The sequence below is a fragment of the Lepidochelys kempii genome, chromosome 10 (assembly GCF_965140285.1).
Source record: "Lepidochelys kempii isolate rLepKem1 chromosome 10, rLepKem1.hap1, whole genome shotgun sequence".
In the NCBI taxonomy this organism is placed as follows: Eukaryota; Metazoa; Chordata; order Testudines; family Cheloniidae; genus Lepidochelys; species Lepidochelys kempii.
Window position 1 is genome coordinate 6,053,493 of NC_136389.1, and position 72,089 is coordinate 6,125,581.

The window sequence follows — 72,089 nt, forward strand, 5'->3', positions numbered from 1 at the left end:
ACTGAGGCACAGAATGGGTTAAGTGACTTGGCCGAAGTCACACAGGACTTCTGCAACTGACCCAGGAACTGAAGCTATGGCTCCTTAAGTCTCAAGTCAGGGCCTTGTCCACCAGTTTATCCTTCCAGCTCTCCTTTCTGCCCAGTAAAGAAGGCTTGAGTGGGATTTATATGGCAGAAATATATGTGCCTAAGCAAGATGTAGTCGAAGCCAAAATATCCCACTACACGTGTGACTTAGAGGCCATAGGGAGTTGCTATAGAAACGGCTACATATATCACCCACAGAATGATAAAAACAGATTGTTTCTTCCCCTCTGAGAGAGGGAAATAGGCTGCTCTGCAGTCAGGGTGTGATCCTGTGAGGGGCTGACAGCTTCTTGCGAGTGACTAGACTGCAGTGGGGCCTGAAGGGCGCTCAGCAGCCAGTGGAAATGGGCTCCGTGCTCTGTAGCATCTGGAATGTTAAAATCTTATTTTCGGAAGACATGGCGTCCTATTATTCTGTCAAGGCCAAATCCAGAGAGCCTGCTGCAATCCTTCCTCAAACCAGCTTCCTCTGAAGTAAGGGGGTAGGGAACTATCTGGTGGATACGGTACTGAATTAGACGGACTATGGTTCTGATCCAGTGAGGCAATTCCGATAGTGCTATGGAAGGGAGAACACAATGAAATATGACATTTTAATAATAAAGAAAGTATATTATAATGAGCAGAGCAGGTCAAATAGTACTAAATGAACCAAAAATCAGGAGAATTAAGACAATTTTGGTTTGCTAATCCTTAGCGAACCCGTCCAGTTGACAGAGAACAAGCTCCTCATTCTTAAACCTTTGCTGATTAGCTTGGCTGAATACATTTCAAATGATAGCTTGGTCCCAAACTATTCGCTTTGACTGGTTGCCAGTGGAGGTGGACAATTGGTCACTAGAATTGGTCACTACTTGCTGATTGCATTAAGGCAACTTTTTGACAGGAGAATAGTGAATGAAAAAGAGCAAATAATGGATGACTTTTTTTGGTACAAATATTGTTATTTATTATTTACCTTATCATAGCACCTAGTATCCCTACTCATAGACCAGGACCTTATTATGCTAGGTGCTGTACAAATATTGAACAAAAAGACGGTCCCCGCCCCAAAATGCTTACAATCTAAGTATAGACAACAGATGGCTACAGACAGACTGATGGGGGGAGTTCAAGAAAACAATTTGATCATATTGGTCAGCATGATAGGCATTGATTTCAGCAGCTTAGACATTGTCAACTTTCAAGAATCAGTAAACTTTCAAGAAACTTTCATGGTTAATGAACTTTTCCATTGAATGCCAGCTGCTGTATGGATATTCCTGAAGGACAAACAGGATGACGTCCCAAAGAGCAGCAAGTCAAATTCAAGTCATTCACTGAGGCAGCTGCTCTAATTTACATTGGAGTATTGGGGAATAATTAAATACCTGAACCTTAAAATTGAATAAAATACATCAAAATTCAACAGGCAAAGTTACTGACAAGGCTTTTTAATGATTTACAAACAGGATGACAAGGTTTTGAGCAAAAAATCCCCTGAAAAAATGTTTGAAAAAGATGAAAACGTGGACGTTATGGACGTTAGAAGTTTTTAAGGCCTGGTTTGACAAAGGCCTGGCTGGGATGATTTAGTTGGTGTTGGTCCTGCCTTGAACAGGGGGTTGGACTAGATGACCTCCTGAGATCTCTTCCAACCCTAATCTTCTATGATTCTATGACTTGGTAACCCCCGGTAACTTTTCTACTCAAATAGAAAATAAGAGTTCCATTAATGAATGATGAGGAGTACTTGTGGCACCTTAGAGACTAACAAATTTATTTGGGCATAAGCTTTTGTGGGCTAAAACCCACTTCATCAGATTCATGGAGTGGAAAATAAAGTAGGCAGATATATATACACAGTACATGAAAAGATGCGATTTGCCTTACCAAGTGGAGGGTCAGTTCTAGTGAGACAATTCAATTAAAGTGGAAGAGGGCAATTATCAACAGGCTCCATGCATCTGATGAAGTGGGTTTTAGCCCGCAAAAGCTTATGCCCAAATAAATATGTTAGTCTCTAAGGTGCCACAAGTACTCCTCACTCTGAAACCTGTTAATGAATACGTTAGGATGATCCACGTGTACATGTCAAGAATATTGCTGAATGGTAGACAATAAAGGACTAGGTGGTGTTAATTCAATGAGGAATGTTAATGATTTATAATGACATAGAATGGTGAATGAAAAACAAATCATGAACATTTGGATACATGGATAACTGGGCACATGTAATGTTAAATGATGTTAATTGGGGGAAAGCTAATGAATATGTGATGTGGAAATGTATAAGAACCAAGTGAATGAGGGCCCAACTCAGAGAAATGCCAGACAGGAAACTGAAGGAATGAGACTGAAGGAGCAGAGCAAAGACTGTGATAATGATCATGAAGTGGAGAAGAGCTCCCCAGTACCCTGGAACATGGTAACTTGGGTCCCTAACTCTTCCATCTGATCTGTTTATTATCTGGCATAAATATATGATCAGAAATTACAAGTGACAATAATTCTGTCTGAAAATTTATAAAGGTGAAAATTGATTATGCCTAAATTGGGTGAACATGTGACTCATTTTCCCACCTTACAGGGGGCTGAGCAGGCCCTTGCATGGACCTAAAATACAGAGAGTACAAAGATGGCCCTAAGGATGGGTACAAAGTAACTGAGATTCATTCCCTTTGCATCGGCATGTGTTTCTGTCACTAACATCGAACATCAGACTCCAAGGTATGATCTGCCATGATCAACAACAGCAGAGCAATTGACAAGAGAACAATAATGATATTAGGAGGCCAAGCAACAAACACTCTGCAATTAGCCCAGTACATATTTTTGGTATCAGCTACATCTCATGGATGAGCCTCATCCTCCTTCTCAAGGAGAAATGTGCAATTAATAAGCATTTTATACAGTGATAAATATTCTTTTATTCCGTATTACTCTTGAGACAGACATTCAAGATGTAATTTTACTTAAAAGGACCAGCAGAACCAAGAAACGACCCTGCAATTATGTAGCAAAATATCACATAAATACTTTCCCTCTTTGTGGAGACTACTTGGTAATTACACTGCAAATCACCTGGAACGGAACCACAAAGATTAAGTGAAATATCTTCCAGCATTCAGATCTCATCTTTAATGCTCTAGTTTAAAACACAGTTGGAACCACATATTGTAATCTTGGATAATCATAGTGTAGGCAGGATCAGGGATTACTAATTACAATGGGCCCAATTTTAAAAGGTATTTAAGCACCTAAGGATGCAGATAGACACCTAGTTGTATTTTTTAAAAAACACTTAGAATGGATAGAAGACCATACCTTAGGAGACACATCCACATTTAAAAATCTGGCCCAGTGCTGTTATTACGGATTTATTTGTGACCTGTGAAAAGTTGCGAAGCTGAAATTTTTTATGTGGTGGTTCTAAGCTTTACCTATGAATAACAATAATTATTTGTGTTATAACTACTCTGGTAATATGTTCCCTGCCTTACTTCATTAATTTATGCAAACTTTTTTGTTTGTTTTTCGGACTGCATTTACACTTCTGGAACAATGGCTCCTATTAGTATGTAAAAAGAAAATAAGTAATTAGGGAAGCTGAAGCTATTGTATACATGGTTCATGCTCCTAGCACTTGCATGTATTCAACCATTAGCATGTGAATAAGACAGTGATAAGACTGTTGGCCATGCATTCCATTTACTGGAATAAGATTATCTTGCTGAGTTTGAAGTAGAAGTTGAATAATTGGGTCACAAAGGTAAATTAAACTATTAGGCTTTAGCAAGTGAAACCTCCATCTACATCTACCATGGGGCATAAAGATACTTATATTCCACATTCTGTTTCAGAAAAGAAAACTACATATTTCATTTGTACTGCCATTTAATGAAAAAACAATAGCAGTGAAATGTTAAGTCTGTGCTTTCAGACCCAAATAGGACAATTTAAAACTCTTGCATTGTATATTATTTTAAAAATCCTTATGCTGTTATGACCCTGCTGCAACCTCCACATACACGCTGGCCCAGTCTGCATTAATTTAGTGTCCTACTGCATCATTAACTCCAGCTTTAAACCTGCCTACACTTAGGCTTGATAGTAATAGGGCCTAGTAAAATTTGAGTGAAGGGAAGCAATTCAGAGGCAAGTTAGAGATGACCTGAGATTATGTTCTAACTCATGTTGTAAACACGTTTTTGGTTTTAACACTGTTTTTAGACAAAATGTGACTATTTTGACAGAATGCTATCTGTATGGATAGTTATTAGAATGATATTCACACAGCTTTATTTTAGATTATGTTTATTATTAAACAGCCAATGAGATAGTAAAAAATATTTAAGTATGGTAGCGTAAATATAGATATGGTAAAAGGTAGGCTTAATGCTAATTAATTAAGGGGTGTTATTACAACTGATTATGGTAGCAGGCTAATTTTAGATTAGCACTGCTCATCTACCATCAAGGTACCATTAGAGAAAGGATTATATATCCATTCTTCTCATCTAGCGACTGATCACTCTGGGATGCACCATTTCTGGGATGCATCTTGGAATGTGAATATAAATGGAGCCCATGGTTATATTGTAATGCCTGCTGGCTTTAACTAATTATTTGATTTTAAATAGAATAGTTAATTCTATCACTCGTGTCATTCACAGTTCTCCATTAAATTAAATGATCTATAACTGTCCCCGAGACTCAGACCTTCTAGAGATTCTATTCCTTATCTTTACAGTATTAATTGGGAACACACAAATCTAGATCACACAGAGGTTGTGTGGCTCCTTTGGGATGAAAGGTGATATAAAGTCCTATTCTGGAATTTTAATTTTGAATCAGCCTTTATCCGGCTTCAAAACCTCTCTTTGGTCTCCAAGCAGAGGAAAGGACTCAGAACCTGACGAATGAGAAGGGGACAACACATGAGCTTACCATCAAAGTGCTTCTTTTTTTAGTATATTGCTTTAGCTGCCTGTGTTTAGAGACATGAGATAGACAAACTTTCCTTATTTTGCTCTATACCATCTACTTCTAATGATTGTGATTCAGGCTATAAAAATATCACTGCAAGGACAATGTTTTATTTAAAAAAAATCGTGAATACAAAACAACTCGAGAAATCGAAGCCGTGGGCAGAATATGCTTTACTGATGTTGTTCTTTTCAGAGAAACAGTGGTAGACTTTTATTTCAGGATGGTAACAGACCAAAGCTGATATGCACCTCCTGGGTCAACGTAAGAGATGGATGAACGAATAACTGCCTGAGAGCAAAACAGTTACATGAATGTACTCTCATACTTAGGAAAATAAGGCAGTGACCATGCAGAGTTAAGGAGTTTCTAAACTACCTTTTAAAAATAAAAAATATGTAATGTAGGAGACAATGAATTTGTCTTAATGGACATCTATTTCATTTAACCCCTTTTCTCCTGTATATCACAAATCCAGCAAACTGGCACCTGTGACCTGAGATAAATGATGATATATGTTACAGGGTTCCATTGATGCAGATGGAATTGATGTGTCTTTTGACTGCCCAACATGGGTTACATTTCACTATCTATCCATATACACTACTTCCATTGATGCCAGTGAAAATAGCATGAAAAGATCAAAGGTAGACTCTGATAGTGGTACAGGCAGTGAGAAAAAAGAGCATTCCCTGTTCACTAGCTGTTTAGCTTCTCTTTAAAAGTAAACTGAATTGGTTTTGATTGGTTAAAATCATTTCATTCAATGCCAGATTATACATCCAGGTATCATGGGTTTGCTATGTGTAGTTAGTATTCAGACGGTCACATGACTGTGAAAACTACAATTTTACTTTCATAACCCTTGGGCAGCTTGAAACTAAAATCTATTTAATCTGTTTCCTTACTGAAGTGTGCATTCTTCTATTTCCCAAGCACACTTATTTGTTCACTGTAAAGTTGCTTGAAAACAATGGAGCTAGAAAAGCCTTTCTTTGTTCCAAAACCCGCACGTTCATTTATTTGATCTGAGGAAAAAAGCCCTGAAACATCACATACTGTATGAACTACACACGCAAAAAGAAAACAGAGATCAAATTTTAGGTGGAATGCAACTGCAAGAACCACAGCCAACCGTGATGTTATGCTTATGCATTTTTATTTAAATAAAGGAAATTAACAGCCAATTATGTTTCTTATTGACTATAATATTACACACTTATTATAAAATTAAATATCTTTGGTTAAGATTTTCTACCAATCTTCACATCATTAATACAGAGAGTATTGCTACTGGTAACCTGCTAGTTTAAGGACAACAGGGTATCGCGTGCGATGGGCCATGCACTTCTGCCTATCAATAAAAATGCTGTTCGATTTCACAGCTATCTCCTTCTCCAGACTCATCCGCGTGTCTTCCAGGTTCCTCAGAGACTGTTCAGCCTCCAGTAGTTTCTGCTTCAGAGACTCAATGGACTCTGTCAGTTCTTCAACTTCACTGATCAACCTGAATAGAATTAAATAAGTAATCAAAATTAGAGGAAGGCTCCAAAGGCATGTGAGCTGTTATAGTTCTCTGGTTAGCTGTCTTTGTTCTTCTGAAACTCAACAGCCCAGTAATTGGGTGTTAGTCTGTACAACGGCTAGCAGGGCCTGGTGGGTGCTATGGACTTTGGGCTAAAGAATTATGAAATGAAGCTGCTCTCCGAGCTGTGAATGAAGTCTCTTCCAATAAACATAAAGCTAGGACTAATTTCAAAACGACTGTAATTATAAAGGTCTCCTAAAATTTACATTGTAAAAAATATGCTCAACAAACTCCAAGATAACCTTTCCCCATTTGGAATAGTCATGAAAGAATGATATGTTGTCCTAGATACTATTCCATTCTGCAAGCATCCTATGTTAACAACTGAAGGGCTAAAGATGGTTTAGATGACTGTCTGATTTTTGACTGTCTGAACGTTCATGTAAGCCCAAATTTTTACCTCTGCTCGCTGGTGTACAACTGGAGGAACTACTGAAGCCCCTAGTGTTACTCCAGATGTACATTGATGTAAGTGAGATCACCACACGTTCCTTAGGTTCTTTTTAGAATGAATTGTAGAGAAGAGTTTCAAAGCCATAAAAGGCAGTTAGGTGCACGACTCTCATTGAAAGTTCCCCCCAAATGTTTATTTCTTGGGAAAAGGGGATGCTATATATAAGGGGTATGTATTGGGGGGAGAGGAGTAAAGTGAAACAATATAAGGCCCCATTTCAGAAAAACAAACACATCGCTATTCAGCAAAGCACTTAAGCATGTCCTTATATCCTATTAGAAGCAATGCACATGTTTAAGAGCTTTGAGTAGGGATGGTTTGCTGAATCAGGGCCTAAATGAATGTGTCTGAGATAGCATAAAGCATTTGAATTAAGTAAAATGATCGAATCACTATACAGAGGAGAGAAGCAGCATATTGGCTTTGAATGGTGTATATTTTTGCTATAACCACCTGGGAAAGCTGATCACAAATTTTCCTAAGGGCAGGGGAAAAAAAACACACGTGGGAGAATCAATGACAAGCACAATAATGAGATCAAGAGTAACAAATTACATTCCGACCTTTAATTTGAAAGGATTTATTGCCCTCCAGTTTTTAAATGGATTATTACTGAAAATCGAATGCCATCAGCTAGTTCTTTGGAGGAGCTGATGAGTTTTCTCAGCTTCTAGAAATGCACAGCCCATTTACATTCGCAGTGCTTGAAGCGTAATTGATTCACCACATAATCCACCTCCCAGTGAACCTCTGCCAAGAGCATACCGTCTGCAAATTATCTACAACCTGTCAGGTTATTTTGGATCAGTTGGATAAGGTAAAGACCCCCACTGTTCAAAGAAGAAAGCGGACAGATATGTTTATGGATTGTCTATTTATAAACATTTTGGACCTGATTCAGATCTTCTTTACGCTGATTTCAATGGCATAACTCCCAGTTCACATCAGTGAAAGGTATTGGAATCAAGCCCAGTAATTAAGTGCTGAAGGCCACATGCTACAAAACTAAATGTCAACATATTTCATACAACAGTGGCAGTGACATTGTTAAACTTGGGGATTAGATAATTGACATTTCAGAACTGGCATCAATGGGTAAAACTCCATTGAATCTATGTCAACCCATTGAAGTCAATGATACACACATTCACAATAACACCTTATTGTGAATGGGTAAACCATTTATTTCTTTGCCACTGTATGTCTCTGCCAGGCAGAAGTTCTCTAAAAATGTCTTTGATATAATTGGGGTCTTTAATGACTCTCTCTTTAATGTGTTTACCTGAATTGTGCTGGATCTCTGCAGAGCTCAACGTTGGGCCTAAAAGATCTGTCGTACAGCCTTGTCTGAGCCACTTTCAGCGGAGCTTCTTTGTCCTTAATAGCTTGTTTGAGAGCAGCAATGTTGTTTTCTTGATCTCCAATCTCTTTAAGAGTCTGTTTGAAGAGAATATCCATGAAAAAAGACAAGTTTAAGACAATAAATTTAACTTATATGGTACTATTAGTGTGTATAGCACTTTACAGACATTAAATGATGGGGCCTCTTCATGCTCCCAAGGAATCAACAGTAGTTTTGCTCCTGCTAGGTAGCCCGTTGCTGCCAGAATTTGGGAGGTGCAAAGGCCCTATAAAGCTCTTTTGTCTCCTTATCTCTGTTCCTACACTGAGCAGAGTGAAAAGTATGATGTCCATTTTAAAGAGAAGCTGAAGAATTTTTGCAGCTGATTAAATACTACCGTCTATTTGTACTCTCATCGGAACCTGTTCATGGCACAATCCGTCTCGGTGAATTATTTCTGGCACTGCAATTAATGTAAATTACTCAAAAAGTGACAGGCTATTTTAAATTAGATCAGAAAGATTACCTATGCTTATGTTCACAGATTTCTGGCATTAGTGAAGCTGAAATCACTATGAAAAGAATCAGGATTTCTCACTTTATCTACTTTAAAACCAGTGAACTCCACTGACTTTGATGGAGTTACTCCAGAATTAAATCAGTGAAAATGAGTAGAATCAAGGCCCATGAATCTGTATTTCTGATTTTTTTTTTTTACAAGGTATTACGCATTTTCACAGAATCATTCAGTCATGAGTTGCTGAATGTCAGTTTGTTGCACCTTTGGACTTTAAGGAGAAAAAACAAAATGGAAATTAACATTAATGCCCATAGAACTTCAGTAGTATTACAGTGGATGCCGTTAAAAAACAAGTATCATACCAATGGTATTGTCCTTACACACAGTAGGTAATACATTTAGAATGCACAGTGTACCATGCTAAATGCTCGCTTTTTAAGAGTATAATAATAAAAATAATCTTGGGAAGCAACTAGTGCAGTGGTTCCCAAACTTGTTCCGCCATTTTGTGCAGGGAAAGCCCCTGGCACGCCAGGCTGGTTTGTTTACCTGTCGCATCCGCAGGTTCGGCCAATCGTGGCTCCCACTGGCCACGTTTCACTGCTCCAGGCCAATGGGAGCTGCTGGAAGCGGTGTGGGCTGAGGGACGTACTGGCCGCTGCTTCCAGCAACTCCCATTGGCCTGGAGCAGCGAACCACAGCCACTGGGAGCCGCGATTGGCTGAATCTGTGGACGCGGCAGGTAAACAGACCGGCCTGGCCCACCAGGAGCTTTCCCTGAACAAGCGGCAGAACAAGTTTGGGAACCACTGAACTAGTGGTTACTGGCAGTGATGTATATGATACTGACTACTGTAATCTTCCCTTGAAGAGGTACAGTCACAGTAAAAATGCTCTCACTAGTTTATTAGATATGTTATGGAAAAGGCACCATAATGCACACTACTGTGGATGCTTCTATTTAGGAGTGACATGTTCATAAAAATGTTACCATTTCTCTATCCCCGCCCCCACCTGTCCTCTGCTAGCTCAGAGCTGCCCTTCAATGGGATCCAAAGCATTTTTACTTTGCCTCCAACAACATCTTGAAACATCTCACCCTATTAATAGCTTTTAAATAGGAGTCTATGTTGTATGTGTACGTGTCTTGCATGTACAGCAAGATACACACTGTGTACTCTTCACACATGGATACAGTGGGAAAAATCCACCCTGGGTTAATTCCACTGACTTCAGTGGGGCTACACCTGAGATGAACATTGACCTAGTACTTTACAGATAGACAGGTGGGAAACACCTATTAGATCATAAAGTTCATCTCCTTGCCAGGGCAGGAGTTAGGCCCTGATTCAGCAAAGCACTTAAGCATGTGCTTAACTTTGAGCATGCATTTTAAGTCCACCGTGATTTAGTGATGCAGTGACAATAAGGGAACTTAAGCACACTTAAATATAATCATGTGCTTAGATGTTCTGCTGAATCAGGGTCACAACTGGAAACCCTATCAGATACTAAACTGACACAAAATACTATTCTATACTCTAAATGGACTAAGCAATTCTTCTTTCTTGATCATTCTGCGGTGATGATCTCAATATGTGTGAAAACTAGTGGAAGCAGCTTAGCCAATAAACTCAGGGGCACCCTTACTTTTTTCAAATGATGTTCCAGTTTGTGTTTTGCATCTTCCATCTCTTCACAGCGTTTAGCAAAAGCCTCATTGACAGCAGCGCACTGCAAGTGGAGATCCTCAGCTGTGTCATGAAGGATATTGTCAATCAATAAACGGAGGTTGATGGAAGCCAGTCGCTCTCGCTCTGCCCTATAGATGTTGTCATGGCTGAATTTTGCCCAGGTTTCAGGCGTTGAGGCACTGTAAGGGATAGGGCAGGAATCACTCTCATGAACAACTTTGTTCAAGTTGCAATGGAAAAGAAAAGCCAAAGCAGAACTGTTCCATTTCCTTGGGTTTTATCATCCCATAAACTTTCCTGCTATGGCATGCACCCTTTAATATTACTATAAATAAAACATGGGGGAACAGCAGGTGGGAGTACTCTCACCTGTCCTCTCACTTCTGAAGCAGAGAGAGATACGCTAAATAGAATCATCAGAAGTTCTATCACCTTTAACAAATAGAATAAAGGCAAAACAAAAAATAAGAATCACTCATACATCTTAACTATACTGAGAGTGGCAAACATTGTTAAGACAGCGGTACATAAGCACTAGGATTTCTAGCCAATTAAGCTTTAAACCCATGTCTACTTTATCTACAAAGCAGATTGAAATATGATTCTGTGGTAATACTTTGCCATCTGTTGAGCATCAGAAGGAACTATATAACATTTTGTAAACTACGTTGCAGGAATAGTGATTGGAGGGAAAAAAGTGACATTTATAATAGTTAAGCAATAAAATTCTGTTCTATATAACTTTTCTTTCAACAACTAACCCAGGGCCTTCTGTAATTCAATCTAATCAAGCCTTTGCATTGACTTCAATGGGTTTTGAATAACACCCCACCCAAATGTTTATAACAAATTATTGCTAAGAACTGATATTTTTGCAAATATAATATGTATTTGTTTGGTACAAAATAAACTTATATACAAAAATGGTGTGGTTTTAGCTGATACAGAGGATCCTTTACATCTCAATGGCTTTCCTTGTATAGGTTAATAACAAGTAGTCCTCACCTTTCCTCAAACTTTGATGAGCTGGGATGGAACTGGATGTTGGTGCTCTGATTATTGTATCTTCCACATTTGTCATCAATGTTGTATGTTTCCACCTTATCAGACCAATCCATTTCACAAATCTGCTTGTGATCTCGATTTAATCTAAAAAGGTGAAGATTACCACAAATCAGTGCTGGAAAAATAATACGACCTTGCAAAAACATCATGAAAATGTATGAGTCCAGAGGACAGAGCCTAGGACTTTCAAAGAAAGCTGGGTAGCTAACCCTCCTCCGATCCTTTGAAAATTCCAGCCCAAAATCTATTTCCCCAACCTTGCACAGCAGCACCCTACTACCCACTTCCATCCCTCCGCCCCAACTCTCCTCTGCACTAACTACAATAGCTGGAGGTCTGATGGTGAGGTGCAGAGCTGGACCTGGGGTTTCACAGAGTAATCCTGGTGGACAGGGAGCCCATATGGGAACTCCATAATGTGACCCACATGGTTTTCTTAGTCCTCTTTCCCACTCACCCAAAGTTTTTATCAAGGAGACAGCATGATTTGATCCTCAGAAAACACAGTATAATGACATTAAAAATTAAACCTGTTGCTTTATTCTAAATTAAATCTCTCCTGCCTACCACAATTAATTTAAAGATCTTTAGCAACAGTTAATTATAAAATGTACCATTTTTCTCTCGCCTGTTACCACCAGATGTCAGTATGAACTAAGGAATCAAAAAGTCTACAAATGTTAACCTATGTAATACTACACCAAGACGATCATAAAACAATTATTAATACAAAGTAAAGTCTGAACTCAATAGATCCTGTATTGTGCTTTGATGGAGGTTGCGACACAACAGCCCGTATTCTTCATAGAAATATTGTTATAATATGATTATAGCATAACTATGATATGTTTTGTGCAAGATAAGGCATGTGAGATATCATTGGAAAGGTTATGATTTACTGAATATGATTATCCTATTTGTATGCATGTATCATTTTTGTATCTAAACTTTGGAATATTGACTATACATCTTAACTACAAAAGTGTTTGCCCCTGGGGAACGCCCACCAGACAAAATGCAATCAGCCTGGCTGGCTAGCTGGGGACAAGTCAATGAACCATTAAGGAGAACAATAGGTCTTTGAAGATGCTAATCTCCCACCTTCTGGAGAAGCTTCCTGGGATGCTACAAATGACCTTTGCCTCATGGCTGCTTTGACACTACAGGGTCATGTGGTCATGTCACCTGGTACTGGACTCCAACATAGAATACCAATATTTTTCCACTGTGGGGGGTGGGAATCACACTGAAAGACAAAGGATTCCTGCCATATGTGAATCCTATTTAAGGGAGGGAAGGGAGTTAATCAGGGTTCTTTCTTCACTGAACCCCCGCCCAGGATGACTGCTGGAAACATCTAAAGCTGCAGCAGCGCTGTAATGTGGCTGTGTAGTCGTGGCACCAGCACTGGGAGAGAGCTCTTTACAGCGCTGAAACTTGCAGCGCTCGGGGTGGGGGAGGCGTGTTTTTTCACACCCCTGATCGAGAAAGTTGCAGCACTGTAAAGTGGCAGTGTAGACAAGGCCTAAGAAACAAAGACAAAGGGGGGGGGCGGGGAGAGCTGAGCCCAGGCTGGAAAAGGTGTCTGGCTTGTGAAAGAAATGCCTAAAACAACATTTAGGGTGAGAAATTACTACTTGTAACCAGTTTCTTTAGTGTATTAAGCTTAGTTTGCGTGTTTGTTTTATTTGCTCAGTAATCTGCTTTGATCTGTTTGCTATCCCTTATAAAAACTTAAAATCTATCTTGTGTAGTTAATAAGCTTGCTTTTGTTTTCTCTAAACCCAGTTTGTGGAATTCATAACAGGGCGGGGGGGGGGAGGAAACTGTGCATATCTTCCTCCACATTGAGGGAGGAGGCGAATTTCAATAAGCTTACGCTGTATAGTTCTCTGTGCATCACAGACAAAACAATTTTGGGTTTGCACCCCAGCGGGGGTGTGCACTTGAGTGCTGGGCAATTCCCTAGCTGAGTCTTCCCATGCAGAGCTGATTTCAGTATCCATGTCATTCCACAGCTGGTGTGTCCCTACCTATGTGTTTGCTGGAGGAGGCTTGAGGGCTTGGCTCAGCAGGCCAGAGTAAGGGAGCCCAGGCTGATGGAATAGGAGGGGTCAGTGGTACCCCAGTACATCAGGTGGCACCCCGGAGTGGGGGGTAACCCATCACAGAGGTAATTAAACCATTTGAAATTGTTGTGTGATTCCACTTTTTATAAGCATTCTTTATTAAAATAATATTCTGCTTTATATCTAAGAAAATAAGACAAATGCTGGCTGATAAGAATAAAAGATTTTGAAATGTAATGCGTACTATTAATTGCCTCACCTTGAAATACCTTAGAATTTAGTAAACATCTTATCTTCAGACAGGTATATTGTAGCATAAATGTAAACACTACTTTTCAAGAGCAAACAGACTTCCATACTAGCAAAGATACTGTCAGGTTTTTTCACTTCCTTAATTCATACTCACATCTGACGGCAACAGCTCAGGGGGCACAAGGGTACTTTTTTCTAACAAACTGTTTAAAAAGAGATTTTAAAATAGCTGTACTATCCCAATGCAATAGAGCAGTGACTTCAACAGAATAAAATGTTTTTACTGTACTTCTACTTAAATGCAATTTTGAGCCATCACAGAACTAGACAGATCTATTTGAAAGCAAGATGAAAAATCTGACCTAATGTTATAGAATAATGGTAACTATTGCTACAAAAAGACATGGCACTTCTCTTACACCACCTGGCTTCCTTACAATGCTGCCTTTCCATATACATAATTGTATCTATTTTGAGGGCTTAAATAGAATGGTAGGTAGTGCATAGGCCTTGTGAATTTCACCTACTGACAGTTGTGTCCATAGAGGTCAGGAATGAATTTGGTCCTATAAATCATTAAGTACTTAGGAACAGTGAAAAGCATCTTACTGCATCTGGTTAACAGCTTGCATCAAAGTTCTCTTCAGAAGTTCTTGTACATTTCTGATAAGTTCAACTTCCTAGATAAAAATATAAAAATTATGATATTCAGTACATCCCATTTTCAGAGACCTTTGCTTTCAACCACTACTGGTGCGTTGCTAAATTGTCCACTAATTATCCATTCTCTTTGTGACACTATTTTTCATTATTGTAAAGACTTTGTCAAGATCTTCCAAGGAGTTAGATATGATTCAAATATAAGGTAGATCAATCAACATTGAATTCACTCAATAAATTACAGGTTTGTGACTAATGCTTAAAGTATTTCCATTCTTTAGAATTTGTTGTTTTAATACTGCATGTATATTAAGAGGAAGGAATATGTTTTATCATATTTAAGACAAGATTTGCAACAGTATAGGCTGATATATAGATGTTGGTGCTAGACCTTTTACAAAATTATTGTATGTTTAAATGGCTTTAAGGCACCCACTGAAAAATAATCTATTGAATTTCAAAGCTTTGTCATATAGGATCAGACCAACTTAGTCCAGAATCCTGCATCTGGTAATGGACAACACCAAGGAATATGGAAAAATCTCATAATGCATCTAGTCAGTTCAACAATGTTGTAGATGGAGGACCAATTGTCTCCTAAAGCCAGCAGGTGATTAGTTTATGCCCTGAAGAGTTGACCCACCTCCTTGATAATGGGACAGATGTCTAAAGCCCCAGGTTGAACTGATGTATCATGCTAATTTCATAATTAAATTTATTTGGATAGGAAACTAAAAGTCTGTATTTTAAAATATCCTTTACTGAACAAGGAAGCATCTTAGGTTGTAAGAAGTTTGCTTTGTTCCTGAAGTGCCATCATACAAGAGTGATGTAGTGGTGGGAGTCTGCTATAGACCACCAGACCAGGGGGATGAGGTGGATGAGGCTTTCTTCCAGCAAGTCGCAGAAGCTACTAGATCGCACGCCCTGGTTCTCATGGGTGACTTTAATTTTCCTAATATCTGCTGGGAGAGCAATACAGCGGTGCATAGACAATCCAGGAAGTTTTTGGAAAACGTAGGGGACAATTTCCTGGTGCAAGTGCTAGAGGAGCCAACTAGGGGGGGAGCTTTTCTTAACCTGCTGCTCACAAACCGGGAAGAATTAGTGGGGGAAGCAAAAGTGGATGGGAATTTGGGAGGCAGTGACCATGAGTTGGTTGAGTTCAGGATCCTGACACAGGGAAGAAAGGTAAGCAGCAGGATACGGACCCTGGACTTCAGGAAAGCAGACTTCGACTCCCTTAGGGAATGGATGGGTAGGATCTCCTAGGGGATTAACATGAAGGGGAAAGGAGTCCAGGAGAGCTGGCTGTATTTCAAGGAATCCCTGTTGAGGTTACAGGGACAAACCATCCCGATGTGTCGAAAGAATAGTAAATATGGCAGGTGACCAGCTTGGCTTAACGGTGAAATCCTAGCGGATCTTAAACATAAAAAAGAAGCTTACAAGAAGTGGAAGGTTGGACATATGACCAGGGAAGAGTATAAAAATATTGCTCGGGCATGTAGGAATGAAATCAGGAGGGCCAAATCGCACCTGGAGCTGCAGCTAGCAAGAGATGTCAAGAGTAACAAGAAGGGTTTCTTCAGGTATGTTGGCAACAAGAAGAAAGTCAAGGAAAGTGTAGGCCCCTTACTGAATGAGGGAGGCAACCTAGTGACAGAGGATGTGGAAAAAGCTAATGTACTCAATGCTTTTTTTGCCTCTGTCTTCACTAACAAGGTCAGCTCCCAGACTGCTGCGCTGGGCATCACAGCATGGGGAGTAGATGGCCAGCCCTCTGTGGAAAAAGAGGTGGTTAGGGACTATTTAGAAAAGCTGGATGTGCACAAGTCCATGGGGCCGGACGAGTTGCATCCAAGAGTGCTAAAGGAATTGGCGGCTGTGATTGCAGAGCCATTGGCCATTATCTTTGAAAACTCGTGGTGAACGGGGGAAGTCCCAGATGACTGGAAAAAGGCTAATGTAGTGCCAATCTTTAAAAAAGGGAAGAAGGAGGATCCTGGGAACTACAGGCCAGTCAGCCTCACCTCAGGCCCCGGAAAAATCATGGAGCAGGTCCTCAAAGAATCAATCCTGAAGCACTTACATGAGAGGAAAGTGATCAGGAACAGTCAGCATGGATTCACCAAGGGAAGGTCATGCCTGACGAATCTAATCGCCTTCTATGATGAGATTACTGGTTCTGTGGATGAAGGGAAAGCAGTGGATGTTTTGTTTCTTGACTTTAGCAAAGCTTTTGACACGGTCTCCCACAGTATTCTTGTCAGCAAGTTAAAGTAGTATGGGCTGGATGAATGCACTATAAGGTGGGTAGAAAGTTGGCTAGATTGTCGGGCTCAACTGGTAGTGATCAATGGCTCCATGTCTAGTTGGCAGCCGGTGTCAAGCGGAGTGCCCCAGGGGTCGGTCCTGGGGCCGGTTTTGTTCAATATCTTCATAAATGATCTGGAGGATGGTGTGGATTGCACTCTCAGCAAATTTGCGGATGATACTAAACTAGGAGGAGTGGTAGATACGCTGGGGGGCAGGGATAGGATACAGAGGGACCTAGACAAATTGGAGGATTGGGCCAAAAGAAATCTGATGAGGTTCAATAAGGATAAGTGCAGAGTCCTGCACTTAGGACGGAAGAACCCAATGCACCGCTATAGACTAGGGACCGAATGGCTAGGCAGCAGTTCTGCGGAAAAGGACCTAGGGGTGACAGTGGACGAGAAGCTGGATATGAGTCAGCAGTGTGCCCTTGTTGCCAAGAAGGCCAATGGTATTTCGGGATGTATAAGTAGGGGCATAGCAAGCAGATGGAGGGAGTGATCGTCCCCCTCTATTCGACATTGGTGAGGCCTCATCTGGAGTACTGTGTCCAGTTTTGGGCCCCACACTTCAAGAAGGATGTGGATAAATTGGAGAGAGTCCAGCGAAGGGCAACAAAAATGATTAGGGGTCTGGAACACATGATTTATGAGGAGAGGCTGAGGGAACTTGGATTGTTTAGTCTGCAGAAGAGAAGAATGAGGGGGGATTTGATAGCTGCTTTCAACTACCTGAGAGGTAGTTCCAGAGAGGATGGTTCTAGACTATTCTCAGTGGTAGAAGAGGACAGGACAAGGAGTAATGGTCTCAAGTTGCAGTGGGGGAGGTTTAGGTTGGATATTAGGAAAAACTTTTTCACTAGGAGGGTGGTGAAACACTGGAATGCGTTACCTAGGGAGGTGGTAGAATCTCCTTCCTTAGAAGTTTTTAAGGTCAGGCTTGACAAAGCCCTGGCTGGGATGATTTAATTGGGGATTGGTCCTGCTTTGAGCAGGGGGTTGGACTAGATGACCTCCTGAGGTCCCTTCCAACCCTGATATTCTATGATTCTATGATTCTACCAATACTTAATGAAATGACCTTTCTGCCCTGGAAGCTTGTGCACTGTTATTTATTAGCTGGTCCAATAAAAGATACCACATTTCCTACCTTATTTCCTCCGCTTATTATTTATGGCCTAGACATTAAAAAGAGCTACAGGGCATTAAAAAACTCCTCATTAATGTTGCTATTTTACTCCAATGACAGTCATCTGGCCAGCAGAGAGAGAACATATTTACTATCAAACACTATTCTTAGAACTGTGCTTGCACCAGTTGATTATATTACAATGTTTTAGACAAATAAGGATGTATACAAGCCACTGACACATCAGCTTATTCTCCATAAGAAACAAAGGAGGAAAATAATAAAGAACAATTTATTTTAAACAGAAAAAGGACAAGTCTGATCAGGGTGAAAATGGCATTTTTAAGATTCTGAGATGCACTGTTAAAATGAAACCTATTAAAAAAAGTTGACAGTGTCTCTTTAATAAACTGCCCTTGCAATGAGGAATACCAAGGAAGGAAATGTTACGAGGGTTGAATTGTTAGACAGCACCATTTTGTTACAAATATTTTAAAAGATTTAGCAAGACCCGAGATTTGAAATGCCATTAAAGATAATTGATTTCATGTTGTGTGGTGTATCCTCAGTTTAAATAAAGAGGCAATAGCATTACCTATGATCAATGTGCAATTTAATTGCACAGCTTTGAATATGAAAAGCCTTCCATTACCAATTAATAGGTCTCTTACATGGCAAAAGAGATGCAGTACTAAAATAAAGGAGACTCTTGTTGAATGACCTACAATAAAAGTAACTGCATTTCTGCTGGGGGAGATGTGCACTTAAATAGAATACTTAAGAAATGCAGAAGCAATAGCCATAATCCACGGCAGCCATAATGCTAGTGGGAAGTAGATAAACCTAATGTGCTCCAGACACACAGGTTTAAATAACAACCACTTCTGCATGCTGATCTGCCATATGATTTTTCATGACATTTAAAATAAACTCCATGCTAATTCTTAAGCTGCATAAACTGGCAGAGCAACCTCATGAAACATACAGCCAGAAACCATGTCAGTAACCATGCCTTTTAGCTCTTTGGGAAGGTTTAGGATTCCTGATTTAACTCCAAACCTTAAAGTAGATGAGCTTCCCTCTTACCCTGAAACAGTGTGTGCAAATAAATGTAGAGTATGTTCAAACTAGCAAAAGACACCTACAGGCCCCAAATTTCTGCATTATTACTCAGGCAAAGTTCAGTGGGAGTTTTGCCTGAATAAAAGCCGTGGGATTGGACACTAAATATTCCCGATTAAGGCCCCAATCCTCCAAAATGTATGCATGTGCTTATCTTTAACCCACTAAGTTCAGTGGGCCTGCTCAGTGCCTAAAGTTGTGCACTTGTGTAAATCTTCACAGACTCAGAACTGAAGACATCTTACCACATAAGAGACAGAGGGATGAGTATGATTGAGCTATGTATGATTCATGCTCACCAATGCAAAATGCTCCCCTTCATATCTGTATAGGAAATGGAGCTGGTGTGGTGCTTAGGGTGACCAGGTGTCTGGTTAGGATTAGGGATAGGGTTAGGGAGCCCGCACCCCTGGAGCCCGCACCCCCAGTTATAGCCCTCACCCCTTCCCACACCCCAACCTCCTGCCCCAGCCCAGTGAAAATGAGTGAGGGTGGGGGAGAGCGAGCCACCAAGAGAGGGGAATATAGTGAGAAGGGGGGGGGGGTCTCAGGGAAGGGGTGGGGCTAGCGGTGTTCGATTTTGTGTGATTCGAAAGTTGGCAACCCTAGTTGTGCTTTAAAAAAGGGGAAGTTTTGCCTCTGCAGCATGGCCCTCTTTCCCCAACCCCAAACCTGCAGAAGTGCCTCCATGTGGCTCCACAGAGTTCAAGGCTGCAGATTTGGAGCAGGCCAGCTGGGATGGGGCAGAGGAGTTGGCTCCCCAGGCCTGCAGGGGAACACAGCCTGGTGCTGTTTGAAATTTCACTGCTTCCGTGAGCATCCATGATAAAGGGAGTCAGAGTCTGGAAGCACAGCTAATTAGGACCAAATCCTGCCATCACTGTGTGATTCCCCATGGGGAGAGGTTTGTGGTTTAACAAGTGGTAGAATATATTTATAGAATGTATATGAGGAAGGAAAAATCAAATCCACAGCTACAAAACTGGTGGTCGTACTGCTGGAAAGGATCCAGGGGTTACAGAGGATTACAAATTGAATATGAGTCAACAATGTGATGCAGTTATGAAACAGGCTAATATCTTTTGGGGATGTATTAACAGGAGTGTCATACGTAAGACCCAGGAGGTAATTGTCCCACTCTACTTGACACTGGTGAGGCCTCACCTAGAGTACTGTGTCCAACTATAGGCACCATAATTTAGGAAAGACGTGGACAAATTGGAGACAGTCCAGAGGAGAGCAACAAAAATGAAACATGGTTTAGCAAACCTGATCTATGAGCACAGATTTAAAAAATCTGGACATGCTTAATCTGGCGAAAAGTAGATTGAGGGACGACTTGATAAGAGTTGTCAAATATGTTAAGGGTTGTTATAACTCTAAGGGTAGTTAAGCTGTGGAATAGGTTTTCAAGGTTGTGGAATTCCATCATTGTCCAACCGGTTCTTAAAAATCTCCAAACGCATGTCAGGGATGTTCTAGGTTTACTTGGTCCAGCCTGAGCAGAGGGGGCTGGACTTGATGACCTCTCAAGATCCCTTCCAGCCCGACATCCCTGTGATTCTATATTACCTTTATTTAGAGTGTGCATGGAACTGTAGTATTAATTAGCTTGAAGACCCTTCATATATTATGAGAGGAAGGGACTATTAAAGGATTTTAGTCACTAGCAGCACTTTTGTAGTTCAGAGGATGACAATAATGTGGATTTGTATTTCTCAGAGTTGTAAGTATCGGACTTGATGGACGATATGTTCTCATTCCAGTCTTTTATGTTCTCATGTATATCTGGTCATCTCAGCTATTAAAATGAAATGTCATGGAATCTAAAAGGATCTCATTTAATTTTCAGTTTTCTTTTCCATAGTTACGAATAATAATCTTCATGACCATCATAAAATGATTGTCAATTTAAAACAAAATGAACATTTTACAGTTTAAAATTTAGTAGGTAATTTATTTTATTACAGGTTTTAGTTTTATGGTGCTATAGATGGTGCTTTCCTAGGTAGAATGAATCTAGTGATCAATCCATCACAATGCATAATTTTGTGCATCTCATTAATATCACTTGGAGAAAATAATGGGAATTTTTAAAAGCAAATGTTTGTGAGTTTCTTAAGCCAGGGTGGTATAAGCAGAGTTTTCTGTTTAAACCAGGGTGGTATTTGGCCCTAAATTAATCAATCTGGAGACTGCATGTGTAGAAATACCATTTGACATGCAAAATATACATACCTGACACATGATTTATACCACCACGTGACAAGCCCATGCTAGTGCTTATAATATAATATTAGATGCAGGCACAAAAAGTTATTAATCTGGCATTACAATGACGCAGAGGAGATTTAGAGTATATGATGAGATGTGCTATGATAGTCAAATACATCATTCAGAGTTAGATGCATGTTTATATTTTCCTGAGATCAGATATTTCACGTGCAGTAGTCTGATGTTGGAAGAAAGAAAAGTGATGTAACTTACATGGATACATCTTTATTCATCATGAAAGACCATTCTGCTCCTTCCTCCAACCTTCCTTTCCTAACTGGAACTGCCCTTAAAATACCTCACTTCAATACGTCATCTAAGCTGATTCACTCCTTTCTAAGTAAAAGTCACTTAAGTACTACACATCTGATTTATATTACTCACCTGAAGATCTTTCACTGAAACATATTCATCCCTCATTATGGTAGTAGTGAAACAGGCAGTATTACATATCACCCTATGTGTTCTCAATATGACTCCTCCCTCTAGGAGAGAGAGGCTGAAACCCTCTATATGACAAAAAGTAGCAGGAAATCTTCCCTCTAGCTACCCCTGGTTTCTTACTGTGGTCACCTGCTAAAGTGACTTCTGCTGGAAGGAAAAGGAAATTACCCTTCCATGCAAAGGGTTTCCTCAGCTTGCGTGTCTGTTGGTGCTGTCTCTATAAACACCATTGCCCAGATCATCAAAGGTATTTACGCTCCTAACTTCCATGTGTCCAAGCGCTGCTGAGAAGGTGCCTATCTTTCAGGGACTCTCATAATACAGGATCTGAACACTGCAGAGTAGAGGAGAGCAAAGGATCCCACATATCAGTGAAAAGGCCCCAAAATGACAGGAAATGGGAGCAGTAACCTGCTCTGCCTGTTTCCACCTCCCCCACATAGCTACAGCTGTGTGGATTTGGGGGGCCAGGGAGTAACCACTCTACTTGATACATCCATCCCCACAAATAACAGATTTTCCAGCGGGAATGAACGGGGCTCCTTGCCAAGCACACCTGGTAGGAGAAAACGTAATCAGCTCAGTTTGCAGCAAGGGAGATTTAGGTTAGATATTAGGAAAACCATTTTAACTCTAAGGATTTAAGCACTGGAACAGGTTAGACAAACACCTGTCAGGGCAGGCTCAATAGACCTTTCTGCCTCAGCATGGCCTCCTGTGGTCCCTTCCAACTGAACAGTTCTATGGATATTAGTGCACTGCCACATCGGGGGTATTGTACCAATGGAAATAAGGTTGGAATGTGCCAAGCCTAGTAGGGTAGGGGGGCATGAAATCAGTGAAAAGGGACTGAATTGATTGCACAGACACCCTGGAATTCAATTTCCCCATGCGATCAAAAAACCTCTGCCCAAGGGAAGGTATGTCAGACTCTCCACACAGCTGACCAGGTAGTGTCTTTAGAATGCTGTTTCCCTACCTTTGAGTTTTCACTGGGAGAGGAACATATGGCCCATCGTCCCTTCCCAGTTCCAAAGGAGGAAAAGACAAACCTAGAATGAGCAGCTCTGATCCTCCATTGTTTGAGGGAGGGGTTAGCATGGAAGGTGGTTGGACAGGTGAACAGGATTTGGAACAAATTTTTAATAAAACTGCGTATCTCCTCCAAATCAATATGCAAATGGAAATAAACCCACCAGCAAATCAAACCATTATAAACATGCATTAGCTTTGAAATCTGAGCCATGAGCAGTCAGAACTCATGGCTGAGTGACAAGTATTACTATTCTACGATTGGAAAGAGCAAGACATACAAGATAGAGATTGATTTTCTGGAATGAGAGTGGGGCATTTAGCATAACCAGGTCTTAAAGAGCTGGCAAAGTCACAAAGAATTCACTTCAAATCATTCTATTTGCAAACATCTCTGCTGCAAAATTCATGTATTTCAGTTAACTCTTGCACTGTTGTTGTTGTTCTCATATTATTCATTCGTTTCCCTCATTCCTCTTTGCAAAGGTCATTGGCATGGTAACAGAATCTTAGCTTCTCAAGAGTTCATCTGCTTCTGGTGCTTATGCCTCTTCTGAAATCACATCATTCTTTCTTTATGACAGGTCCAGTTGGCTGTTGATGCTTTGTCATCAGAAACAGAATTACGATTTAAAAAGTGAAGAACTAGCAGCAGCAGCAGATGGGCTCCTTAGAAATGAACTAAGTATCCTTCATAACAGTGAGTAACAGGTGAGTAATACAGGAAATAAGCTATGCCAGATGAATATTTTTGTAAATGTACGTTTGACAAAGTTCTCCATAAAGCGTCAAGAGCCTGTTAAGAGAATTTCTGCTTGATAATCTGGGTATAATCATGTTAATGTTTATGCAACAGAAGGACAGGCCACTATGTTATCCTTTATGCTATTTAATAGTAATTTCATATTTTTACTATCAACTAGAATATTCCCATGAACACTGGTTACAACATCTGCATGATCCCAATTAAAGAACTCCTATAATATCCTAATTGCTTCCCATCCACTATGAAGTCCGGCTCTGTTTTTTGTTAAGTACTAATATTGCCGTTTAATCTGGTCAATAACTCGTCCTGAATCAATTTTGGAACCTTCAAAATATATTGGAGATTGCAAAAAACTAGATATTAACTGATTCCTTAGATGCAAGAATAAGGAGCATTCCAGAATGCAAAATGGGTCCAGAATCTGTCCTCAGTTACACCCGTTCAACCATAATTACATTCATGGAATTGTACAGCTATGAGAGTAGAATTTGACCCAACGCATTCTGCACACAACATCGCATTGAAAATCCCAGCATCTCCAAAGCAGATGTTAAAGTTTCTGCTGGAGGCTTTCTTTGGGGAACATGTTCCAAAACAGTTTATTTCATGTTTCAGAGTAGCTGCCGTATTCGTCTGTATCCGCAAAAAAAAAAAAAAAAGGAGGACTTGTGGCACCTTAGAGACTAACAAATTTATTTGAGCATAAACTTTTGTGAGCTACAGCTCACTTCATCAGATGAAAGCTTATGCTCAAATAAATGTTAGTTTATTTCATGTTTGCTAAACTAAGTTTGCCAGAAAAGTATCACCTGTATATACCCTCTGCCTGCCTACGCTGTCACCCCACACAGTTGTCACCCATCTACCTTGTAATCTCAATACTGTATCAATCTTGCAGCATGATAAAGATCCTGCTTTGTGTTGAAACACCACCTCTCTCTTTCTTTCCCTCAGCAGGACAAAAACAATACCATGTACAGGAAGACAGTTATGAGAAGGGTGGCTGGACATTGCCCACCCAAGGGCTACAACTGGCAACTAGCCAAGAACCTAGGGTGGCACTTAACTGGCACCTTATATTTTATATGGAGGTGCAGCCCATGGATGTCTCATGCCAGTATGTGATGCTCCATGTCGATCTCAGAGGCCTCCATTCTGATCTTGCTTGTGTAACCCTCCTGCCAGGTGGAGCTGGCAGCAACAGGGGCCGGATTCAATATCAAGACCAGGACCAAGGGGGAGAGGTAGCAGGCAAGGACCTTTAGTCTCCCCTGGTCCTGCCCAAGCAGTGAGAACCAAACGGTTGGGAACACAACAGGCCACAAGGCCAGGAAGCAGAGCCAGGTCTGTGCTCTGCTGGGACAGGTCTCCATGGGGGGTGATCTCCACAGTCTGTCTACCTTAGGGTACTGCGGCGCTGCCCATCATCGCAGCCCCTGGGCATTTTAGAGATGAAGGCGGCTGCGGAAGGGCCTCAGGGCAGGCCCCCGCCCCACTCACCTTCAGCAGCTCCGTCTCCACCTGGTCCCGAACCAGGTCCCCCGGCTGCCTCCTCTCGCGGCACTGCAGGTTGTCGGTGGCGATGGTGCAGGGCACCTCGGTGGCGTCCAGCGCCCGCTCCAGCCGCACTTTCTGGGCCGCCAGCAGGTCGGTCTCGGCGCTCAGGTCCTCGGTCTCCCTCTGGAGCTCGGCCTTCCAGAAGTGCGTGTCCTGGAGGCGCTGGCCCAGCTTGGCGGTGGAGTCCTCCTGGCTGCGCTGGGCCAGGGCGGCGGCGTAGGCGGCCAGGCTCTGGGACTCGTGGCGGCAGCGCTCGGAGCCGTCGCGGTCGGCGAAGGCCTGGTGGTACTGGGCGTAGTTGTGCTGGTGCCACTCCTCGGTCAGGTACTTGGCGGCGCGGAAGCCGGCCGTGGCCAGGCCGCACGAGGAGTCCGGCCCCGTGTTCAGCGCCGCCTCGTACGCCTTCACGGGCAGCTCGGACACCGGCACCGCCTGCGGCGCCGGCTCCCTGGTCAGCAGCACCCCGCTCTGAGCCATGCTCGCTTCCCGCCGCACAGCGGCCCGGCCCCGGGCACCGCGACCAGGAAAGGCCGCGGCTCGCTGCGGGGCCTTCGAGCGGCGCCGCGCTCAGCGTCCTCCCGTTGCCCCGGCGACGGCGGCCAGCCAATCAGGGAGCGGGTGAACCTTCGGCCGGGAAACCCGAGACCGTGACGGGTTAGCGTCCCGGCCGCGCCCGTCGTTGCCCGGGCGACGGTAGCAGCCAATGGGAGAGCTATGGGCAACGTTCTACGCTGTAGGGAAACTCGAGCCGGGCGGCGGTGAGCGTCCCCGACCCCCCGTTGCCTGGAGTGACGGTGCCAACCAATGGCGTTGCCGCGCCTGAGGAGACGTTCCATGAGAGTGGGAGGGGGACTGTACTCCTGCTCTTAAAGGGCCAGAGGACCTGGTGCAGGGGGAGCAGAGTGTGCCCTTGCTTTGTGTGGAAGGGCTGACCCTCGTGGGTAGAGCTGGCTGGCAAGGGGGTGCAGGAGCCTTGGCTCTCTCCCCCTCCTCAGGGTCACATAGGGCCTGGGCCCTGTAGCGTTTACTCTGTGACCTCACCTGAGGTCATCCATGCCCTGACCCTGGGCGACAAGACGTTGTCCAGCTGCAGCAATACCTGCCCCCTGGTTACTGGACCTACTGCCCGTCAGCCGTGGCCATCTCTTTGTTTGTTTCCTGGAAGCAGATGCATCCCGCAGAGCTTTCGGAGACCCGCTGCAACGCTGCGTTTCACGGTTGACCCTGTACTGAATGCTTGGAACTTCTTGGTGAAAGAACAGCCCACTGCCGTGAGCTGCTGGCAGTGCAGAGCCCAGGAGACCTAGGCCGTGTCCACGCTAGAAACACTACTGCTGTGCCACTCTAGTGTAGACACCTACTACAGCGACAAAAGTAAATCACTGTAGTAAATCCACCTCTGCAAGAAGCAGTAGCTAGGTCAACAGGACAAGGAGTAATGGTCTCAAGTTGCAGTGGGGGAGGTTTAGGTTGGATATTAGGAAAAACTTTTTCACTAGGAGGGTGGTGAAACACTGGAATGGGTTACCTAGGGAGGTGGTGGAATCTCCTTCCTTAGAAGTTTTTAAGGTCAGGCTTGACAAAGCCCTGGCTGGGATGATTTAATTGTGGATTGGTCCTGCTTTGAGCAGGGGGTTGGACTAGATGCCTCCTGAGGTCCCTTCCAACCCTGATATTCTATGATTCTAACAGAATAATTCTTCCGTCAGCCTGTGTCTCTCAGAGGTGTGAATTTAGGTCGACGTAACTTTCTAGTGTAGACCAGCCCAGGGTGGAGCAGTTTTGATTCCATGCGGTAGAATGCAGCAGTGTAGAAACACACTATCCAGCTCGTTACACGCTTATGCTTACATGAACATAGCTATGGTATAATGTTGGATAACCTACAACAAAACCCAAGGTTCGATTTCTCACTGATCTGCTTTAAAGAAAATAAAAAGACCATCCCCAGAACCCAACCAACACCCTTTACCAATCAAGCGCTTGTGAATTATGTCTACTGCTGTAGCACCTGTTTAATTTTCATTTTGAGAATTACAACAGCATAAAACTTAAATTTTAATATCTGGGTTATTACCAGGCACATAAATGAAATACAAATCTTCACAGAGTTAAAAGAAATCACCAGAAGGTGATGAATACTTCATATTCTGTTTGTCATTTTGGGAGGAAATTCAATGAAATCAGCCTAAAACAGAAGGGGATAATTCATCTGGCAATAGAGGGTGCTGTTGCCCATGCATTGCAACTAAACAAGACTCCCCTGATCTTCAGTATCATTGTGATGTTTAAAAACCATATGCTCCTCATTCCTCCTGGTGTTATTCAATGTAATCAGCATTTTGAATGACATGTGGAGAGAAGCTCAAAATATCCAGAAAAGTTATCCACTCTCAAATACATGCAAATAGATGGATGGATGTTCACTGTAAATGAATTTGTGGCTGGTGAAAGGTGTCTGACAGCCCGAACAGCCAATTCGCAGAGCGGGCAGAGTAACAGCCACGGCAATGCAAGGCTCCCCCATATTCCTGCTGTTGTGCCTCGGCCCTGCAATTGAAGGAACCTATAGAGCTGAGAAAGTGGCATGGTCCCAATCAACTATCCAGCCTTTGCTAATACAGGTGTCCATCAGTGCCCAATGTGGGTGGTGGTTTCTTGTGATGCCTGATAGTCACTCTACTTGGAGCTGGACTGAGATCCACAAAACCCATATTTCCCATAGGCCCCTGAATCATAGAAATGTAGGGTTGGAAGGGTCCTTGAGAGGTCATCTAGTCCAAGCCCCCATGCAGATGTAGGATTAAGTATACCTAGACTATCCCTGACAGGCGTTTGTCTAACCTGTTCTTAAAAACCTCAAGTGGTAAGGATTCCACAACTTTGCTAGGTAACCTGTTCTAGAGCTTAACCACCCTTTGAGTTAGAACATTTTTTCTAATATCTCACCTAAATCTCCCTAGCTGCATGCTAAGATGATTGCTTCTTGTCCTACCCTCAGTGTACATGGAGAACAATTGACCACCATTCTCTCTAACAGCCTTTTACATATTTGAAGATTGTTATGTCCTCCCCCCCCCCCCCCCCATGGCCTTCAGAAAGTGACTTCTGGTCACTCCCATGTATCTCTGGCACATAACCCTTTTCTGCTTGCCCACATGCAGTATTTTAGAAAAGCATGTTCTGGTTGGAATAGGTTCGGTATATGTCTGCACTGGTGGAGACAATTACACTTGATGCTTTGTTCACTGCTGGATTGCTACATGAGCTACAGTGTATACTCATCATAGAAAGTTTCCTGTTGGCTCTGATTCTGTCCAGAAAGGTACATGTGGCTTGGGTGTGGGCTTCTGATTTCAGTGGAAGTCTGCAGCCTAAATATCTTTGTGGATCTGGGCCCAAATAGCTAATTCAGTATTTCCAGAGCTGATCTGGCAGGAGCTATAGTGTTTCCTGAGCACCTTGTAATTTATTGCGTAATTTGCAGGGTGATGGTTTCTGAGGAGTGGGAGAGGGAATAAAGCCTTTGTAGGTGAGCCTGAGTTATCTTCCCCCATGATTTTATTTCCCCCCAAATTCTGGCCATTTGGTACAAGCTGGTACAAAAATTCTTGCTTTTTATGGGAGCTGATACAACTTTCATTAAAGTCAATCAATTGTATAAGTAGGGGCATAGCGAGCAGATCGAGGGACGTGATCGTTCCCCTCTATTCAACATTGGTGAGGCCTCATCTGGAGTACTGTGTCCAGTTTTGGGCCCCACACTTCAAGAAGGATGTGGATAAATTGGAGAGAGTCCAGCGAAGGGCAACAAAAATGATTAGGGGACTGGAACACATGAGTTATGAGGAGAGGCTGAGGGAGCTGGGATTGTTTAGCCTGCAGAAGAGAAGAATGAGGGGGGATTTGATAGCTGCTTTCAACTACCTGAAAGGGGGTTCCAAAGAGGATGGCTCTAGACTGTTCTCAATGGTAGCAGATGACAGAACGAGGAGTAATGGTCTCAAGTTGCAGTGGGGGAGGTTTAGATTGGATATTAGGAAAAACTTTTTCACTAAGAGGGTGGTGAAACACTGGAATGCGTTACCTAGGGAGGTGGTAGAATCTCCTTCCTTAGAGGTTTTTAAGGTCAGGCTTGACAAAGCCCTGGCTGGGATGATTTAACTGGGAATTGGTCCTGCTTTGAGCAGGGGGTTGGACTAGATGACCTTCTGGGGTCCCTTCCAACCCTGATATTCTATGATTCTATGATTCTATGATTCTAATCGGAGTTTTTCCAATGGGAGTTGGACCCTATGATTCAGGGCTAAAAGTCATCCTTGGAAAGGATAGTTCAGCAGCAAGAAAGAATGATACATGCCACTGGAAGTAAGGAATCTCCCCTCTTTTGCACATATTTAACTGTAACATTGTCTTTTGAATTTCCATTAAACAACATCAATTCCTAGAGACTGGCTCCAACGCCCTTTGAAGTCAATGGGAAGACTCCCTTCTCTTCTCTTTCCTTCATGCCACTTTTTCTTTGTCTGCTGCAGGCAACATTTTGACGTATGCATGTCTCTGTCTGTTCCATCTTTCCCTTTTTCCTGCATTGTATCCTCTCTTCTGGCCCCTCTCTCCGCCCCTCCATTTCTTTCTCTTTCATCTTCTCATTGCCCTCTGTGTTGTGCAATATGCAGGTCTCACATTTTAAACGTACAGTGGGTAGACAGATCATCAAACAGAATGAGCACACACTGAGCTATTTTGTGTCAAATTCTTTTACACACTGGCATGTTGCATTTCAGAGTAGGGCCTTTAGAATATTTTGCTCTCTCACTTAATAAAATAATAATAATAATGGTTTGCTGTTAAATAGCAGCTTAAAAAATAGAGGAACATAAATACAGCCATACTGGGTCAGACCAATGGCCTATCAAGTCCAATATCCTGTCTTCCAGCAGTGGCCAGCGCCACATGCTTCAGAGGGAATGAACAGAACCAGGCAATTTTGAGTGATCCATCTTGTGTCATCCAGTCCCAGGTTCTGGCAGTCAGAGGTTTACCCAGAGCATGGGGTTGCACCCTGACCAGCTTGGCTAGTAGTCATTGATGGCCCTATCCTCTGTGAACTTATCTAATTCTTTTTTGAACCCACTTATACTATTGGCCTTCACAACATCCCCTGGCAATGAGTTCCACAGACTGACTGTACACTGTGTGAAGAAGTGCTTCTATATGTTTGTTTTAAATCTGCTGCCTATTAATTTCATTGCGTGATCCCTGATTATTGTGTTATGTGAAGGGGTAAATAAACTTCCCTAGTCACTTTATATTACGGAATCCTCATGACAACCTAGTCTAGGAAACATGCTGTCACTGCTATTTTATAGGAGGGTAAATTGAGGCACGAGGCAGTGATGTGACTTGCCCACAGCTACACAGCGAGCCTGTACCAGAACTGGAATGAGAATCCTGGGAGTCCTTAGTCAGTCTCTTCCCTATCAGGGAAAAAATTCCACCGAGAACTATGCAAATCCTTACTGCCCCAGTGTAAACATTCCTTCAAACGGGATTTTTATGGCTATTATCCCGACTAGATGCTATTTCCCAGGATCAGCCAGTCAGACAGAGTTTGGAAAGTCTATTGATCGGACCACTATTGCCAATCAAGGTCTCATTTCAAATGTTTACAGCCGCAGCATGTCCTGATGGCCTGCACTTGTGTGTGCAGTTTCCAGAGTTGCCGGCATTTTTCAACACAGGCACTGGGACTGTTTTAATGCCATTCCAACAGCTGAATTGCTGCCATTTCATATGCCACTGTGATGTGTAAATTATTAACAGCTATTTGAGACTTTCCCTGAGCACAACAAGACAGAATAGACTGGAAGAAAAGACCAAAAAGGGTTTCCAGGTCAAATCTTTTGACATGCAATAGATGTAGGTCTCCTCTGGATGGAATCCTTTGCTACCGGAAACTTGTTTCCTCTTCATACAGCAAAATGCTACACTTTTTGGATGTCTTGTGTTGTTCTTTACGTTTAGTTTGAAGGACACTGTGCAACAATTAGAGTTTACTATCAATGGTATTTGCAATAGTCTAAGGGCCATCCATGGGTGCTCAGTTCTGTCCGCGTATGTGCCCCCTAAGGATGGATTCAGAACTGCTCAATGTAGGCCCTATGGTGCTGAAAACTAAAGGGTTCTCCATTAGTTCAAGAAGTAGAGGTCTGTTGTTCTGTAGCAGTGAGGTGCAGGTTCTAGTCCCATGACCGTGCTAGATTGGAATTTAAACTCCTGTCATTCTTGAAGAAGGGTTTGTCTAATTAAGTGAGTTTGCAATGAACTGGCTAGCGTGTGTGTGAACCAGTGCACTGTACTGGATGGAATTTGAACTGCTCAACTCCGTGTCCAATTTCCTGTGCTTCTAAGAGCTAGGAGAGTTTTTTCTTTAGCCCAAGTGGTAGGGGCCTGGGCTTTGGGAGGATCTGAGTTCCCGCCGCAAATTTCGGAGTGGCTCTCTTGCAATGTCAGCTCTCACAATTTTATCCCAATTTGCACAATAATTGGTGTTCTTCTGAAGCCCCAGTTCCTGTAGCCATGTGAACGTGAGAAGCTCAGCTTTAATTTAAAGTAGGTTTCTTGCTCTCGGGGCTGCAGAGAAAATTTTAAAAACATGCCCCAAGTGAACTCTAAGGGCCTAAAAAGGTAAAGAAAAAATTCCAAATGTACATTAAAAACTCCCTATCTTTAACCCCATCTCATGATTTTGGGGGCATCTGCCTGACTATTTTGGGGGGGTCTGTGGTTGGCAAATCTGATCTTGTGCAACCCTGTGACTGCCATCCAGGCGAATGTATCGATAGGAATGTATCGATTTGGAATTTTAGCAGAGGGGTAGAATATGACTGTAACCAGGAGATGGGTTGAGCAAGTGGTCAGCGGTTTGCCAGAGCAGGACTTTCCTCACAGCCCAGTCTGTTTCTGAGTGTCTGTTTTGTTTGTTAAAAAATTAAGTGTCGAGCCCTTGGAAGAATACCTATCCTTCTCATGAAATCCAGCATGTGCCTGGGAAAGGATTCCAGTGAGATTGGAGACGCTCAGACATAAAATTTAGAGAGAGCACAAGAATTGCCTAGGGGAGGTACCAGTTTCTTAATCCCCTCTCTCCACCAGGGGACACCACTCTCTTCCCCCTTCGCATCATTCTCCCACCACTCTCATGCCATTCATATTCATCCTGTTTATAAAAGAAAAACCAGCTTTATTACAGCGGCTCTCTGCTTCAGCCACTTGGGGCATGGCGGGGTCCGCAGGCAGCCCTGTTATTTGCACATCCGTAGGGCCAGCTCTGATGTGGATAAATAGAAATGAAATGTAAAGGATAATACAGCGAAAGAGGAGAATAAATCAGTGTCCAGCTAAACCATCTCAGAAAGAACACAGCCGAGATTCTAAATGGCTGTATACACTGTGGTTTTGTCCTCAGATCTGCTCTTGTTTCACAGACAGGCAAACTGCTCCATGGTTTTAAATGTTAATCATTTTCAGAGGGTAAGGTGGGGGTTGAAAATATAGGAAATACTTTAAACTGGGGGTGCAAATCCCTTGACTCACCAAATATTTTCAGGAGGAAACCACAGTGAGAGATGCTGGGGCTTTGCAGAGATTTTATTCTGATTAAAAACATGTTGTGGCTTTGAACGTTTCTCTTTGCACGGGTTTTTTTTAGGGAGGGGAAGTGGGGAGGGGCTGCTCCATAAGTTTCACAGAGGCTCTATAACCAAGGTGTCTAAGTGATGCCTTCGGTTGGGGCATGACTTGTCCAGCTGAGAGTCTTTGATGGTTGGCTGACCCATCTCTCTGGTTCAGGATAGTAGTAGCTCAGTCGCTGCCCTTCTAGGGTTTTAAAGTCCAAGAAAACAAGGGCAAACTATAAACTCAAGATCATGGCCAGGGGTTTGTGTGGCCAGTCTTCTTTGACTGTCTCCTGGATTCAGTTGTCTTCTCTACCAGGAGGCTCTTCTAGGTAGCAGGTTGTCCCAAGCTTCAGGCTCAAACCAGGCTTCCCTCCCTGAGAGCGAGGTGGAAATCTGAACTTGGCCCTGATCTGCCCTGAACTGGGCTAGACTTTCTCCTTTTACCTCCACTCTCCACACCTGACACTGGCTGCGGTTGTAGCATGGCAGGGTCAACTGTGTCCACAGGCTTTTTCCTTCTCCCTCTTGTCCACAGTGTGGCACTCACCTGCCTCATTAACCCTATCGCTGCCAGCGTGGGGTCTGTCAGCCCCATCATAGGCTCTCTTATTCCTTTACCTTAATAACACTCTTCTCCTTCAGTTCTGGTGCATTTATGTAAATGTTCTCAGCTAAATGGAATCTCAGTGCAGAGACACATTCACAGCTTCACATTAACAAGCACAAATACAAATTAAACACAGTCACATGAAGGGACAGATGGATCAGAAGCAACAGAGAGAGAGAGAGAGAAAAAAAGAAAGAGAACATAACTTCCTGCCATCTATTTTCTTGGAAAGCTGCACTAGATTCTCACATTTAATGTAGGGAAACCTAACTAGGAATGGATTGTATGTCAGAAACCTTCTTTGGCTGGGCCGGTGAGAAAAGATCTACTGCAGACAATGCCCCAGATTGATTATTCTACATAAACAGAATTCACTGGATGATGTCAAGCCCAAACTGGGCAAGCAGGCAGCAAAATTGTGTGTGTCCTGCCTGTACACATAAAATAACTCCAGGGGGATATAGCATCCTGTACCTGAGCTGCTGGATGGAAAACAAATCAACCAACAATTCTGCTCTTGGGCCCCAATTCAGGAAAACATCCCTGTTCAGGGAGGGATGCATGCATTTAATTTTAAGCATATGTTCAATTCCTAGTAAAGTCAATGGGACTTAAGCATATGCTGATATACTTTCCAGAATCGGGACCTTACAGAACTTCTGCCAAAGACCAAAAGAATCTGTTGACCAGTGAGGCCCATATTTCCATTAGGTCTCTAAAAATATATTCCCAAGAAGAAGGGGCACATCTGTCATGTGTACAAACCGAGAAGCAAGGCATGAAGGGTCCGGATTTGGGCCCACAGGATTGTAACTGTGCAAAGAGATGGGCCTATAATTTTTGAGGATATATTAAAGGAGTCTGTTTGAAACTGTATCCCTGAATAGATAGAATGGGCCACTCTATATTCAACTGATGATTTCTGTTTTTCTGCGGTTGAATTTTTGTTCGAACAGCTAGTTTGTAAACTAGCATATTCTGAGTCCTCTACAAAAAAGGCAGCCCCAGGTACTTCTGTGCTTCTCGTATGAAGCTCCAAAAAGATTCCTGCCTCTCAGCTAATCAAATGGGTTCGCAAAGAGTGTAGCTTCTTTGTTGAGCTGCAAAAGGGGCCATTAAGCTTTGAAGCACTCTCCCCCAACAAATAGCCAGTCATGCACAAAACCAAGCAATTGGTCACACAATCAGAAAATATCATCTGCCATTTAACTGTAACTCAGCACTTTCTGATGGAAAAAATCTTAGGTGAAATTGCGTGAGAGTACGTTCAAAGCTTAAAATATGCGATATAGGCACAACTAACTTGAACTGGCCTACCTGTTTCATTTCAGGTTTGCTTAAAACTTTGATCTCCCTCTTTTATTGACAATAAGCATTTTTATTTTATTATGTATAGTTTGTGAGGACCAGCTGCATGCTCAGAGCACATGGGAGATCTGAGCCCAGCTCTCACTGAATTGTCAACATAAGGCCCTGATCCTGCAGTCAAATGCACACTTCCATAGCATAGCAATACGCACAAATGGACAGATTCTCAGCGGGTAACATCGGCTTAGCTCCTCTGAAGCTTCTTGAACTATGCAAATTTATACCAGCTGAGGATCTGGACCAGCGAGCCGGAGTCTCCTTTTTCACCAATCGAAATAGGCTTCGAAGGATTTGATTTTTTATTGGTGAATGTTGATTTCAACGTACACACACAAACTGACAAAAATATTTCTGTCTACAATAATTGAAATGTACAGCTACACAAAATAAGAAAAACGCTGCAGGAGAACTATTATGAGCCATGCAATATCTGCTGCCTTTCTTAATGTCCAGCTCCTGGAGTCATGTTATTACAGGAGAACCTTCGCTTTTCATGTTATAACAAAGCAAAATTCGAACCCATGTCATGGCTGAGGAGAAAAAACTCAAAAAACAGAAGACAAAAAGAAGATCCTCACATTTAATTATTTTAAGTCAATCTCATGATATTCTGGGAGCCTGACTCATAATTTTGAATGTCTTGGGTTAGCAATACTGGTATTTGACAGATGTAGAAGCCCTGAGGACAATGTGATGTCTCTGCTGCTAGTAAAGATACTTATGAAAGGTCCTGTGCTTAAACATGGAGGGAGAAATTCTTGTCTTGCCAACCCTCTCAATGCAATTTGTCGCAGTTTTACTGTGAGTTGAGCATTGATTTTCTTTATTTAATTTAACTTCATTATATTTTTATGTACTACCTGCATACTATGATGACAAGCACCTTAGAAATGTGATAGATTGACAACATAGTGCATTCATTTAGATGATAGATAGGGAGAAAATGCAGTGTGTTTGTTTAGAAGAAAGAAAATAGAGTCGCTTATTTTACATAAGGCAGCATAGGACAAACACGGTCCCTGCCTGAAAACAACAAAACACATGAATAAAAAGATTAAAGAGTTTAAAAGAGAAATTTTACTTCCCATAACAGCGTATTGGCAAAATGTTACATTTCCCTTTAAATTAAAACCATGTGCTAGCCCCAAAAGCACTGGTTGTAAGAAATATACTGAGCCCAAAGGTTATACAAGAATATAGACTTCATTTTTATATTGGCTCAACTCAACAGAAATTTGAAAAGACTGTACTGTTTTGGGGCATGTAGTCCCCTAGCTGGTTTAGATTTCACTTAAATAATCATTATTATGATGATTAGCATAGTTTTTTTTAAAAGCAGTTGCGCCACAAACAAATGAAAGCACAAATCGTGCCATTCCAGCATGGATGAAAACACCGGTTAAAGTTTCGTTCCACCAGCCTCCCGTCTCTGAGGCCAAATGCGTTTGATTAGATAGTTCCGGGAGGTGATATCAGCCTGAGTGACAGCCATCTATTCCGGATTCTCACTATGTTGACTTTGAACTTCCATCAGCACTAGGAATTCTCACTCTCTCTTTTAAGAGATTCAATTTAATGGGGGCGCATTAGACAAATCATTTGAATTACAGTGTTTGGGCCGGTGGCTTGTAAGGAGTTCAGGGACTTTATCTCCACATATTTTATCAAAACCAGATGTGGCGACAGGCAAAAGTTAAACCGAACAAGCACAAGGATGGGCTGATGAGGAAAAGAAGAGGACCAGAAAATACAGCTTGCCTTACCTGTGTGACTCATTTGACTCTGGTATGATCGTGTAAGTAGTGAGCCAAGATTTCAGACCACGTGACAATGGTAAGCAAATACATCGTTGCTCACATAACATTGGGAACATCAAACTGACAATTCATTGTGGGGGGAAGCTTAGAGGTTGATGATAATTAGCAAAAATCACTGCATTCTCCTCTCCAGTCAGAGTCAAAGCTGTCACTTCCTCTGCAGCATTAGACAGATGATGTGCAATAACTGAGGGGCCCAAGATTCACTTTACACTAGCCCGTTCCAGGAGAAAATTGAACTGCAACTTCAGTCCAAAGCCTCTGATTTGGTATTTCCTGTGTTGGCAAAGAAGTTCTCTCAGTTTTATGCCATGCAGAAGAACTTAAAAGTGATAGCTGGCAAGTTCTTCTTCCAGAATCTGGCCTGGTAGACATGGCAGAGGGTTGCTAATATGTAACTGATACACTCTTTCAAGGGAAGAATATATTATTCTGCCATTTCCTTGCTATTTGGCTTCAAATCTTGAATCAGAGAAAGGGATTGGGGTAGCTATTATTTTACTTAAAATGGGAAGATAGGCAGGCTAGTGATTATGAGCCAGCTCCTCAGCCACTGAAAATCAGCCCCATTAAAGATTTACACCAGCTGAAGACAAAGCCCTGGCTGGGATGATTTAGTTGGGGATTGGTCCTGCTTTGAGCAGGGGGTTGGACTAGATGACCTCCTGAGGTCCCTTCCAACCCTGATATTCTATGATTTTATGATTCTATGACCCTATATTTATAGCAAGAATCTACATGAAAAGATACTGTCTCTTTAAAGCTTTCTCAGCTTTTGACTTTCAAATTCCATTTGGCTATTTTCTTTTGATATCATTTTATTTTTTTAGATTCCCCTGTGATCTTCCAGGCATCATCCTGATGTCTATTTTTAACACATGCCTTCCTTCTAAGAAATCAAACGCCCCACACCTGGGAGTAGATCCCATTGGTAAGTGCGTGGGTAGGGGAGGGGAGTAGTGAATCTTTATGAAGTCTTTGAGTTTATGCTGAGTCTCCTTGCATGACTTGTCTTCCAGCATTAAAAAGATGGTGATATGTCACCTAGACCTAAAGGAATAATGAGTCAGACAGAATTATTTTTGCTTTCCAACAATTGCTATCAATCAGGGAAGAGGTGGGAGTGTGTCCTGTGCTTTTGCAGATCCTGGCATTGGGTTTATACTTGAAATGCTTACACTATTCTATTGAGCTCTTCTATAGAAAGCAAGCCCCATGCCATTTCTTTTATTCTACTTAAAGATGCCGCTTGTAGATAATCAGACAATTTATGGCCAGCCTTACAGAGCTTAGCAGCTGGCTGCTTAAAATGGAGGGGCTCTAAGAATCTTCCAACTAGCTTTTTATTGTTCTCCAGCTTCAGTCTGTGGACAAGGCGCCCTGGGCAAGGGCAGCCGTTTACAGTGCTGGCAAATTCCAAAGCTAACAGGAAAACAATCAATTTATCACCCAGGGCAGTTGGTTTCTTCACATGGAACTGAGAGTTTACTATGGTCTGGAACCACAGAAATCAATTTTAGTCAGTTTTACGTTACTAGCTTTTTCCAACTTTGTAGCTGAAAATAAAGTCTGCTCAGTAGAGTTTAGGCCTGTTTCTGCAGCAGAAATTAGACTTCTGTAACTGAAGGGAAAGGCCAGGATGTTGTCGAGACAAATGGAAACCTATTTAGGATTTTGTGAGAAACAAAATAGGGCCTTGATCCCGCATTGTGAACCACACGGACAGACCCCCTCAAATGGCATAGAGCCCCACTGAAACCAGCATGAGCACAAGGGATGCAGGATTGGGATGTAGATTTGGAAACTTGAAAACGATCAATACCTGCCCAGATAGCTTCTGTGCCTTGTTACTGACCATTTCAAAATCTGCACATATTTTTGTAAATCATTCATGATCTTAAGCACTTCTTAATTCTCCTTTAAGTCCTTTTTATGTTTTTGTTTTTTTCAGAACATTCTTGGAGATGAGCATGGCTAGTTAGAAATATGCAGTCTGAGTGATCCCCAGTCAGCTGTATGGCACCACAATGGCTGCTCTCTTCGTTGATCTACCAGGGATTGAACCGGGGAACCTCCAGAGCTGAAAGCAGGAAATGCTGCAGCCTGATCTAAATAGCCAACCTTCTGTAATAATTATATCTTCTAAAGACTGGCATAGAGGGGGAACTATAAAGCACATTGATTGGAGAAAGAAAAGGAGGACTTGTGGCACCTTAGAGACTAACAAATTTATTTGAGCATAAGCTTTCGTGAGCTACAGCTCACTTCATCGGATGCATTCAATGTATGCATTCAATAACAAAATAAATTGGTTAGTCTCTAAGGTGCCACAAGTCCTCCTGTTCCTTTTGCGAATACAGACTAACATGGCTGCTACTCTGAAATCTGTCATTGATTGGAGAGTTACAGCAGCAAGCTCATTAACAGTAAAACAAGAGCAGGTAAAATGTGTGATGACTTGAGATAAAAGTTCTGTGCTTGGTTTTTTTTAACCCATTTATAGTTTGTAAATAGTTAAGAAATGTCCAGGCTTAATACTTCCGCGCCATTCCTTCACTGAATCACAAGCAGAGGTGCTAGGCCTTGCCAACTACTGAATGCATATTTCAGAAGGCAAAGTGCTTTATTTTTGCATGATGTAAAATATGACCAAGTCCAGACGTGGCGATCTTTGCAAATGCAAGAGACAAATGATGATTAAAAAAAACCACCCCCACACTGCAGAGGTGAGCTTGAACTCTGAGCAGCTAAATCCCATGGGAGGCCACGACAGAGCTTCCAAACGCGCAGACATCATGGACTCCAAAAGCAATGGAGATCCTCCAAAGCCGACTATGGGTGTGATTTCTTTTCAAAAGCCCTCAGCATTGACCTAACTCAGCTCCCACTGAAGTCAATGGGTGCTTTACCACTGACTTCGATGGGAAAAGAGTTCAGCTGATGATGAGCACTTCTGAAAATTCCATCCTAGATTTCCCTCGGGGAGAATGCCCTTTGAACAGCCCCATGTCCTAACTCTAGCCCCTCTTCTGAACACAGTTCAACAGCAGCGCATGGTAGAGAGAGGTGGTTCCTCAGACACGGGCCTTGAAAACTGGCGTTAAATTCTGCTTTATTTAGGTCACAAGTGAAACGCCATTTGTAGACGTTTCCCTTCGTCCCCAATGAACAATGACCTGCAGCACCAATCTGTGACAGGAGATAGGTATCTGAAGGGCATAAACTGCTGCTCAGTAGAGAAATAATTTAGTGTGGCCGAAGGAGCTCTCACTAGGAGGGAGGGGGTGAAAGGAAGCAATGGAAGATGTTGGTTGTGGAGGAGGGTAGATCTGCTGGTGAGACCAACTAGATTGTTCAACAGTTTCTCAAGGGAAGTTGTGGAGTCCTCAGTACAGTACTTCAGTTGTTTGAAACTGGACGGGATAAAGTCTGGGAGAATGTACTGAGAGGAGTGATCTTACGACCTCAGGAGGATCTATGAGGCATATTCTGTTTGCCCTGCTCCTATAAGTAGTCCCATCGACGATGGGTCAGTGGAGTGAGTGGATGAGTAAAGAAAACAGGATTTGACCCTAGATGATGAACAGGTCTTTCCCATCCCTAATTTCTATGTCCCCGTTCTCTCCTGTCGGTCTTGGACACAAAGCAGCTTTTGATAATTCAGGCAGCACTAGTCGAAAGCATAATACTGTTTGCGAATTTCAGTTTCATACTGGGGAATGATTCAGAATGGGAAAAAGCCGATAATCTGTATCACACAGGCTTTCATCTGCTTCAGCACCATTTGATGAGTCACTTGGAAATTACTTTTCCTCAGATGCCACCCTTTGCAGAGATGTTGTTTGTGATTGGAAATGTACTGAGCACAAGCCCTGAGTGAACTGGCAGAAAACAAGTATCAGGCTGTGGGTAGAGTAAATCGATTTGGGTGTTAGCAAACTAAAATCTAGGGCCACACACTGGCATGACTCACATGGCTATGAGGGGGGCATAGGAAGGGGGAAGAACCTGCAGGAGAACAGAGCACGATGTAACCTTAATGTTCCTTTGCATGATAGGTGAGGAGCCCAGTGGATGCACTTTGGGATTCATCGATTATAAGGTCAGAAGTAGGGTGACCAGACAGCAAGTGTGAAAAATTGGGACAGTGGGTGGGGAGTAATAGGAGCCTATATAAGAAAAAGACCCAAAAATCGGGACTGTCCCAATAAAATTGGGACATCTGGTCACCCTAGTCAGACGTGACCACTGTGGTCCCCTAGTGTGACCTGTACAACCCAAAGGGAAATGTCCCAAGGGGAATGAGACGTGCGTTATACTCTAAAACCAGGACACAGAGCACTTTACCAAACAACTTAGAAACATTGCCGCATTGCAATACACTCATAATGAGTCGAACCAGAACTACGGGTACAAATCACCTCAAACCGAGAGTGTTGGATGAAAGTTCATTCAGCTTGAGTCCATCTAAAATAATAACCCTTATAAGCACTACGCATGATCCATACACTACCCAAGCACTGTACGTATATGCTAAGTATTTTATCTCAAATTAATTATATTAAATATTAAGAGAGACTGTCTAGGAAGTATTTGTGATCTGACTATAAGCAGGAGTTGATTATAGGAAGTAGGATATGTTATTGCAGGGGTCACCAGATGGCGCTGTTACACATAGACATGACCATTCTTTTTCTTAGTCTGCGAGCAAGTTTTTAGTCTTTGAGAAGCTGCAGAATTATGATTAATTTTATTAGTTTGCCCTCTGCCCTATTTTCTATATTTGGAGGCTACTATTGGGACAGAGATTCCTGGAAATTGGGCACTAGTGTGTGAGCTGAGATTTCTGAGTGAGGGGATTGGCTGTATGCTGTTTGTGATTGTCTCTGTTCCAGGACTGGTGTGTGTGTGTATGTGTGTAAAGAAAGCAAGTTATACTTAGAATATACTCAGGATATATTCCTCCACTGGGAAGCCAACCTACAAGACCCCAGACATCAGCAAAGGGTGAGACTGGTGTCAGAAAGAGAACATTGGTGACACTGGAAGAAGGCATGGCACCCACTCCTCATATGACTCCCGGCCTAGCTTTGTGCATGTGAATTTCAGAGCAACTTTGGTGCAGCTTCCAGAATTCAAGGTGCCCATCTGAACTGTACCACCGAACCTTCTGAAGTTTAGTCCTCACTAGCTGAACTTTCATCCTACTTTACAGAGACAGAGCAGAGCTCTCAGCATGGAGAATGAAGCTGTAGTTCTTTGGTAGAAAAAAGAGATACAAGCAGAGAGCTGACTAGTGGGGAGTGAATAATTAAAAGGCAGAATGTAAAAATAAACAGAAATAAGAAAAGAGAATTTCTGAAATAAAATATAAATCCACAAACCAGATTTTTTTTTCTGGAAAAGCAAAGGGCTCTGACCCATGCTATCTCAGTGGATATTTCACTCTCCAGCCAGCGCTTTGCATGAAAATTCAATGGGAAAGGGTGGAAAGTCATTCTTTTCAGAGACACTGTGTGAAAGAGCATTGGAGGGAATAAAAACTTTAGCACTAATCAGTCAAAAACCTGACATAAACGTGAATGCATTTTGTGAGTGATTGGTGTCTTCTGTTCCGGTAAATTCCTCCTTCATCAGAGTGCTTAACTGGCAGTCTCTGTTTTAATAGGTGAGCCTAGGGTAATATTGCAACATTGGGTCAAAGTTTTAAAGGACCCCCCACCTGTCCTCCATTCATATCCAGGCAAATCTACACAAACAGACACCTCCATGCTTCCTATTTAAGCACTTGTGCATTCAGATGATAGACTCCAACAGCAAAGAGAATTGTGCATGTAATTTTTTTCACCTGAGCACAGTTGATAATGTCTGAACAGTGAGTGGGCAGTATGTGTGTGTGTATAAATGAAGGCCGCTCTTTGAAACAGTTTTACATTATGTTCCCACTGTGTCTTGAGTGCCTTCTAGTGGTAGTCCTAATTACACTGCTTAGCTCAGTCAAATGATGAGGATAATCATACTTAACAATAACATATCTTTGAAGGATGGGTCAGAGTTCAATCAATAAATTAATCCTCATCACACATTTGTGAGGTAGATGATTAAGTACTATCCACATTTTAAGGCGCAGCAGATCAGAGCTGGTTGCTCTGAGTGATAGTGAGTAGGTGTATCCTTTTACGGTAAAACTTTCATTAATAGACCTTTTTCTGCAAATCTAGTCATTATTACTACCTATTTACTGAATAGCTTCACCAAATAGTTTTCAGCCTGTTTCTTCCGCATGGACTGAATAGTTGTTCATTATTCACATTGCATGATTGGGCAGCTGAGTTGCCTCGCATTGTTTCCATTCTCTGAGTTCATGACAAATGTTTTAAACAGATAAGCCTCTGGGACATATTTTTGGATGACAAAATATTACTTCTAAAAGTCTGGAAACTTAATGGGGTTTGTGAATATTTTCAGTGCCCTTCCAATATTTGTGAAGAAAAAGTAATGTGGCCCCATGAAATGGCAAAGCAAATGGGGTGCATTTGCAAATCAGTTAATGATCAAGCAGCTCTAAAAAGGAGGCAAAGAGAGGTCAAGTTACTGACCAAATGCCTGTTTGACCACATCACCCAGAATTCTTAGGGGAAAGCTGGGTGTGTCTGTGTTGGGAGAGTGAAAAATTAAAGCGTGCTTGATTGTTAGCAGGAAACTTCAAGATCTCTGTCTTAAAAAATACATGAACAGCATAACTCAGAATTGGTTGCTACTTGTCCAGAAAGTAGCATCCACTGGAAGAGAAGGGTATTAGAGCTAATTGCAGTCCATCAGCATTGTCTGAGGTTACGTCATCAATTTTGAAAGTTGCTTCAGAGGTGGCATTTCTAGGAATGGTGCCGTTCCAGATTTCCAGCTGACTTTTGCAGACTCATGCGGCTCCAAGAGTTCAGAGAAGGTCTGGATAAGCTTCCAAACATTTGGGGGCTTACCAGGACACTTGGAACTTTTGGAGGCTCACCCATCACTAATCATGACAATTTAAGACAATCGGGTGGAGATGCTTTCAAAGAGCTCCGTTCACACTGTCAGCAATGTATTTGTCACACCAGGAATAGAATTTAGGAATGTGTGAAGAGTTCAGACAACCAGGAACCCTCATGAAATTAGGATGGGTTCCTGATCTAACTTCTATTGTCTTCAGAATGGTCCTCAGCTGACATTCCTGAATGGCATACAAACCTAGACTGATGTTTTCTATCTTTTGCCCACACTTCTTCCAAACAACTTTCCATCAGCTAAACAGTTTTAGCTGTAGAGAGAAAATCCTCTGATTAGATTGAAAAGGGTTTTCTTGGAGGTTCAGTTTAATGAAGAATCCAAACTGAGATGCAGGGCATGCTTTTCTGGCAGCCCATAAGAATAGGCCATGGAGAGGACTCAGGTGGGTAAGGCACCGGTTCTGAAACCTACAGAGCTACACAGTGTCCTTTCAGTGGATTGCAGGCAGATTGTGCATTGAAGTAAAAGAAAATACTGGAGGCAGAGCAGCGGGTCATAGGAGGACACAGGCTGAAGGATATTGCTCTGGAAACATAACAACCTTGTAATGCTTTTAATGGATTTCATTTTCCATGACATGGGTGCAGTGATGTCCACATCTGAATAAGAGCAAGCGAAGGACCCCGTTCTGGACGAGTGCATTCAGCTGCTGACTAATCCTCACAGAGATTCTCTCTGTCCATGCAAGGGGAACATTGTCGAAGTGGAGTCTGAGGTTGTGGCTTTGTGCTTGTCTAACTTTCCTTATCAATGTCTCTTTCTTTCTCATTGTAGTGAAAGGATTTCGGTTGCAGTGCTGTGAGCTCGAGTGGTAGCAGCCTTCGTGTGTGGAGCAGAATGATCAGAGCTCTGTACTTGCTGCTACTGCGTTCCATGGAGCTACGCAGCTTCGCGACAATGGTGAGGTCACAAGCAACCACAGAATTATCCATTCCACTCCTAGCTGCCTATGCAACAGGGTGAAGGCTGCCAATTCAGGCCATGGGGAGGAATCATGGATATAGCCTAATGCTGTTTTGGTTCAGTGGATGCATGCAGTCTTCACTGACCTGCTAGCCATGCCTCTGATCTGTAACCAATCCCACCTATGTGGGGAAGGGATGGAGACCCATCAAGGAGAGCTTCTCCAAGGTGGATAGGCACGTGTTGAGGCCTCTAGCATGAGGTCTTTTCTGCTGCCCCCATTGCACAGCTGACCTACAGCTTTTATGCTGCTGCTGGGTCTTCTGCTAGGGCTTAGGTCGTTGTAGGACTTACCACTTTGTGACATTGAGAATGTTTGTAATAGACGCAATGACAGTATCCTGTACAGAATGTCTGGTGGAAGGTGAACAGCAGGCGCAGATGAACTCCGAGGAAACACAGATGATCTTTACATATAAATGGCCTTATTAATCAAGAATGAGGGATACAGAATGCAGCAAATGTGATAGACACAGGAAGATTCTGAAGGAGAATGCTTCCATCCTGGATAACACGTTAGGTATATATTGAAGGGAGGTCCTTCTCTGGCCCTCAACACTGTAGTATCTGGGGAATCAAGGCACAGAGAAATGAAGTGACATGCCAAGGTCACACAGGATGTGTGTGGCTGAAAGGAAATTCAACCCAGATCTCTGGAGGACAAGTCCATGACCGTTACCACCAGGCATCCTTCATCCCTAATGGCTCAATAAGGTAATGTCCCATCAAAAGCTCAGCGGAATCAGACCATTTAGATGTTCCCTACAAAACATTTATTGCACCACCTGCTTTTCCCAGCAGTAAAGGAAGGGCTTAAAGAGATGCTTTAAACCTAAAGGATGGGCTTGCAAGTGTGGTGTGTTTTCTAAGATGTGGAAATAATTTTTCTTTGCTGAATCTTTGTCACGCAGAGAGAGAACCAGAAGCTGCTTCAGAGGAGAAGGATACACAGATCCAGTCTGGGATATATCTGTGACTTTCACCAACAGGAAGCATCCATGTTGGTGTCAGGCAGGCAGAAGATCCCCTGAGTCCTACTGCTGCCTAAATACGCTGTGTTTGATTTCTGTGCGCACCCCTAACTAGATTCTGGGCCTGAGGTTTTATTTATTGATCTGTAGCCTGCTCATCCTGAGTGAAATTCAGCCCAGTGCAATGCGTTTGCACAGCATCTGAGGTGCCTTCTAAACCCCCATAATGATGGGGCCTGGTAGAGCAGCCTGCTTACTCACTGCACAGTGTGGAAAGTGGCTTCATGCTGAAGAAACTGAGATGGAGAGGACAAGCTGAGGTAGAGGGGCCATTAGATATTCACAGTCAAGGACATTGTCTAGGTTTACTTGGTCCTACCTCAGAGCAAGGGGCTGGCCTAGATGACCAGAGATTCCTCCCAGGCCTACATTTCTATTTCTCTCTGACACCCACATAGAGGGAATGGTGGGACTGTGCCCAGGCTCTTAGTTGTTCAGTCCCATCCCCGGAAGCCCACATCGTTGCCCATTTACTCAGAGTTTATGCAGGGAGGGGTGGCACTAAAATCAATTGGTGTGTAACCTGAATAGGGAGCTCGGGTTGTTGGTCCAAGGCTCGAGTCCAGCTTGGTGACGGGCTGCAGGGTACTGGGTGGGTGTGTCCAGCAGCAAAGGAGAGGGCCCATTTCCACTTTGATTTTACAGGAGGGCCTCTCCCCGGAGAAACTCAGTTTAAAGGAATAAATGGTTGATTTTCGCCTCCTGGCTCGGGCTGGAGTGGGTGTCATGCTCATGATGATGGCTGGAACAGAACCTCGAAGGGCACATTTTTAGTCAGTGAAGTGGTGCCATGCAGTAGGTTGCAGCCCGTAGGGCCACAGTGCAACCCATTTAAAAGAGACATCTCTCTTTGTTTCAGTGAACTGAGCACTTGAATGGCACCAACAGATTCTCATCTCTCGCTGGACATTAAGGACCCCAGCTCCGTAAGGAGTGCTCGGCGAAAGTGTGTGTATATGGGTGGGGGTGGGGGGAGATAGTTTGAGGACTCCTTTGTTCCCCACTATCTTAGCACAGTCTGGGTGCTGTGCTGGTCCCTGGTGAGTACTGAGAAGGCTGCTGTAATCTGTGGTGGCTACCAGTGGCCCTCCCAGAGATCAGTTGTGGATGCAGACCTGGGGGCATGCCCTTCTTTCCCCAGCCACTCCCCCCTGCGTCAGTAACTGGGTGACAGAGGACCTGCGACAGCTGCTGTACGCCACCCGAATATCCCCTACGAAAGGGGAATCCTCCATCAGACAGTTAAGCTTTTTAATGGTGTTTTTGGACTGGCAGCACAGACCTACCCACCCTCAGGAACAGTTTTTCCCTGCATTTGGGCTGTTCTGACTGGCCCCAGTCTCTGCTTCCTTTAGTCAGCCTCACCTGCCCTGCCAGGATTAAAATAGGACAATTATCCCCTTTCTCTTCTGCTTCGTTGGTTAGGAAGGTGAGCCCCTATTGCAACATTTTGATCCAGGGGGAGATACAGTGGAGACCTGCAACGCCATCTAGGCCATTTGGAGGCCCTATTCCCCAACCGAGAGGGAAATGGAATGTCTAGATGCTTTAGGAAAGAAAGTACTTGTGGCACTTTAGAGACTAACAAATTTATTTGAACATAAGCTTTCGTGAGCTACAGCTCACTTCATCGGATGCATTCAGTGGAAAATACAGTGGGGAGATTTTATGTATACAGAAAACATGAAACAATGGGTGTTACTACACACTGTAACACCCATTGTTTCATGTTCTCTGTGTATATAAAATCTCCCCACTGTATTTTTCACTGCATGCATCCAATGAATTGAGCTGTAGCTCACGAAAGCTTATGCTCAAATAAATTTGTTCATCTCTAAGGTGCCACAAGTCCTCCTGTTCTTTTTGCAGATACAGACTAACATGGCTGCTACTCTGAAACCTGTCATAGATGCTTTAGGTGATTCTGAAAATCTCAGTGTACAGCTTTCAGAAGCACAGGTTTGGTCAATATTCAGACTTCGGAGTACCAGGGGAGTTCTGAGAGCTGCAATCCTGTGCCACGCATTAGACTGGAAGGCCACACTGAGGACCATTGCATTGCTGCAGGGGTTGAGGAATTGGGCATGATGCCTAGCTCTGACCTTTCAGATCGCAGAGTAGGGGCTATGATGCTAGGAGGCAACTTCATCCTTATTGGTGAGTGGTGAGACTGCTCTAGTTTCAAGCCTGCTTACGCAATTCACTGGCCTCACATATTCCCCAGACTCTGTCTTATTATCATACCTGGCTCATTTTCTAGGACTGAGTCCAAAAATGTATCTGATCTTGACTGCTTAAGTATCAATTTAAATACAGAACCTTGTACTCCCTCCAAGAACAATCCCCAGTGGTTTTACCATGGTTAGCCCAATCGGTAGCATGGTATTAAAAAGTCCTCCACTATCCGTGGTCTGGCTTTTAGAAAGCCCTCTACATAAACAAGCCCTTGTTTGATTTCTGATTGTACCCTGGAGAATGATCTACAAAAGCTTTCATGTTGTCTTCAAGAGAGGAGTCTGTCCAGTGGTTAGCACAGGGGCCTGGGAGTCACAGCTTGGTTTCTATTCCCAGCCTCGGCTACTGACTTGCAATGTGGCCTTGAGCATACTGTTCCGTTCACCCAGCTGCATAATGGGTATTTTAATTAGAGCTGGCTGAGAAATGTTTTTTTGTTGCTGCAGAAAATTTTCATGAAAACAAAAAAAATAGTGTCATTTTCACTTACATTTTCTGTTGGAATTTTTGGATTTTGTTTGTTGAAAAAGTGAAGATAAATCTGATTTTTTTCAGCAATCAAAACCTGATGAAAAAACATTTTTTTCCAGAAAGCAAACACTTTCTGCGACATGTTTGCCTCTTGCTAAAACATAATTTCCCACTGAAACAAATTTGACAGAAATGTTTGACCATCCCTAATTACAGTATTAACCCTCTGTGATGTGGAGCCTGCCCCACACTGGGCTCTGAGGGGTTAACAGAGCTCCAGGGAAATTGCCCAGGAGGCAGCCAATCACAGAAGGGTTTATAGGAGCAGCCAATCAGAGCCAGGCAGGCCCATATAAGAAGGGCTGCAGAAGAGAGCAGCCTCAGTCACTCCCTGGAGCTTGAGGAGGGTTTGCAGGCTGAAGGTAGCTATCACCCCAGACAGAGCAATGCTTCTGGCAGAGACCTGGGGAGCTAAAGGCAGCTCCTGGCAGGCTGAAGGGATCTGTAGGCTGAGGCCCTCCGGAAAGGGCAAAAGAGTGCTGGGGACCACGGGGAAGTGGCCCAGGGAAAGGTACTGAAAGGTTGGAGGAGACGCAGCATCCGGCTGCCATCTACAGGGTCTGTGACCGGAGTAGTGGGTGGGCCTGAGTTCCACCCTTTCCTCCCCCCGCCTTGCCACTGAGTGGCCAGCCAGTTGGCTGCAGAAGCCACTGCGGGGAGTGGCTGCACAGTGGATTGTGATACTGTCCCCCAGAAGGGGGGAGCACAGAGTGCAGCACAGCAGAAGAGCTGTGTTGCGAAGAGGATGCTGTGGTCCTGGGAATGATGTAGGTCCCTGGAGAAGAAGTAACGGTGGCGAGATACTACCAGAAGAGGGTGCAGAGCTGATCCCGGCTAGCAGAGCTGATTCCCATGACGTCCAGCAGGGGGCGCCGCAGTGGTGAGTCGCACCCTGTCACACTCTATGTCATTAATAAGTGGGCGGTGAAGCATCCAGTAGCTAATCAATGTTCGTAAATCTTGTTTAGATCATATATTTGGTATAGAGGTGCAAACAACTATTACTTACCAGTTCTTCTTTGTTTAGTTACCAAGGCCAATAGCAAATCTTTCTTTGAACCTCATCCATATTATACTGCTAGGTTAAATCTCCTCTCCTCTGCCTTGTCTAAATTATACAGCTACTTCACCTCGTCTTTCTGGTTCGTGGCAGCTTTCTAGACTCATTCATTTTTCTATAGAAGATGACCCCCGTAAGCAATGAGCAGGACGGATAGCCGGGAATGCATTACAGGATTTTCTTCATTTGAATGGACATGTGCCAAACAGACACTTCTCCTGGGGCCATGCACATTCATGGGGACACTTTTCACTGTGAGATGTTCTAGCAGTCCTAAAGCATCACTTTTTTTTTCCTTGTTAACATGGATGGTTAATTTACTGTTCCACATTTGATGCCAGATTTGCTTGATCTTTGTCTTCTTGCTCCTGTATTTACATTAATAATGGCCCAAAGTGGCAGTCCCACCCAGGCAGGAGAGTAGATCGTCTGAGATTTCACACACACAGATGTGCCTGCAGCGTTTGGAAACGTTTGCCTTCCCTGGCTATTACGCTACCAACCTATTTGAGAGTGGGACAAGTATCTTTGCTCCATCTGATTCCGCAATATGGGGGATTCTGGTGTCTTTTAAAGAAACATCAGTCATTTACAAAGTATGTTTGTTCATTTCTGAAAGAGAGGAAGAGACTTAAGAACTGAGCGATCACCTGTATTAGCTCTTACCATAATGTGATTTGAGAAACCTCTTTTCAAAAGGTTTGATTGTATGAAGAAAGTTTTTCTATCAGAAGACTGTCCCTCTAGGGCAGAGCTTTGGAAAGTCTCCAATGCATCCAGCAGGATTATTATCTCCCCTGTCCCCCTAGGCACGTCTGCTTTTTCTTCTTTCTCTCCAACACCTTTCTCATCGTCTCATCTGTGGCAGGTCTCCATATGGCCGACCTCCCAACCTTTCAGCTGCTCTAAGGTAGGGGAGAAGTAGCAGAGAAATTTCATCTGTGCTGTCCAAGTGACAGCAGTCTGTGTGTTTTAAATTATTATCCTTCCTCTTCTTGCTGCTTTATATTACTGCACTGCTCATGGAATGAATTTAAAAGGCAAGAGTTTCTTCTGAATCTACATAGAAGCCAACCTCCAAGTTCCTCTAATTTCCCCCCCCCTCAATTTTGAAGCTGTGAATTCTGCTGAACAGAGTTTCATTCAGTTTCTAATGATGGTTTGCTAAGACGCTCCAGTCTCTCGACACAATTTCTCAAAAAGTCCACCCTGAAATTATAGGGATTAATAACTAATAGGCCCTGTGGGAGGTGGAATATGATGGAGAGAAGGATAATTATTTTGCGAAAGAAAAACCTCTGCACAAGACAGGTACATTATCTTACAGGCAATGGCAGGACAAGTTTTCCCCACACCACTTGTCCAATGTGCTTCAACCTTCAGCTGAGGGAATGCTAAATCTAGGAGGAAAGGCTAGGTCAGCTTCCATGGCAAAGTCAGTTCTTGGCCTCTGCCGAAGCTGCCAAAATGGGTACCTAGTGCCAATTAATGACAAGTAGAGGGGCAATTTTTGTGTTGTGAACAGTTGCACACTGGGAATACCAGTAGACTCCCCAATGATGATTGCAGGCAGGGTTAGTCTCTTTCCCATGTGGGACCAAGTGGTCACTCAGACCACATTCGGTGACATCCATGGGGAAGGCTCTGTATCCTCTTATCAGAATCTATTCATGATTCACACCCCATTTTCAAAGCATTCACACTGGGATTTGAACTCTGCAAAGCAAAGGATCTCTCTGCTCTGGTCTACACTGGGGGCAGGGGGATCAATCTAAGTTACACAACTTCAGCTATGTGAGTACTTAGACCTACTCACGGTGGTGTCTTCACTACAGTGAGCAGACGGCTGCCGCTCCCCCGTCGACTCTGCCTGCGCCTCTCGCGGTGCTGGAGTACAGGAGTCGACGGGAGAGTGCTAGACTAGACACGGTAAATCGACCCCCGCTGGATCGATCGCTGCCCGCCGATCCAACAGGTAGTGTAGACATACCCCCTTTGGGCACTAATAATTGCATTTAGTCGTGGAGTCAAATTCTGTTCTCAGTGATGCCTGTGTAAACCTGAAGGAACTTGAAAGTCAATGGAATTATTCCAGACTTCCAAAAGGTCTTTCCTACCATTTAGGAACCATCCTCCACATAAGACTTCAACAACCACACCCACCCAAACACATTCCCACCCACACAAGAAATCTTGGCATTATCGTAGATCATTCTCTGCAAACTTCTGCTCAATATGCATCAGCAGTCAAAAAAAGTGAACAGAATGTTAGGAACCATTAGGAAAGGGATAGATAATAAAACAAAATATCATAATGCTACTTTGTAAATCCATGGTATGCCCACACCTTGAATCCTGCATGCAGTTCTGGTCACCCCATCTCAAAAAAGCTATTAGAATTGGAAAAGGTTCAGAGAAGGACAACAACAAATGATGAGGGGTATGGAACAGCTTTCGTAGAAGGAGAGATTAAAAAGACTGGAACTGTTCAGCTTAGAAAAGAGATGATTAAGGGGGATATGATAGAGGTCTATAGAATTGTGAATGGTGTGGAGAATGTGAATAGGAAGTATTATTTACCTCTTCATATAACACAAGAACTAGAGGTCACCCAATGAAATTAAGAGGCAGCCAGTTTAAAAATGAAGTACTTCTTCACACAGTGCACAGTCAGCCTATGGAACTTGTTGCTGGGGGATGTTGTGAAGGCCAAAAGTATAACTGGGTTAATGAATGAATTTGATACGTTCATAGAGGGTAGGTCCTTTGATGGCTGTCAGTCAAGCTGGTCAGGGACGCAACCCTGTGCTCTGGGTATCCCTGAACCTCCAACTTCCAGAAGCTGGGACTCGATGACAAGGAATGGGTCACTCAAAATTGCCCTGTTCTGTTTATTCTCTCTGAAGCATCTGCTCCTATCCACTATTGGAATACTGGGCTAGATGGACCATTGATCTGACCCAGTCTGGCTGTTCTTAGGTGATACCCGATCTTCATAATCCTCATCCCCAACTCTACCCCTGGAAATGCAGTTCCTTGAAAATTACCAGTAATTGTTTTACTCCTTTTAGTCTACTATGCGACTAAAATCATGGACCATCATGCAGCAGAGGCTGTTCCTCTTAGCTAGGATCTTAGCAGCAGCAGTTACATTACCAAGTCTCCGGGGAAATTTCAATAAATGTGTTCAAATGGAGCACTGTAAAACTGCCTATATTTGCTGTAAAAATGTTTTCACTATGTTTGTTCATTGGCTGCTTAGGGCACTTTTGTTTATTATTTTTACGGGAATCATGATGGGACAAAGAGAACCCAAGAAAAGATGCTTGCAACATGCTACCAAGCGATTCTCTGCAGCACTGAGAAGAGAGCAAAAGATTTCTGGATCCAAGAGGGTATTTGTCATAAAAATTGAAGCTGAAATGGACTCAGGATCACTCATGATCCACTTCCCATGCAATTGTAGAAATGAGAGGTGCTTACACTGGGTCCTAAGCGGGGACTCCTCAGTGTCCCAAAGTGCAAGGAGGGTGAAAGTTGTCCCGATGTTCCTGTCAGTATGCCAGTGTGGAAGATTCCATTCTGTCCCCCAAACTGACAGTTAGTTTGTATGTTCAGATGACAGATGTGCCTGGGTTCTATGTATACCCAAAGATAGTATTGGTATCCAGGTAATTGTAATTGTCCAGTAGCTCCAAGGTCAGAAAGATATGTCCTGTCAAATCTAAATGAGAGCAAAATCCCAGTTCTCCAGTCCCCTCATTTAGATAATCAGGAAATTGGTAGTTTTCAGGCTCGAGGCTATAAACTCTACCGGACTAGAGATGCTACCTAAGGCAGGAACTTAATGGTGTCTCAGAATGGTCAGACCTGCAGGACACTAAATGAGCAGCACCTCTCATCACATCAGCAGGCCTCGGGCACCCACTGGGATATGCCACTTAATAAGCCTGCTGCCACACGCTGCACCAGTTTGGCTTTCCTGAATGGATACGAGGTAGAACATGTGGCAAGAGCCTAACCTTGCATTGATGAAGGCATGGATGACCGTAGCAAGGTCCCTATCCATTGGAATGTGTCACACAGCCCCCTGGCCAGCCCCAGATGGAAAAAAGCCAGCCTGGTCGCCTCTCTAATCCGATTGCCTAAAAGCAACTGGGGATTTAAGAATGGCTCTAAGGCTGGAATGGGAGTGGCCATAGCAAAGGAGCTCCCTTGATCAAATGAGGTCGATATTGTCTCCATCATGTCTATTGGCTGCTTCAGTCTCCCCTGTACAGTCGGCAATAAACGTCCTACTCAGTGGGTGGTGTATGAGTTGTATCCATCTACCTGGCCATTGCCTAATCAAAAATAAGCGTAAGTGCACCAGCTGATGTCTTTTCCCCCCCACCCCACAACTGCGTAACCCAAAATCATAATTCCTGCACTTGGCATCTTGCCATAAGCATCTGGAGCATGGCGTTTATAGACCCTGCTAGCTGACTGCTGCTTTGTACTTAATGATCTCATGAACATGGAAAGTAACGAACTATAATCCTCAGTGAAGACAGAGGGGCGGGGTTGGTGAGAAAGAAAAGATATTTTCTGTGTTTGATCTTTCAGTGGGCTGGGAATGAAGAAATGTAATTAAAGTCTAACTGGATGAGATCAGAAGGCTTTTAAAATTAATAAAATGTGTAATCAACATCAAAACCGATCATATTTAAGAGACAGGCTCTGGAGTGAGACAGTGTTCAAATCACGTGTACATTCTCTCTCTAATTAAGTGAGACTGGACCTTTGACTATATGATACTGATGATAAATAATATAGGAATTAAGGACCTGTACCCACCCACAAACTCCATTAAGTCCCCGATTCAAATCTCACACTCTTTCGACTCTGCTCTAATGCCATTGACTAGAATGGAGTTACCCCAATTTACACTGGTTTAAAGTGAGATCAGAATCAGGCCCTATGGGAAAGGATTGTGGCAGAAGAAGAAGATTGTGGGGATCCTAGCCCAGCTCTGTTGCTCACCCAACATTCAGTGATATTGGATCTAAAATGCTAGTTTGAGCCTATCTGCCTAGGAAATTTCACTTGTTAAAGACAGACCGCCAGCTCGAAATCTAGTCAGTTTTACAGACCATAAGATTGTAGTTTCAGGTGCTTTACCTGCCCCACTGTCCAGACTCCTGGCCACCTTTTGGGGCTGTACAATCAAATTTTTCTAAAAGGATTTTTCTCTCTCCTGTTGCTTGGGGAAAGCCCCACATAAACAGTAGGGGAGGGAGGGAGTGACTTAGGCCCCAGTCCTGGAACTTCTTATGGCTGGATCCCTAGACCAATGGGGCTCAGTGATGACATGGAGTGTGCCCACCAGGAATCAGTTCCAGGAAGAGGGAGTAACTAACCATACAGGGGAAACAGCAAAACTGACTAGGCACAAAATCCTGTAAATTCTGCAAAGTATTGCCTACCCCAAATGTTCAAAAATCATGTGTCAGCCCCCCAAAAAATCACAAGATTTGTCTTAAAATCCTGAAATTGAAAATGCAATAATAATACATTTTGGGTTCTTTTCATTTGGTTTCCGGTTTCTGAGCCTTTAGGGTGAACTCTGGTCACATTTTCCAGCCTTTCTCCCCAACCACGAGTGCTAGAAACCTCCTTTTTGGTTTAATGAAAGTTGATAGTCTCACATGCTTCCAGAAGCTGGGGCTTTAAGTAAAACATCAAATATCATGAGACTCACTATAACATTGTGACAGGTTTCAGAGTAACAGCCGTCTTAGTCTGTATTCGCAAAAAGAAAAGGAGGACTTGTGGCACCTTAGAGACTAACCAATTTATTTGAGCATGAGCTTTCGTGAGCTACAGCTCACTTCCGATTTTGAATTTGATGGTGTCCCTTTAAAAAAACAACTGATTTTAATAGTAGCCAGAACAACAATTGCACTAACCCCATTGCCAAATATTTTTAAAGGATACACCTTGGTCGAAAGCAGCTTTGAAACATTTTCATCGGTGAGCTATATTTTCCCTAGCCTATTCCAGTATACCCCCTGCTGGAGGAGTACACTGCTGTCTTATTAAAATCGTAGCTGCTATGGAGAGACATAATAGCTCTGTTTCTGGAAGAGAGGTGCTGAGGACTGTGACAGGCATTTCCAACACCTGCACTGACCCTTTATATTTTAATATACATATTTTTCCATGTTTAGGCTTTGAACATAAGAACATAAGAATGGCCTACTGGGTCAGACCAAAGATCCATCTAGCCCAGTATCCTGTCTACTGACAGTGGCCAATGCCATGTGCCCCAGAGGGAATGAACAGAACAGGGAATCATCAAGTGATCCATCCCCTGTCGCTCATTCCCAACTTCCGGCAAACAGAGGCTAGGGAGGGGATAGGACAGGGATGCAACGCCCTAGGCCCCTCTAGGTCCCACTGTCCTTCATTTGCCCTCTTACTCTCCAGTGGCTGCACTTGGGGGGAGTTCTCTGGGGCAATCGCTCCCTGGCAGAGAGCTGGTTCTTCTTCCTCCCTTCCCCTTGCAAGAGAGGAGAGTCTGGCTGGGACAGAGGCCAGTCTCTCAGGGTATGTCTACACTATGAAATTAGGTCGAATTTATAGAAGTCGGTTTTTTAGAAATCGTTTTTCTATATTCGAGTGTGTGTGTCCCCACAGAAAATGCTCTAAGTGCATTAACTCAGCGGAGTGCTTCCACAGTACCGAGGCTAGAGTCGACTTCCGGAGTGTTGCACTGTGGGTAGCTATCCCACAGTTCCCGCAGTCTCCGCTGCCCGTTGGAATTCTGGGTGGAGATCCCAATGCCTGATGGGGCTAAAACATTGTCGCGGGTGGTTCTGGGTACATATCGTCAGGCCCCCGTTCCCTCCCTCCCTCTGTGAAAGCAAGGGCAGACAATCGTTTCGCGCCTTTTTCTTGAGTTACCTGTGCAGATGCCATACCATGGCAAGCATGGAGCCTGCTCAGGTAACCGTCACCGTATGTCTCCTGGGTGCTGGCAGACGCAGTACTGCATTGCTACACAGCAGCAGCAACCCCTTGCCTTGTGGTAGCAGACGGTGCAGTAGGACTGGTAGCCGTCATCGTCATGTCCGAGGTGCTCCTGGCCACGTCGGCTGGGAGCGCCTGGGCAGACATGGGTGCAGGGACTACATTAGAAGTGACTTGACCAGGTCATTCTCTTTAGTCCTGCAGTCAGTCCTATTGAACCATCTTATGGTAAGCAGGTAGGCGATATGGATTGCTAGCAGTCCTACTGTACCATCTTCTGCCAGGCAGGCAAGAGATGAGGATGGCTAGCAGTCCTACTGCACCATCTTCTGCTGAGCAGCCATGAGATGTGGATGGCATGCAGTCCTTCTGCACCGTCTGCTGCCAGCCAAAGATGTAAAAGATAGATGGAGTGGATCAAAACAAGAAATAGACCAGATTTGTTTTGTACTCATTTGCTTCCCCCCCTCCCCCGTCTAGGGGACTCATTCCTCTAGGTCACACTGCAGTCACTCACAGAGAAGGTGCAGCAAGGTAAATCTAGCCATGTATCAATCAGAGGCCAGACCAACCTGCTTGTTCCAGTAAGAACAATTACTTAGGTGCACCATTTCTTATTGGAACCCTCCGTGAAGTCCTCCCTGAAATACTCATTGATGTAAAGCCACCCCCTTTGTTGATTTTAGCTCCCTGAAGCCAACCCTGTAAGCCATGTCGTCAGTCGCCCCTCCCTCCGTCAGAGCAACGGCAGACAATCGTTCCGCGCCTTTTTTCTGTGCGGACGCCATACCAAGGCAAGCATGGAGGCCGCTCAGCTCACTTTGTCAATTAGGAGCACATTAAACACCATACGCATTATCCAGCAGTATATGCAGCACCAGAACCTGGCAGAGCGATATTGGGCGAGGAGGCGACGTCAGCGCGGTCACGTGAGTGATCAGGACATGGACACAGATTTCTCTGAAAGCATGGGCCCTGCCAATGCATATATCATGGTGCTAATGGGGCAGGTTCATGCCGTGGAACGCCGATTCTGGGCTCGGGAAACAGGCACAGACTGGTGGGACCGCATAGTGTTGCAGGTCTGGGACGATTCCCAGTGGCTGCGAAACTTTCGCATGCATAAGGGCACTTTCATGGAACTTTGTGACTTGCTTTCCCCTGCCCTGAAGCGCATGAATACCAAGATGAGAGCAGCCCTCACAGTTGAGAAGCGAGTGGCGATAGCCCTGTGGAAGCTTGCAACGTCAGACTACCGATCAGTTGGGAATCAATTTGGAGTGGGCAAATCTACTGTGGGGGCTGCTGTGATGCAAGTAGCCCACACAATCAAAGATCTGCTGATATCAAGGGTAGTGACCCTGGGAAATGTGCAGGTCATAGTGGATGGCTTTGCTGCAATGGGATTCCCTAACTGTGGTGGGGCCATAGACGGAACCCATATCCCTATCTTGGCACCGGAGCACCAAGCCGGCGAGTACATAAACCGCAAGGGGTACTTTAAAATAGTGCTGCAAGCTCTGGTGGATCACAAGGGATGTTTCACCAACATCAACGTGGGATGGCCGGGAAAGGTACATGACGCTCGCATCTTCAGGAACTCTGGTCTGTTTCAAAAGCTGCAGGAAGGGACTTTATTCCCAGACCAGAAAATAACTGTTGGGGATGTTGAAATGCCTATATGTATCCTTGGGGACCCAGCCTACCCCTTAATGCCATGGCTCATGAAGCCGTACACAGGCAGCCTGGACAGTAGTCAGGAGCTGTTCAACTACAGGCTGAGCAAGTGCAGAATGGTGGTAGAATGTGCATTTGGACGTTTAAAGGCGCACTGGCGCAGTTTACTGACTCGCTTAGACCTCAGTGAAACCAATATTCCCACTGTTATTACTGCTTGCTGTGCGCTCCACAATATCTGTGAGAGTAAGGGGGAGACGTTTATGCTGGGATGGGAGGTTAAGGCAAATCGCCTGGCTGCTGGTTACACGCAGCCAGACACCAGGGCGGTTAGAAGAGCACAGGAGGGTGCGGTACGCATCAGAAAAGCTTTGAAAACCAGTTTCATGATTGGCCAGGCTATGGTGTGAAAGTTCTGTTTGTTTCTTCTTGATGAAACCCCCCGCCCCTTGGTTCACTCTACTTCCCTGTAAGCTAACCACCCTTCCCTCCTCCCTTCGATCACCACTTGCAGAGGCAGTAAAGTCATTGTTGTTTCACATTCATGCATTCTTTATTCATTCATCACACAAATAGGGGGATGACTACCAAGGTAGCCCAGGAGGGGTGGTGGAGGAGGGAAGGAAAATGCCACACAGCATTTTAAAAGTTTACAACTTTAAAATTTATTGAATGCCAGCCTTCTGGTTTTTGGGCAATCTTCTGTGGTGGAGTGGCTGGTTGGCCGGAGGCCCCCCCACCGCGTTCTTGGGCGTCTGGGTGTGGAGGCTATGGAACTTGGGGAGGAGGGCGGTTGGTTACTCAGGGGCTGCAGTGGCAGTCTGTGCTCCAGCTGCCTTTGCTGCAGCTCAACCATACACTGGAGCATACTGGTTTGGTCCTCCAGCAGCCTCAGCATTGAATCCTGCCTCCTCTCATCACGCTGCCGCCACATTTGAGCTTCAGCCCTGTCTTCAGCCCGCCACTTACTCTCTTCAGCCCGCCACCTCTCCTCCCGGTCATTTTGTGCTTTCCTGCACTCTGACATTATTTGCCTCCACGCATTCGTCTGTGCTCTGTCAGTGTGGGAGGACGGCATGAGCTCAGAGAACATTTACTCACGAGTGCATTTTTATTTCTTTCTAATCTTCACTAGCCTCTGGGAAGGAGAAGATCCTGTGATCATTGAAACACATGCAGCTGGTGGAGGAAAAAAAAAGGGACAGCGGTATTTAAAAAAGACACATTTTATAAAACAGTGGCTACACTCTTTCAGGGTAAACCTTGCTGTTAACATTACATACATAGCATATGTGCTTTCATTACAAGGTCGCATTTTGCCTCCCCCCACCGCGTGGCTACCCCCTCAACCCTCCCCCCTCCCCGTGGCTAATGGCGGGGAACATTTCTGTTCAGCCACAGGCAAACAGCCCAGCAGGAACGGGCACCTCTGAGTGTCCCCTGAAGAAAAGCACCCTATTTCAACCACATGACCATGAATGATATCTCACTCTCCTGAGGATAACACAGAGAGATAAAGAACGGATGTTGTTTGAATGCCAGCAAACATACACTGCAATGCGTTGTTGTACAATGATTCCCGAGTACATGTTACTGGCCTGGAGTGGTAAAGTGTCCTACCATGGAGGATGCAATAAGGCTGCCCTCCCCAGAAACCTTTTGCAAAGGCTTTGGGAGTACATCCAGGAGAGCCGCGAATGCCAGGGCACATTAATCCTTTCACATGCTTGCTTTTAAACCATGTATAATATTTTAAAAGGTACACTCACCAGAGGTCCCTTCTCCGCCTGCCGGGTCCAGGAGGCAGCCTTAGGTGGGTTCGGGGGGTACTGGCTCTAGGTCCAGGGTGAGAAACAGTTCCTGGCTGTCAGGAAAACCGGTTTCTCCGCTTGCTTGCTGTAAGCTATCTACAACCTCCTCCTCATCATCATCTTCTTCGTCCCCAAATCCTGCTTCCGTGTTGCCTCCATTTCCATTGAAGGAGTCAAACAACACAGCTGGGGTAGTGGTGGCTGAACCCCCTAAAATGGCATGCAGCTCATCATAGAAGCGGCATGTTTGGGGCTCTGACCCGGAGTGGCCGTTCGCCTCTCTGGTTTTCTGGTAGGCTTGCCTCAGCTCCTTAAGTTTCACGCGGCACTGCTTCGGGTCCCTGTTATCGCCTCTGTCCTTCATGCCCTGGGAGATTTTGACAAACGTTTTGGCATTTCGAAAACTGGAACGGAGTTCTGATAGCACGGATTCCTCTCCCCAAACAGCGATCAGATCCCGTACCTCCCGTTCAGTCCATGCTGGAGCTCTTTTGTGATTCTGGGACTCCAGCATGGTCACCTCTGCTGATGAGCTCTGCATGGTCACCTGCAGCTTGCCACGCTGGCCAAGCAGGAAACGAGATTCAAAAGTTCGCGGTTCTTTTCCTGTCTACCTGGCCAGTGCATCTGAGTTGAGAGTGCTGTCCAGAGCGGTCACAAAGGAGCACTCTGGGATAGCTCCCGGAGGCCAATACCGTCAAATTGTGTCCACAGTACCCCAAATTCGACCCAGCAAGGCCGATTTAAGCGCTAGTCCACTTGTCAGGGGTGGAGTAAGGAAATGGATTTTAAGAGCCCTTTAAGTCGAAAAAAAGTGCTTCGTCGTGTGGACAGGTGCACGTTTACATCGATTTAACGCTGCTAAATTCGACCTAAAGTCCTAGTGTAGACCAGGGCTCAGACAGCCCCTGGATAGGACTTATGAGCTCAGTCTCTGAAAGTCTGTTGCCCTTTCACGGGCTTTACCTCCTACCTTTCTTCCCAGGGAGTGTTGCTTGGCTGTCCACCAGAGTGGATCTAGAAGCAGTGTGGTCTGGGGCTGTCTTCTCCTCTACTGGCTTGCCTCTGTAAGTAGCAATCACCGCATGGAGCAGCCTTCTTTCTGGTCACCACCCCTTCCTATGGTAAGCTTCCCCCTTCCAGGAGGAACAACCTGTGCCGGTGAGCCTCCTGAGTGCAGCAGAGGCCCAGAGAAGCTCATTAGCCACCTCCCAGCCAGTGGGCGGGCGTGGCCCTTCATAGATATACAGAGGAGTTTACTAAAAAGGGCCCGTGTCTGTGTATGCGCCCACAACGAGAGTCTTCGGTGCACAAGGAATCCAGGTCTGTGTCGCTAACGTATGACACCTGATCATCAGTGTTTTCTTTTAAACAGAAAATCTTCCATATTATTACTGCGATGACAGCACAGCTTGCCTATTTCCCCCCCGCCTCGAGCTGGGGCCGGGGAGGCATATGACACTGGCAGCTTAGCTCAAGACTGCAGGTCGCTGGGATAGGTTGTCCAGTTTAAAGAAGCCTTGTCAATGGCTGACAGATCTTTCTTGTCTCTTTTCAAAGATCAGCGAGAAGGGCATGGGGGAAGACCCGCCCTGGAAGTCCCATCCCATCCTTTCACCCCGTGGCAGTAAATGGACACTTGAATTTAACCCTGAACAGAGCTTTGTCTGGCAGAGAAAGGATGGGACGCAGTTAGCTATGTTGACTGTCACCTGGTGGGTATACTGGGGGAGAGCGGGATGGAAGGGTATATTTTAGCCTCATTCCACAATTTTTTGTAATGACTAAGAAAAAGGGAATTAAAAAAACCCTGCTCCATGCTAAAGTGGCTATTAAAATGGATACTCAAATGTGTCTGAAAAGTGACAGCAAGGCCGATTTTTGCATTAACCAGCTGATTTTTTGCTACTGAGTCTGCAAATGAAGTCTCCATGGCTTTCTTTCCAGGTCTTTTTTTATAAAAAACTCTTCTGCTGGGGAAATGCTTGTAAATGTCACCTCCTTTTGTCATGCATTTTCTAAGCCCTGATTTTATTTCTTAGTGGGAAATGGACTCGGATCATCTTTGGGTTTGAAGTTTTATTTATTTGGTGCAAGTTTTTTTAAACCCTTAAAACAATGCAGACTGTAGAGAGGGCCTTTTTCCTTCTGTGTTTGTACAGCATCTAGCGCCCCAGGGGCCTGGTCAATGACTGGGTTCCCAAAGTACTACTGCCATACAAATAATAATAATCATCATAGAATCATAGAACTGGAAGGGACCTTGAGAGGTCATCTAGTCCAGTCCCCTGCACTCAGGGCAGGACTAAGTATTATCTAGACCAGGGATCGGCAACCTTCGACACGTGGCCTGCCAGGGTAAGGCCCCTGGTGGGCCAGGCCAGTTTGTATACCTGCCGCATCCGCAGGTGTGGCTGATTGCAGCTCCGACTGGCCGTGGTTCGCTGCTCCAGGCCAACTGGGGCTGCGGGAAGTGGCGCGGGCCCCCCATTAGCCTGGAGTGGTGAACTGCGGCCAGTGGAAGCTGCAATTGGCCGACCCTCGGACGCGGCAGGTAAACAAATCGGCCCGGCCCACCAGGGGGCTTACTCTGGCGGGCCGCATGCCAAAGGTTGCCAGTCCCTGATCTAGACCATCCCTGACAGGTGTTTGCCCAACCTGCTTTTAAGAATCCCCAATGATAGATAATGATGATTAATGCATGCCCCCTCATCAAACTACACTGGCCCAACCCTGCAAGGAACCAAATTCCAGGAGACTTGATGGAACTCAGCACCTCTCAAGAGGTGATCAGCACCATTGCAGAAAAGTCCTTGTGTTACTGCAGACAACTATAATAAACTGATCTTAAAGAACCTGTCCTCCCAACCTAACCTGCCTACAACACCCAGAACAAGCATTCTCTTCCCCTTCCCACTGTCCCCTGACAAGTATCCCACCTTCCTTCTATCTATTGAACGCTGGCCAGTACCTTGACCCACTCCTCCCCAGCCACTGTCCAGTCCTCCCACTCTGCACTGAAAATCATCCGGACTCCCTTCCACCTCCTGTCCTTGACATTCATTCTGCCCCCTCCCAACCCTGCCATCCCCTGAACCCCCGCTAGTGGCATTAAAGGGGTTACATGATCAATAGCAATTCTGGTCGACCAAAAATGAGCCGGCTCTCCTCCTCCTTGACAGTGCCACCAGTAGCAACCTCGGAGGGAGGGGGTTTTGATTCTGCAGCTGCATCTATGCACTTCAGAGGTGGAGAGAGGGTCAGAAAGCCACAGATATTGTCATTTGCATTGGGCTCTATGTCTATAATCAATCCAGAGCCCCAGGAGGTGATTAAACAAGTGACAAGTGCATGGGCAAAATAAAGCTATCAGTGATTCGAAGGCTCCAGCAAATCCAAAATGCTGTTACATTCTTCCAGGGCCTAGTTTCTTCTCTGGAAAGACAGAGCTACACTTATTGCTAATGCTGGCAGAGTAAGAGTCAGTCAAGGTTTATTTCAGAATTCACACTTTAGGAAAAACTGACTGAGGTTCCCCACCACGGCAGCAAACAAGATTTGTTGCAAACAGATTAATCCAAGTGGTTGTTTAGCTGCTAGATGAGATAATCTCAGATTTGCTGGTTTACGATGTTCAGCCACAGGCTGCACTGGGCGAGGGGAGATGAGGAAAACGGACACAAAAGTTAACAAATGAGCAAACTCCTGTTAAAGTAAATGGAGATGTCCAGTGATTTCTGTGGGAATTGGATGGGACCCACAGTAATAGGAGGCAAGGAGCAGTCTGAGTTTTAATCGTAAACATTTATAAGACATCAGGCTCCAGGAAGGGTGGAGAGTGTTTTACTGCCATCACAGATCCTCCTTCAAGTCCCTTCTTACAATCCACCTTTTCCATAACGCAGTTACAAAACTGCCTTCTGGTAAAAGCTAGGCAAATGGCCAGGTGCGGTCACTGTGGCCATTGCAACTCATTGGCTGTGACTTGTGTTCCCAGCTGGCCTGTACTAAAACATCCTGTAACCTTTGGCATGTCGCCACCTGTCCATGTGTTTGTTTCCTCCACCTGTCCTGTCTCAGCTTTCAGGCACCCGCAAGCCCACCCATAATGCGAACTGTAGCGTGGCCACGCTCAAGCATTTCACAATCCCATGAGTCGATCACCAAAAGATCATGGGACTGGTTTAAAAATCATGAGAATTTGCTTAAAAATAATCGTTTTTGTTTTGGGGGTTTTTTTGGGGGGGGAGTTGTTTTTAAATGTTGGGTTCTTTTTACTTGCCTTCTGATTTCTGTGCCTGTTCTTTATTCTTTTTTTTTTAACAATGAAAACTGAGATTCTCATGTAATCCCTTGATTCTGGCAGCTGGCGCTTTAAGAAAAATACCAAATATCATGAGACTTACGACCTAATCACAAGAGCAGGCAGCAGTGTAACTGCTTTCTCTTGGCCATAGTTTCATTGCAGTGAATGGCTCTTGTCCCTTTCACTTAGACCCCTCAGCAGTACATTTCTGTGGGTCATTTCTGATGGTCACGAGCTCTGCATGGAAATGCTTGCCTCGCGCACTGTTGAAGGAACAGCCTTTGAAACCATCCATCTTTTTCTTCACGGTGTGAGTGCAGAGCTGAGCCAAGTGACTTAGACAAAAGTTCTTCATGTACATATGCCTGCAGTCAATTTCAAAGTGGTAATTAACATGTAATGTCTCAAAGGTGGCCACTTCACTGAAAAGCTTAGTCATAGCTTGGCAGGGTTTAGATAATTTGAGTTTGTATGAGCCAGACAGATCGAGTTTGTCTTACCATAGACTGTCTCAGCTTAGTCATTGTTGCTTAAAAGTTTTTAAGTTTTGCTATCCTATCTATCTATCTTGGATGTGTCTGCAAATATAATACAATGGATTTTTTTCTACATTTGGAAAAAAGTGAGAAAAAATATATACAGATTTGCTGTATATAAAAATATGGTTGCTAGATCTCGCTGAGGCCCTAAGTCATTGGCTCTAACCTCTTCAGAACAAGTAAACAGGGAATCTGTGAATTAATAACCTCCACTGACCTCCAAGCCTTTACATGTGTAAACATCTGATGTGGGAGTGAATCTAGCAATCCACTTTACCAACTGGAAGGCACTGTGCTCTCTTTGATACCTGCAAATCTTTGGCCCAGGCCGAAATAATTAATTAAATGAAAAGAGGAGGAAAAGAAAACAAATCCCACTGATGGGTGAAGAGCAAATTCACATGATTGAGGGGAAGAACAATGTCTTTAAAAACAACTGTTCTCATTTGCAATTATTGGCTGCATGACGTATTTGGTTTATGCATTTCTGTGGAAGGGAGCTTTTTTTCCCCTCTCCCCGCAGGGATCACATGAGCTTTGTCAAAACAGTGACTCAGAGTTTCGCATTGTTGTGGGGCTCTCATTTTGTTCTCCATTCATCAGAGAGAACAATTTCCCCCCAGAGTGCAATCGGGTTTCTAGCTTTCATTTGCCAGCCCTTCTGAAGTTACTATGAAGCATCCACGGGTGTTGATGTATCTATCCATCTTGTCATGGAGCCTCTGAGTGCCTTAATGAGCCACAGAGTTGTGGAGCAATAATTATAGGCTGATCTGGTCAGGTTGCCTATAGGTAAAGGTATTTCCATTATAAGACCTTGTTCTCAGTTGCTTATAGCTTTGCCAAACTTTAACTGTTTGGGCTGAAATTTCCCATGCTGGGTCTCCTTTTCCCACCCCTGAAAGTTTAAGCTAAAACGGCTCAGCCATTTCCAAGAACGAGGGGAGGGTAAAACAAACATTGTTTTGTCCGTGTTAAAAAAAAATCATACAACTTTTTTTTTCCACTGAGCTGTTCTCGCACCTCCATGCTTCGGAGCAGTGTCTTGACATTTGGCTTGAGGATCCCCTGATGTCAAGGATGTGCCTCTTGCTGCCCCCATGAAAATCTGCCCAAAGTTGGCTACGTTATGAGCCTCTGGAAAATCTCAGGTCCCACATGGCTCAGTAGAGATTTATTAGAGACTGACAGTGAAATTCTCTGAAGATCCCATCTGCACTGAGCATGGTCCAGTCCAGGGCTGCAGGGGCTGAGCAGGATTTTCCCTGCAATTGCACCTCATGTCCTATAGGGAGTGCTTGTGCCGTCAGGCACCAGAACAGAGAGCAAGGGCTTTATCTCGCCAGTGCTCACAATGCTCCCACGCTGGCAACCAGGCAGTGAAGGAAAATAAGGGAGTGCTATGATTTCAATACAGGGGGGTGAGGAAGTGGAGAGGGGATGGGATGAATAGAAGCAAGGGGTTGCAGGAGCCAGAGGATGGGAGGAAGCAGAGGGGCATAGGAGCAAGGGCCAGGGAGGTGACTGGGAGGGTGTACAGGTGCAGAGGTATACAGGTGCAAGAGCCAGAGTTTGGTGGAGGGGGTGGTTAGGCTGGAGAAGGGCAGAAGCTGTGGGGTTAGATGGGGAGTAGGAGTGAGGATTGAGTAGGAGGAGCGGGGGTGAGAGGAGCCAGTTGGTAGGGTTGGGGGGGGTCTATAAGAGGAAAAGAGAATGGGCTCAGGGGAAGAAGTGTCTATAACCATGAGATAACACTCTCCTGGAGAATCTGGAACTGAACCCAGGAGTCCTGAGTCTCTGCATTACTCCATTGTCAGCAATATTGTGAAACCCACTGGCAAAGTATGTGCCTCATCCCCTCTCAGGACTGGTCCACATAGAAGACAACAGCCTACTATTGCTACCAGTTACTTTGTTAGCTCAAGCGGTAGAGTTCTGCTGTGGATCTGAAAGCCCAATCCAGGAGTTGACCCAATCTGAGAGTCAATATGGTTTCATATGAGGAAATTTCATATTTTTCAGCCTGTATGTAAAAAAGAAAAGAAAAAGGAATGACATCCCCCAAACTACAGAAAGAGAACATTAGGGCTACAGAGTCATCCTCTCAGATGTTAGGAAATGCCATGTGATGAGGCGTACAAACCTTCGCCAGCTAGCTGAGGGTTAAGGATCTGCTCTGAGCTAAAGCAGCCCCACCCAGCCGAACCTGTAGGGCCTGCCTGGCCTGGAGGGAGGAGGTAAAAGGCAGCAGACCAGCTCTGTGGGTGGTAGGCTGGGGAGAGAACTGGCCTTTAGACCTTGGCTCCCGGGGAGGAGTTGGCAGAAGGCTGGAACTGCTCAGGAGACAGTTGGTCCCTTTCCGGAGAGTTCTGATGCTGAACCAGCGCACAGACTGTAATAGAGACTTAAAGAGGCACGGATCGAGGGTATGGCCCTGCAGGCTACGTCTACACAGTGATAACAGACCTGTGGCATGGCCATGGCTGGCCCAGGTGAGCTGACTCGGGCCTTGGGGGCCTGGGCGGTGGGTCTATAAACTTGCAGTGTAGACGTTCAGCTCAGGCTGGGGTCAGGACTGTGGCTCCCCACAAGTGGAGAAGGTCTCAGAGCCAAGGCTCCGGCCTGAGCCTGAATGTCTGCACTGCAATTCTGAGCCCCGGGAGCTGACTCAGCTGACCCAGTCTTGCAGTTCTGCATGACTTCTGCAGACCGGGCTGGAGGGCTACAACCCCCAGGGGGCCCTGTGGGAGGCCAGCTCTGTGACCTGCCTGTATTAAAGTTACCTGTGCAACTTGAATTCGGCCGCTTGTGCGTATGCATTGCGATACAGTCTTCGATTACAAGATCCCATCCTTTCTTCGTACGTGATGCAACCACAGAACAAAAGATCCAAACATCTTCATTGGAAAATGACCTAAAATAAATGAAATTATTCAATAGAACAAATTATTTTCTTTGCATAAAAGAGAAAATATTCCCCTTATTTCCCAGGAATGAGATTTTGTTAATGAAATCTCATGGTAATAGGCTAGATAATGGCAGAGTTTAGCCTAAAGGTGCTATTTTCTAACTGGTAATGTCCGTGAGATTATACATAGTCAGGGCTGGTGATTAAATAATGAGACCTAATTTTGCATTATTTATGCTATTTCATCTAACAGTCATAGGTAGCAACAGCCGTTCAGTCTGCCCTTACAGGTCTTTTATTGTATTAAGTATGTAATCCCCCCAGAGAAACCTTTCCATTTAAAGGTACGTTGACGTTTATGGCAGACAGTGTATGGAATACAGACACTGCACCACCCAGCGAGCCCAGGTATCAATAGCAGTGAGGCACTGCTTATGTGAGTGGAGCAGAGTCGAGTGTGCTACACACCTGAACCCCAGGTTACACACCCTACAGAGCTCTCTACACATACAAGTTTTGCCTCCCACGTCTCCACTGCTCTTTGTAGCAGTGTAGTGGCCCACTGCCTTCCCCCCTGCTAGAGCCTTTCCTTGCCTCAGGGAAAGGTTTGCTGCCGGGGCCTTTCCCCGCTGCCGGAGCCTTTCCCTGCGGCGCGTAGCTACACACCTAGTGGTTGTGCTTTCAGCATAGACTTGGCCGTAGAAACCTCTTCTTGGTCAAACACAAAGGAGAGAGAGAGAGAGATCTCATCAACTCGGCTCTTCTCAGCTTATGGCAGGACAAAGCCCAATGGGTTGCTGCTCTCCATTCCTTCAGGCTGAAGGGTTGAACCAGAGCCAGCCACATTTCAACAGGGCAGAACCTGAAGGAATAGCAAGGACCTCAGTGGGGTAGGGGCTGTCTTTTTAGTCTGTGTTTGTACATCATCTGTTACAATGGAGTCCTGGTCAATGGCTGTTAATTACTACTAATAATAATAATCATGATCTTACCGCCCAGAGCAATCCTGCCAGGACATTCATTCCTAAGAGTAGGAGTACTTGTGGCACCTTAGAGACTAACCAATTTATTTGAGCATGAGCTTTCGCTGTAGCTCACGAAAGCTCATGCTCAAATAAATTGGTTAGTCTTTAAGGTGCCACAAGTCCTCCTTTTCTTTTTGCGAATACAGACTAACACGGCTGTTACTCTGATTCCTAAGAGTGTTGCTCAGAAATCCTTTGGCCAGATTCTCAACACATACACAGCTCCTCTTTACTGTTCTGGTGGCGCAAAGGGCCCAGGAAGCCAGCTTAACCAGCCAGTTGATAATCCTCCTGATGTAAGAGATTTCCTTCTAACTCTTACTTCTGTCTGTCTTATGTCTACTCCTTAGACGAACCACATATGCTGCCCCCCAGTAGAGAGAGATTTCCTCCAAAGTCTTTTTCAATAGAGAGACACTGCAGAACTTCCTCCTGCACTGGACACTTGTCTAATAGAGTGGATGGAAAAATACCAATTAATTTTGGGGGAAATTGTGAAACGTCCCAGGTTTTGGTTTTTGTTGACATTTCCCTAATTTTTTTTCCAGGCCATCCCTGCCTCCCTCCCACCCCCAAACTAGGTTTTTAAAAAATGTTTTTGGATAAAAAAAATAAAAAAACTGTTAAAAATGCCGATTAGTTGAAAAACTGGAAAATGTCATTGAAAGAGAATTTTTTCCATTACAATGTTTCATCTTGACTAACAGCCATTGTTTATCCAAATGACTTTTCTAATCATCCCCCCAATAGTCATAGCCACCGGCCTCTAAAGTGGTGACTGCTGTCATGTTTTATGGTGTTGGTTACAAAAAAGACCAAACAGAAGGATGGCCTTGTGTTCCAGGCCCAGACTGGAATTCAGGAGATTTAGGGTGACTTCCTGGCTCTGCCACTTCTTTCCTGTGTGACCTGGGGCAAGTCTCTTATGCCTAGAGTTGGGTGGGAAATGGTTTTCCTGTCCCACCAAAGTTTTAGAGATTTTGAAAATTTTTCCCAGTCCAGAATCAGGATGAAAAGTCGAAAACATTTCAAAATTAGCAAAACAACATCTTTCAATTCATGTGAAATGACTTTTTTTTTTTAAATTTGATTCACAACAATTTTGGAAATTTCATTTGGATTTTGAACTTTTCTGGTTTTTACTACATATTAACTTAAATTCGGAAACTCTAAATCATGCTGACTTGAAAAACACAACTTTTCACTTCAAAAATGTCAAAACAGGACCTTTGAACAATTTCAGAACTTAAAAAAAAAAGAAAAGAAAAGTCTAAGCGAGAAATCTGTTGCCACCTGGTCCTTTCCTGTGAAAAGTTTCAGCTCTGATGAATTGGCATTTTCCAACCAAAAAAAATTTTTAGTCAGAAATCTTCCAAATAGCTCTACTCAGGACCTGATTTTCAAAGATGCCAAGAACCTCTAGATTCCATTACAGTTAAGGAGACATTTTCAGAACCTCTGAAAATGGGGACATTGATCTCTCTGTGCCTTAATTCTCCACCTGTAAATGGGGGGTTGTGACAAAGTATTTGAGAGTTAACAGGTGAGCCTATGCTCTGTGATACTAATTAACTTCCCCAGGGAGGACTGATTGGGGAATGAAATGTAACTGAGTAATCAGGATAACAGGTTGAGTGAGCTAAAGGATTAATTAGTTGTCAGCTGAGGACTGATTAAAAAAGGGGCACAGGAAAGACATGTAAGAGAGAGGAGCAGCTGAGCCCAGAGTCAGAGAGATCTCCAGCAAGGGAGACCTCTTCTCCTCTTGGGCCCTGGCAAAAGGGCTGAAGATACAAGGCATGTTATTGCTTCACAAATCTGCAAAGGAGGGAGGGATCTGAAGTAAACAGCATGGAGTGGATATCCAACCAGTGGAGTCTGAACAGGTTTTTGTAGTGCAAGAAGGCTGGATCGGAACATGCCCTGCTCCAGGGGTGTTATAAGCACTGAGATACAATGGTGACGGGAGCTCTCGAAAGCCCTAAAATGCATGTATCCTCACAGTGTAGTACTTCCTGGAATGACATAGTGTTTGGACAGCCAGATAGCAGAATGAATGTTGGCCTGTCTTACATTGCAACTTGCAGAGAGGGGACATTTGGGGAATAACTTGAAAAGATGGCAGCTGTCTTCAGGTTGTATTGCTCATTTATAAGAGCAGTAAGGGGGAAATAAACTCGAGCTAATCCATCTTTCTAGGGTCACTGCTCCTATTGGAAGTTCATAAAGTGTGGCAGAACTGCTTACTTACATTCTCTGCATAAAGCAACTTACTGAACATGCACTAAATGGCCCAGACCATGCCATATTACAGTTATTCATTTAAAAAACCCTAGTAAATATATTGATTTGGCCACAAACTGATAAATACATGAGTGGCTCTTACATCATGCACCTAGCTGGCTTCCTTTAAGGTGGACTTAAGCCAGTGTGCCGGGTAGCAACCTTCATTATTTTGATTTTGGGTCTGAGTACTGTTGAATTAAAGGTCCTGACTTTGAAATCCCATAGATCTAGATAAACAACTCCTCATTTTTGCAGATCATGTTGTTAGCCTATCGCTGCCCAACAGCCATATGTTATAAGCTGTCCATAAAGTGTCACAGCCAGTCAGCTTATATTGTGTTTTGTTGCTCCAAAATTAGAAATCTGCCATTGTGTGGACAACTGCATTTCAGCAATGTGATGCTATTTCACCAATAAGTCCTACCACTCCTCTCCCACACCTCCACTGGAATAAAGCTCCACCAAAATAATACACAGCCAGGTACCATTTCCATTTGTCCTTCACAAGCTCTTGTACTGAGTGATTACAACCGTAAAGGATGCATTTCAAAGCCAGAGGACTGAAGGTAATGCAATTAGTAGATTAATTTGCCCATTCTTCATCTCTCTAGGCCAGAGAGTTTTGCTCTAATGAAGGGTATCAAACAAGCATTTCATCATGATTTAATAGAACAGTTATTTATTCCATAGAGACATTGACAAATCATTAAAGGAGCACTTCTCGGGGATTCGTGGTGGACAGAGAAGGCAAATCACTGGGTTAGCACACAAGACTTACGTCATTAGTCTCCCAGGTTCCAGCATGATAGAGATTATATGGAGGGCATATTAGATTCAGT

The 72,089-nt window shown here is 44.0% G+C and overlaps 1 protein-coding gene across 1 annotated transcript; it reads right to left on the reverse strand.

Moving 5' to 3' along the window:
- Positions 1-6,223: 6,223 nt before the first annotated feature.
- TEKT4 (tektin 4) lies at positions 6,224-25,928 on the reverse strand. Its single transcript, XM_073361773.1, has 6 exons — positions 25,287-25,928; positions 14,651-14,721; positions 11,661-11,804; positions 10,612-10,834; positions 8,382-8,536; positions 6,224-6,564 (listed from the first exon to the last, which is right to left on the reverse strand). Exons 1-6 carry the CDS (start codon positions 25,818-25,820, stop codon positions 6,348-6,350), a joined length of 1,344 nt encoding a protein of 447 aa, XP_073217874.1. The 5' UTR covers positions 25,821-25,928; the 3' UTR covers positions 6,224-6,347.
- Positions 25,929-72,089: the final 46,161 nt, after the last annotated feature.

Excerpts from the sequence above, each read along its gene's own strand:
- TEKT4 (XM_073361773.1), bottom strand. The coding sequence starts at position 25,820 with ATGGCTCAGAGCGGGGTGCTGCTGACCAGGGAGCCGGCGCCGCAGGCG. Across the intron at positions 11,805-14,650 it reads CAAGCTGTTAACCAGATGCA|ATTAAATCGAGATCACAAGC; the intron begins GTAAGATGCTTT and ends TCACCTTTTTAG. Across the intron at positions 10,835-11,660 it reads TCATCAAAGTTTGAGGAAAG|TGCCTCAACGCCTGAAACCT; the intron begins GTGAGGACTACT and ends TATCCCTTACAG.